This window comes from Galendromus occidentalis, unplaced genomic scaffold, assembly GCF_000255335.2.
Source record: "Galendromus occidentalis unplaced genomic scaffold, Mocc_1.1 scf7180000077512, whole genome shotgun sequence".
Lineage (NCBI taxonomy): Eukaryota > Metazoa > Arthropoda > Arachnida > Mesostigmata > Phytoseiidae > Galendromus > Galendromus occidentalis.
The window spans coordinates 615,757-686,277 of record NW_003805500.1 but is presented as its reverse complement, the minus strand read 5'-3'; the positions used below and the strand labels follow the sequence as shown (position 1 = coordinate 686,277).

The following is a 70,521-nucleotide window of genomic DNA, read 5'->3' as shown; positions in this document are numbered from 1 at the left end:
TCGAGAGCAGGGTAATTAATTGAGCGAGAATCCTGCGATGAGCTCATCGCAGGGATCTCAAGAGTCCGAGAGTGCCTCCCACCTTATTCCAGAGCTGTAGAATGCTTTCGCACGCTTCTCTACCGCGGACTTATCCCCTTTCCCGTGTTTTCTGAAATTTCCTCTCGAAATGACCAATATAAATCACCACCCAAAGATTATCGATTTCGCGAAAATTCATTTGTGGGCTCGAGCCCGATCTCTCGAGTTCACGAGAGTCTGTGCGGATCCCGACCGCTAAATTGAGTCTTCCAGCTTCCAGCGCGCGGGGCGTCGTCGTTTCTCTCCTTGTTCATCATCATCGGTTTCACGAAAGTCCGTATCTTGCGAACATCGGATCGGGGGCGGAGGTGTGATATTCGGATTTTTTTCCCCGCGTCCGTGAGAGAGAAAAAGTACGATCTCTCGTCTCCCACACTTCAGCCGTCCAGAGCACCGAGGCCCGATAAACATCAATTGTAACGGTGGCTCCAGCTGTACCAGTTGGCGTTATATTTGTTTATCTCCGGACCGCAGATTCATTTTTGGTGTCGAGCTTTCGGCTCGGTGGCGAGAGTTTTCGCCGTAACACACAAAGACTTCTCTGATTCGGTCCGGGTCTGAGCGAATGAAGAGAGCGAGAAAGAAAAAGAAGACGTCCGTAAGAGAGTGGAAGACTGAAGCCGATGAGATCTTGTGCGTTTTTTCCGGAAGAAAGTTTCGACACGCTTCGAATGCCAGAAATTACCACTTGCCCTACACTACTATGAAGCGCATATCAAGAGTAGTAGATGTGGATCACCCACATCACTTTCGGCGACTTTCCCATGGGACCGATTCGCGCATGAACGATGGGGCTTTTCGCTCCTCCGTGGCAGCACCTCATTGAGTGAGGCAAGAAGGGCAGGCGACGACAATGCCGATGTTTCCCCGATCTTATCACTTATCACTTGAGCAAGGAATCGCTGTTGGTTCTGGTCGATTATTTTTCACAGCTCCGGTGAATTCACAAAATTTTGTTTTGGTCCATCTCCGATCATAAATCGACATACACGAGTGGCGTGCGATGTCTGAGCAAAGACTTCGACTTCCTCTATCGCTCATCTTTTGGCTTCGGGAATGGAGTATGCGTGCGACGGGGAAAATCTTTTTGAACTTTCACTCCTCGTCCATTTCGCAAGTTGACCTATTTAGGGACAGTGCGATAACTTGATCTGGTGTCAGCGCGATTCTCTCTCATTGTTGAAGTCGAGGAAAAATCGAAGCCCAAGCCGAGAACGAAAGAACATGCTGCTCAAAAGCAAAATTTGCATTTCAAAGTGATCTTCGTCTCGACTCGCTATTTACATCCAGCCATTGGACGCTGAGACGACGCGCGACGTGGAAACTGGCTACAGAACTCCAACTAATCTCGCAAATTGAGCCAGCATAATCGAACTCTTCGTCGGGTCGTCCCAAGAAGAAAGACAAACACTCCCGCATTTGAAAAACTTTATTCACAAGTTTCTACGCGCCACCATTGACGCTCACCACGGTTATTGACGAACGGAAAGGGAGTATAGCTGGCGTAGACGTCGACGCGGCGGACTTACGATCGAAGCAATGAATTAGCTCGAAACGAGTGAAGCTGAATGGAACTCACCAGTGTGACAATAAGTCTGCCGCTGCTGAGTTACCAAAAACTCGAACGCCGCCGCCGCCGAGGCTAATTCATCGAATCCGAGTCGATCGAGCGGGCGGCGGCGTTCTGCGCTTCTAACGAGTCTAATATTGCTTGTGCTGCTTCACTCAAGGACGAAAACTTGAAAATTTCCTCGCAGCGACGAGGAGCGTGGATTTTTCCATGATCCGGCCTAGCTTCCAGCCGGTCCTCTCGGAACACACGGGAAACGTTCGTTATGCTATCTGTGAGAGTTGTTTGTCTGTTCGTCCGATAGACTACAGGTTCGTTGGTCCGATGCGTAGCTCGTCGGTCGGTTGGATCGTTCGTCGGTCGGTCGGTCCGTCCTTCCGACCGTCAGTCCGTCAGTTGGTTGCTCGGCTGGCAGACTGGCCGATCCATTCGATGGGGGAGGCTTCGCGAGGCGGATGTGTTTGGCTTGCTTAATTTCTTGTTCTTCATCTCTGTGGCTGTTATTGTCGAAAACAACGGCGATGACTGAGACGAAGACAACCATCATGTTGGTCTTCTTCCCATGGCGTAGAATTAGCGGAAGTTGATCCGACGCTCGACCAGCGGCGCTTCATTGGGGTGGATCCGTTACAGATGCTTCGGCATTTCACATGGATGGATTCGCTAAAGATTCTGGATTCTGCTTCATTTTCTCATGAAGGTGCGGTTTCAGGAAGTGATGCCGCTGGTGACGACAGCAACGACGACGCTGGTGTTGGCGGCGATGTCGATAACCACAAGAATACCCATAATAATAAAAATGATAATAATAGTAATAATAATTACAACGACAACAATAATAGTCGTGCCGTAGCCACCCGAAGCGCACAGCACAATTTACCGCGGAAAAATATCGGTTCGAGATGCCGAGCCGAGATCCTTTCGCAGGAATAAAATCCAAGGACGCAGACGCGCCGATTGAGGGGACTGAGCCAGTTCATGATAAAAGCCGGGAAAAGGGCAAAGCTCTCAACTCTTTTTCCATTGTCAGAGACTCACTCAGACCCATTGACTCGATACCGATGGCTCTGAGCCACAGAAATCGGAATTCGCGACGATTCATAATCTTCCTCCCACTTTCTAGAACTCTAACGATTCCGGAAGAGGAAATTGATTAAAGGATCAAGTATTATTAGAGAGCGGATGGCCGAGGTTGCGAGATTGAAAATGCTAATATGTTCGGCATAGCTTGCTTACGATTAACGATGTAATCCACTATAGGCGATTCCTCCCTGGCAGAAGACGCGGCGGTAGGTGTGAGGTCAGGTCGAGTCTTTTCTGCGATCGAGTAACACTTCACCCATTTTCGTCTTTTCAGCACGGGAAGGATAATGGTCGACTGTTGAGCATCGGAGAACGGAATTTGAGAACAGCCGAAATGAAGGCTTTCGGCTCTGTTGTTTGCGTTATCGCCGTGTTCCTATTGGGCAAGTATCTAATATAGGTATATCCGTATATACGCAGGAGGTGCTAAGGACACGTTTCAGGTTTCCCTACCCTGGGAAGCAGAGCGACGTCGGTGGAGGTCGCTCCAGAGACGGATCCGATATTCTGCTCTCTGCAACCAAATGCCTTAATTCGCGCTTCCCTCACCGGAAGTTGACGCTCCTCGAAGGCAGACGACGAGTACCGCTATGTCTCCAATCTTTTCATTCACCATCTCAGATCGGATGCGGAAGCTAAGATTTGACGCTGATCATTGCAGTCAGTCCCGTGCTCGAGACGGCGGCGGCGATCGACAACGATGAGTCAGTGGAATACTACGATGACGACGGCGACGATAATATCGAGCCTCAATCTTCACAGGTGAGTCCAAATTCACGACGTTTTTTGGGAATTTCCACCTGAGCTCGAACCGCGGGCACCCAAAAGCATCATCGACCTAATTGTTGGGCCTTTTTCACGGAATGTAGCGCGGCCTTGGAGTGAATTCCTTTGGGGAAAAGAATTGTTCTTGGGAGTTCCTTTCCGCGAGAGAATTAATGGGCTTCCATTCGAAAAAATTGCGTCGCTGCACCGATCTTAAGAAAGAAGTTTCTCGGAACTTTTCTCCTGTTCACCTCAGTGGGGCAGAATCTCCTTTCGACCGCACCGCTGACAAGACGGTTGGCTCCTTGACTGAAAAGAAGTCCCCACGGGAGGGCAAGAACGAAAATACGAAACCTGTAACTCGAACGAAGGAAAGGATGACCAGAAAGCGAGGCGAAGTAGGAAACGCTTTTAATAGAGCATGTTATCCATCCGGTAGAATCATCGAAGAGAAAGTTCGTCCCCTTCGCCGTCGAGATACGGTGGTTGGCTCTTCCGAAGCCTCACCGTACCTATCTGAAACGCTATTTGCTTCAATAGTCCTGTGCTTCGCTCGTCCGCTTGGTTAGTTAAGACTGAATTAGCGCTTAAATGCGGTGCGGATGAGCGGACCTCAGACGCTCGAAGAAACGATTCATATCAGCCCCAGTGTCACCGCCGCAGCGTCGCGTTAACTGGGAGCGTCAGCCGCGGCGGCGACGTCAAGGCGGAGCGCTCATTTCGCTTCGCTCATTCCGTATCGACGTAGAGCGTGTCCACGGTTGTATCGATCGTTTCCGACAGGAAGGGCTGACTTGTCCGCTCGTTGTCTGCACGAGCGTGACTTGCGATAATCTCACGATTCGCTCGCTGGAATAGAAAAGCGTGTAGTAAAGTTTATTTTTTCTTCCCTCAATTCTGAAAGAACGCCGAGGTGCGGCAGAACACGACGAGCGGTGGCAACGACGACGACGACGATGACGACGACGATCCCCTCGCAGCCCGGCCCAAAACCGACCCTCTGCAGAAACTGCTCCCGTACATCACATTTGACTGCCACGGAAGGCTCGAGGGATATTACGCCGATCTACAATTCGGATGCGAAGTCTTCCACTACTGCAAGAAAGAAGGCAAACGCTTCTCGTTCATCTGTCCGCCGAATTCAACATTCAACCAAAAACTCATGATCTGCGACTACGACAAAATAGCGAAAGACACTTGCGTGGACTCTCCGAATTTTTTCCACCTGAACAAGCAGCTCTACGGCATAAAACAGAAGTATAAGTTCCCCGAATACGCCACTTCCGAATCTCAGAATATCGAGCAGACAGTCAGCGCGACCGAGGCCACGACTTCGGTGAGTTTCGAACGCAGAGTATCGGAACCCGAGACGACTCCCGCGGCGCCCGCGGCAACGACGACAGCGGCGGCGGCGTTGGCTGCGAGTACCGAGCGTCCGACGACTCCGACCCCGAAAAGGGCGAAAATCCGCTCGAAACTCTCAAGGCCGACGACTACGGAAGCTCCGAGTGCATCCGCCCCGGCGACGGAAGAGAAACCTAATCCAGTGAAAAAGCCATCACGGAAGAGGAAACCTAGACCTACACCGACACCCAAGCCGCAGGACGAATCCGACGACGCTCCCGTCGCTAAGAAGACAACGACTTTCAAGAAGAAATCCAGACCGTCACGTAAGCCGCAAACTACGTCGGTGGTTCAGCCCGCCCCTCCAGAGCATCTTGATCGTCATTCTGAGCCTCGGAGACCAGACGTGAGTGAAACTCGAGGCTTCAAATTGTTTCGTGCGGAAAGTCCGACGGTTTGCGACTGATTCCCTCGGTCATATATGGATCCTTAGCGAGACTTGAAGATTTATAAAATCACGTAAATTTCTTGTTCCAGACGCCTCCTCGCACCCAAACTCAATCTCTGGTCGCTCGTCCCCCGAAGTTCGAGTCCAGACCTCGCGTCCCGGTCGAATCTACCGATTTAACCGCTCCTCGAGTGCCCGGTCTCCGACCCACTGTGCCGTCGCGTGTACCGCCTGCACAACAAGAAACCTATCGCCCCCCACCCGTACAACCAAAGAGACACCGAAAGAAGAATCGCCCACCCTCTCAAGCCGCCAAGAACGAGGTGCCCGAATATGATCGCATGTTCAGCGCCGAGCGACCCTTGGGAACCTTCCCACCTCAGGAGCCTGCGCCCCAGAACCCGGCCCAACCGGCGTACGTACCTCCGTCGGCTCCGCAACAACATTTTGGGGAAGAACCTCCCGCATTCACGCAACCTCAGGGATTTCCCCATCAACGATTCCCCCCAACTCAGCATGCTCGAGAACCCCCTGTCCAACACTTCCACGCACCTCAAGTAGCGCAACAAGAAGTCCCTCAATTCGTGAATCAGCAGATGAATCATCCGGTTCCTCAGAGGTTCCCCACGCAGTTCACTCCCCCTCCTCCACCGACAGTTCCTCAATTCCAACTCCAGCAATTCCCAACTCCAAGACCAGTACAGGACGCCATCCGGTTCTCGGACCCGTTCCCCCCGAAACAAGACTTTGATCCAGGGAGACAGAACTTGAACGGCGGCACTGAAAGCCATTTCTTCAGGGGTCCCGAAGCTGTGAGTCATTTTGGCCAATCTTTCGGACCGACGGGAGGCGCCGCGAAAACTGAATTCCCAAGCCAAGTCCCCGGGTCGGGTCAAGTCCCGCAATTCGATTACGTGTTCCCGAACACTCAACAGAGTCCACAGACTCCTTTCCAAGCCCCACAACAGGCACGGCAACAGCAGCAGCAGCAACAGCCACACCGCCACCACCACCATCATCAGCAGCAGCAGCAACAGCCTCAATACAGTCCGGCTTACCCACAGCCTCCGTCGCGATTCTATCAAACCAGTCCCGGCTATTCACCGGTCTCGACATATGACACCAGCTACGGAGGTCTGTTCGGAGCTGCCACGTCAGGCAGTCCTCAAACGTAAGAGACTTTCCTTATCCGGGATAATTTAGTCGACTGATGTCTCAGACCTGGGGATTCGGGGCGGGGGGGGGGCGAGGAGGGGATCTGCCATGTTGTACCGTTCGGAATGAGTTTCCGACTAAAGCCTCCGCTTCCCCTTTCCCAATCTCTTGTCCCATGACGTCATCGTCGTGCTCGTCTTCTTATGAGCCTTATCAGTTTTCTACGATAACTCTAACATTTATGAACCCTCGATCCTGCAGGTTCTTCGGTGCAGCCCCTCAGACTCCCTCCGGATTCAACCCCTTCCAAGAACAGCACGTGCACCATATTCATTCGAGGAAGCGCCGGTCCGCTGATATCACCCCCGTCGTCGATCATCACCACGTTGGCGATGACATCGATTTCGCTATTAAAGCGGAGGACGATCGCGCATCGAACGTCGCGAAATCACGACAGCGGAGGCAGTCGATATTCTCCCGATTACCGAGCATTTTCTCGAGGAAATCGAACCGTCCTTCGAACCCCTTCGCTTCGGCGTCGTCGATGAACCCGTCATTCAGCGAGATGCCCGGATTCTACGGCGGACGTTTTAATCATCAGCTGTCATCGGAAAGTTCCTTCCCGGGATTCGGCGGAAGCTTCGCTCGATTCGCGTCCGGACCCCCGCAGACTCCTTTCGGGAATCAGGCTTCGAGTTCGATTCGGGTACCGTCGATCGGTTCCCTAAGTGGCGGCCCAGGGGCAAATCTGTTTTCGCGCAACCGAAATCCTCTGAATGCTGGAGGCCACTTGACTTTCACAGCGACGTCTCTGGGACAGGTCCCATCCGAGTTGGGAATGTCTCCCAATCAGTTCTTCAGCCAGGCGAGCCTCCAAAAACCGATTCAACCGAAGCATAACTCGGCCGGACAGCCTCAGATGATGATGGGCGGCAGCGGTGAGGATATTATCCCATCTCCGGGAACCCTCTCCCAGACGGGACTCAAACCCAACGGTAACACAATGATCCCGAATCTCCCGCCGGGCATGCAAGGATTCCAACAGAGCGCCGAGGTAGTGGAAGAAGACGACAAGACGGCTATTTCGTACATTCCGATGACGCCGGGAAAAATTACTGTAACGTTAGACTCGATCGAGGACACCTCGAGCGGGGGCTCGAAAGCCACTCCGATGTCGTTCCCGCCAGAACGGCTCCGACCCGCCAACCCGAAACAGGTTCTCAACCAAATGCGGAACTCGTTCCGACCCATGGACTCCGCCGCCGGTGGACTGACCCATCCGAACGATTATATCAGCGAGGTCACCCCGCCGGGAGTCAAGAGAGAGCCCGCCCCGAGCAACGCCGTCGACGACAGCGGGAAAAGCATCCCTTATCCATCACATCTAGCGAGGAACCCAGAGAAATTCCCCAAATTCAGCGATCCGGCTCCGAAAGTGAATTCGTTCAATACCCCTCAGTTCCTGATTCCGCAAACGCAATTCAGTCCGCAAGTGGATGGATACGCTTCTCCGCCGCTGACTTTCAGTCGGGGAAGTTATTTCCCCGTTAAATCCGGCTTCAGGCCAACTACGCCGAATAAATTCCTCGATTTCGGAGGTCTTCCCGATGCGGGCAAAGGAACTCAGAGACCGATCCCGGCTGTGCGACAGCCTCCCCCGATGCCGGCCCACCTCGAATCCGGAAAGAGTGAAGATGGAACCCTGTCTCAGAAAGTAAGTTCCGGAAGGCTAGAAGTCTGAGACTTTCCAGTTGTCCGATCCTCGATCACCATCGAAACTCGAACGCGGAATGTCGCGGCACCGCCCATGGCATTCCGCGTCGATGTCCCCCAGGCAGCCCTTCCGAGGCGTCACATCCTGATTTTTGTGCTCGTTTTCAAGGTCCAATCGCCGAATATCTAATTTTTCCCTCTGTCCTTTCCCTTCGCAGAATCAGAAGAAACGAAACAAAACGAAGAAACGCCGGCCCAAACCCTCGACGTCGACGCCTCTGCCGCCCTCAATGATCGAAGTTGTCACTCACGGCGACTCAGGGCTGAACGTCCACCTCAAAGGCGGATCCGACGTAACAACACTGCCCAGCATCACCACGACGCCGAAACGTGTCTGGTACGGGACCACGTCCGAGCCTCCTCGTTACGAAACTCATTTCCCCATCAAGTTCAACTACATCACCACCGGTTCGGGAACCCCGAGTACGACGACAGCGAAAACGTTCTCAACGACTTCGACGACACCGTCCCCCAGCAAGAGGGTTTATCACAATCTAGTGACTCCGAACGCAAAGAACTTCGAGCATAAAATGCCCCAACGTCTCGAGGTGACGAGTGCTCCTCTCTACAAGAAAAACATGTTCCCTCCCAGAGTTATGGCGACGAACGTGCCGCACGAAATGACGGCCTATGCCAAATACACCACCACGCCTATACCCCCGTCTCCCCCGGTTATGCGGACGGTAGATCTCAGCACGACGACAACTGAGATGACTGCGTCAACCACGCCCTCCACCGTTTCCACAACATCTGCTCTTATAAACACACAATCGTCCGCCGCCGGTCCGGTTACCACGCCGTCTCCAGCGACGGCGTCGACGGCGACGACGACAACGGCGAAACCAGCTTCCGCCACAGAGAGGTCTTCAACCACCGCGAGAAGCTCAACTGAGGCTCCGACGACACCAGACGAGATTTTCGATTTCTTCACGTTCCCCACGACGAGCGGTTCCAAGGAAACGACCGTGAGCCCCGCCCCGGTGTTCCTCCCGCACAGCGATATCTCCTTGAATCACGATCGACAGGACGAAATCATCGTGATCGACACCGAGAAAGAAAACATGACCGCCTCGGCCTCCCAGCAGTCTTATTCGACATTCAAACCCGTTTTGAAAGTTTTCTCAAACCGAGCCGGAGGAACCTCGTGGTACAAGTTCAAAGCGATGATGGCCACGAGCACCACGCCGAGACCTCCTCTGAAAATGCTCAACGCCGTCCCGGTCTCGGACGGCTACGAAAAAGGTTTTCCCTTCGAGTTCTTCACCGACCTGAGCCTGTTATCTAAAACAACGGGACGACCCTCTGTCACGCCCGTCACCGATTTTCCCCAGCCCGTTTACAATCCAGACAAGAGTCAGCAGAGCGCGACATGAGCTTTCGAGAGACTCCGAGGTTGATGCCAAATTTACTACGCGTCTTCAAAACAGAGGGTATCTCCGCTCCGAAGTCTTGCTCATAAACTCTCTCGGAGCACCTACAGCGCCGCGATCGGCATCGCGATATGAGGAATGCAACGAAGTATCGAAAGAATGAGCGAAACTGGATTCTTTTGAGCTGGTCAACCGGGTCCGGCTCTGGATTTCTCGGGAAGTTCGGTGACAGCAATGATGGCGACGATTACAACAACAACAGTTATATCACTCAGTCAATTGTGTAAATGTGCCTCTAAGTCAGCAGCGTCCTCCCTAACACCGACATCGATCACTCAGGAGCGTATCATCCGAAGCGAATGAACGTGTGGAGAGAGCAATTAATAACCGGAAACGTCGTGTTGACAATACTATTATTGACAAGAACTCAATTGAAACTTCATCTGTAAATATTCCCTGTTACAGCTCATGCGGTTTATACTCGAGTGGGACGTGCACACGCGGAAGACCAAGACAAACAGCAAACACGCATACACCCACAGGAACAGACAGACGAAATCACGCTCACACACTGAGAAAAAAACATTTTTGGCGAGGTGTCCGAAAATACCTCATCATAACTTCGACGATCGCTATTATTTATTATTTGCCCTGCCTCTCAACTTTTGAACGAATCAATAAAAACTTTAACTTGTTGTTGGTTACAAGACCATCGTTCTGCCTCTTGTTCGCCAGACATTGTCAGCCGTCCTCGATCGCGGAATAATTCTGCGACGGGAAACGCGCTTAATTCCGATGACTAAGTGGAGCGAAATCTGAGGAGGGAAAAACTCATACGCCTCGAGCGAGCCCAAGACAGGAACGCCCACGCACGAGGACACCCTCCTAAATGGGAGCTCCTGTCTTGTCGTTATTCTCTGCCGTGAAAAAAAACTGGATTCGCAGCCTTGCGCTCTTCAACTCCAGGCCTGACAGGTGACGATCTCCGTCGTCGTAAGCCCGCGGAGGAGCCTTCTCAATATGAACACGGAACGGACCGTGCACCTCTAAGTCCCATATTCTCGACGTAGGATTCTGGTCGGAGTATCGAGTCGAGCGATTCGGTCACCTTCGTTGTGCCCTCGGAAGTTGCCATTGCAGCGAGGTTCGATTGAATTGAATGCACCCGGTGGGTCAATTAGGGAAGGATGATCGCCAATGAGCAGTCGACCGATGCAAAGTCAAGGAGTCCGTTTTTCTATGCGACTAAGCAGCGGTACATAGCTCTGATCCACATCCAACTCGCTGATTTCCCGTCCTTCCAAGCTCCCCGGATAGCAGGGCAAGAAGAGCTTGAGAGACGACCAAGGAAACTCGAAGCGACCGTCACGGCTGAGTTGACTCTCCCCGCGCCCTGGCTCGGCCCGGATTCTCATCGTAAGATCCTTATGAATTATGTCGTATGACCTCTTGGCTCACACGTGCTTCGAGCTGAAATTCACTATCTGCAAGAATATCCCCGGAGGAAAATGGGGTATCGTTCTACGTCGGAGAAAATTCGACTGCTCGACCTACCCCGAAGACATTTCATCATTGCCGTGTGCCATAATCAGCCGGAAGGGACTTTCGGCGGGCCGTCGACTGCTAAATTGCTACCTGGGCTCTGAAATATGGCAACAAAAGTTTCTCGAGAAACCATCAGAAGCGTCTACGGTGCTCAATTCTTGCGCGTGACAGCGGAGAGAGGGTCGTGAGCGCAGAATCGAGGAATGCCTCGCGGCAGAGTCTTATAGGTACCGTCTCGACTCGACCTCACCTCCCACTGTCTGGATGAGCAAGGAACTTTTTCGAAGCTGCATAGCTGCCAGAACTGCATAAAAACTTGGCTCCGTGGAATGAATAGAAATCGAAGGTGTGAGAGCGGGAGCAGCTATGATACACAAATAGTTCTGTTTTCCGAATGAGTGCAAGAGCACGAGCTGGATGTTACAAAGTTCTGTATCCAAAACCATGGACAGGCTACGAAGCTCATGGAAATTCACAGCCATAAGCGTTGTAGCCCGTCCTAGCCGTCTGCGAAGGATAGGGTGGCGAGGGGGTCTCGGAAGCAGCAAAGGAATGTGGAACTTTCTAGAACGGAATCAAGACTCGAACGGACAGTCGATCGGTTTCGGGAACAGAGGAAAGTGCAGCATCATTATCCCTGCGAACATAGGAGGTTCTGGGGACTCCCACAGAAAACGGCTTCTGATGCCCCAGCGGGGAAGCTCCCCACTTTTCGTTGAGCTCCTGAGTCGATTGGCACTAAGCGTGAAATTTCCCATTCGGGGCATGTTTTCTAGTGACGTGAAACGTGGTTCTGCCAATGCTCTTGGAGCCTGGAAGAATTATTGGTGAAAAACCTGGCGATGATCCAACGGGGCATATCTATCGAGTTTATTCCTCGAAGCTTCGCGGGAGAATAGAGGTGGACGCTTCCCCGGGAAGTGAAGACGAGCCCTCCTGAGTAGAATGCCTCGTCACCGATCGCCGAAGTCGATTTCCCGGGAAGGAGTTCGCAGAGCGGGGAATCGAGCACTCTCTGCCGCGTACTCTCTCATGCCGATGCTGTTGCTCGCGGACGGGAGGGAGAGCATCACCGATTCTAGGCGACCGTTTGGAAGCTGTTTGGAACGACCACCAGTCAATGACTTTCAGTGGTCCAGAATTATCGATGAGCATTGTTTGGGGGGTGCGCCGGTATTCCGACCCTTTCCCCTACAGGAGACTACTTGCGATTCTTCTCCCGGACTCATTTGTCTATCTATCTGTTCGCTGTTTGTTTGATCGCTCTTCGTAAGCTCCTTTGTTTGTCAGCGTGTGTATGTGTGTGCCTATTATAGTTGAGTTGAAACTGGCAGACTAAACCAGCTCGTATTTCCAGCTATCGGAGAGTTCTCTGGGGAAAAAACTATTACCTACTGCCGTCAGTACGTGAGTCGTGTGCCCTGTGCGACCGTCTGTGAGTCCATCTTTCCGTCCGTTCGTTCGTCCCTCCAACCGTCGGTCGGTGGGTCCGACGTCCTGCACAGCCTCTCTCCGCATGACGTCACGCGTGCGCATGCGCTGACTATCCGCAGAATTCAGCCACTGTCAAGCGGCCTTCCAGCGCGCGGAGAGGTGCTCTGTGATATTCTAATTTGTATCAGGGCACCGATAACCAACACGTCGTTTCAACGGAACTCCGTCGACATAGTGACCTTGCTGACCTAGCCGACGAAAATCGTGCAGATCCTGCGGCAGCGTGCGAAACATATCCGACTCGGGGGAAATTCGGTGACGGAGGCGCAGGTTTCCCACTCCGGTTGCGGGAACGTCGTCCAGGAACGAGTTTACGTGGGGTTCGCTGTCATGGAGCGGCTGACGGTGCCACAGGTGGTCGCGACTCGTTGGTGAGACTGTCTAGCGGAAAATGAAGCTCGCGGTAAGTCCTCAGAGCCTCGTTTCTGTTGTTGTTGTTGTTTGACCGAAAGATACATAGAGTCCTTGTCGGGAGAGGGTTGCGGAGCCACTTCATGCCCGACTTTCAGCCGGAATCAGCGTAAATTACGCTGAAAAAAGCGGCGACATTCTCGAAAGTCCTCGCTGTCCTTTGTTCAATGTCACAGTGAGTCGTACTCCACCTTCGGAAAATCAATCATCGCCCACGCGCGCTTCCACCGCTCGGCGCTCCGAGCTTCGTTTAGTCCTGACTTATGGGCTGAAATGAATTGCTCCCATGGATTCGGAGCAGCACCGAGCGAATATGTGATCGGGATCAGGAGTACCTCGAGGATTTCGATTCCAACTCCGAGAGTCACTAGGGAGCTCTAATTGAAATCAAGGGACTGAGCCGTAGAACAGAGACCTAAAGAGAGACCGATGCGGCGAGAGCAACTCAGCGGGGTCGGGGGACATTCGAATCTCTAAGGCGGACGTGTATTCTGTAAGCTTTGGTTCTTCGTTTCCAGATGAGCGCCGAACAGGAAAGATTGCTCTCCGAAGGAATTCAAGAGGAGAGTCCACCGAGACGCAAGAGCTCGAGAAAAAGCCGCAAGAAAAAGAAAAGTTTCGGAGTGCGCGACAATCTTGAAAACTTTTATAACGAAGAGGTCGACGAATGGAGTGCCGATGGTGTAATTCTCGAGAATCAGACCGCCTTGCGGAGGAGACTCTTGCGACTACCGGCTTGGAAAGGAATCGCTTTCGCGGGTAAATTCAACTCGAGTGGGGTCTTCAAGTATCATGGATGTCCTCGAGACGAGATTCCAACTGGACTGGATTCTCACGTTTTCTTCTCGTTCGATGCTCTAAAAGGATGATCGGGGAAATTATTTCGCTGGGAAGGAGAACGAGCTGGAGTGGAAGGGAAGGTTTCATATACGTATGTGTCCCGCTGCAGGTGGAGTCCTCATGTCTATCTCGGTGCTCCTACTGGCTGTTGGACACGGCATTCCTCGACAGGAACCGGTGCTTGGCGATAAGGACGGTATCGAACTCATTCGAACGTCGGCTCTTACGTTTAACAAGATTTTACGGACCTGTCAGATCGTAGGACTCGCACTCTTTTGCTCCGGTGGTTTTTTTGTGGCTGGAGGTAATTAACTTTGTGATAAACAGAGGAGCGAAACCGGAAAGCTGCTCGACCCCATGGCTGATGATGATACGCAAGCTGACCGTGTTAGCAGAGCATTAGCCTAGGGTTTGTCCGCAGGCCCAGAGAGGAGCGAACCAGTCATCGGGTCGAACATCTCGGCCGTTGCAGCGTCATTGTGTGTTACGTGGAGACTTGTTACCATAAAGCATTTTGACAGGTTTACTCATCGGAGCATTCTGTGCACCGGAGGACCTCGAGGGATCCCGGCACTCGTTATTGGAGTCTTTTGTGGTCTCGGTGCCGCCCGAAACTCCTCGGCTGCCTCAGGAAACGAAAGTACCCGTCACTCAGAGTCTAGCTCCGGTTCAGCCTGCCGCTTCAGTCTCTAATGCGGCTGCCGTGGCAGCGACGGTGGTCTCAGGAGTTTCGTGTGAAGACTAACCATTTCAGGGTGCCAGGAATCATCGTTCTCAGTCAGTTGTTTGCCTCTCTATCGTCCTTTAGCTCTATCCGAGGAAAGGTGTGCAATCTTCAGAAGCTCCGAGCCTCCATACGGACGGACCTCTGGGCGGAAGGACGAGGATGATTCCTCGACGCTTTTGAATATACATACCCACGTCCGATTCCAGCCCGACATCAGACACCAAGTGAAAAATGGAACAATGTAGCGGAGCTCTCGAACCCGCTGCACTTAGGTCGAGACGTGACGTCAGCGAGCTCGGTCCACGGTCATCTCAGTGGCTGTCGAAGAAACCTAAGCATAACAAATGCGTCCCTCAACAATCCAGAATAGATTCCGGTTTTGTGATTTAGAGAGTAGTCGGGAAGAAGGAGTGTTTATGTCTGAGCTCTTGCCATTCTATCGCAGACCCGCACCTCATATCGGTGACTTCGCTGAGAACAGATGAAGTGAGAAGTTCTGCGGAGTCCAGCTCCTGGTGCGAGCGTTTCCCGTTCTCGGAACTCATGACGAGCTCGGGCAGAGGAGAGTTGGATCCGGGGAACATTTGTCAGATAGATAATCCCATCCATCCGAATTATGTGATCTGCAGAGTTTCAGTCGCGGTCTTGGCTGTATTTGATGGCTCCACCCTTCACCGCTGCGGCAAACTCGCTCGTCACGGCGTGGCGACGAAGAATTTACTCTCGGTGCTGATTGCTCTTGAGAGACTCTCAAGCGGTAATCCCATGAAGAAGATATCATGTTCGAACAAACAGAGATCTAAGGAATTGTTGATATTTTTGATTGATTTAATGAGAAGAAGTGAAGGTTTCCGAGGTTTCAAAAAGTAATTTTTAATCATATCCGGATCCTCCGAGCGCTTTCATTAACTATGTCCACTCATTGTTGGATGATATACCGGAGGAATGTGAGATTAGTGGAGGAGAGAGGGGAAATGAGGCTTTCCAATATTGGGACGGTATTCTCGTCAGTACATAAGGAATGCAGATCGAGTCTTATTTTTATGTAAATCAATATCTACTCTATCTCGTCCGCAGCTCTTTCCAAAAACCTTTGTGACTCAGAGAGATTTCGATTTCATTCGATCGGATCCACAACTTATCGAATCTGCTTGGCAAGCTGTGTGAAACCCTCTACTTCAACGACATTCTTGTTGTTAGGGCCGCAAATGTTTAGCAAAGGAGGCCCAATGCCGACTCGCGTGCAGGACTAAATCGCCCCGGGCTGGGCATACCCTGTGATGGTCGTTGCCTTCTTCTTATCTGCCGGCCACATTGCCATCTGGATTGTTTCTTGGACTCTTTTGTTGCCTAATGTATAAATGCCGGCGCCACAAAATATCGTGAAACGTAGACGGAGCAACCTGTTAAAACCCAAACATACCCTGTATGGCGGTGTGTTCACGGTAACCTACCCTGTATGGAGAACTGGTTGGCGAGCGATGTTCGGTCACCGGATAATAAAACGGAAAGGAAGTGTATTTATCGTACGCAAGCCCTGCTTACCTTATTCCCCTTGTATCAAATCCTCCCTTCTGATTCAAGCCTACCCGAGGAATCGCAGCAGTCGCTGTGTCGACACCGCTGCCGTGGTGTCTCAATGGACACGTCGAGTACGTGATGTTCCGCTCAGAGTTCTGTGAAGAGTCAATCTCGCCTGCTGACAAAGAAAAGGCCATGAGGAGGAAGTATCAACAGCGTTGGGGCTGAGTCCTAGCGGAAACAAAGGCTATGTACTGAAAGCATTCCAAGTCTCGTCTCTTAGTGACCTCCGTCTGCTCCGACCCCATCGATGTTGTCCGATCAATTTCCTTGAAGTCGCTCCTAAGGTTCCCGTCAGCGTCGCAGATTGTCTGAGAATATCGCCCTCTCGAATTCCAAGTATACTCTCAATAATCCTGAGTGATCTGCACGACAATCTCGTAAGGTTGGGCATCCATTCAATCCTGAGGAGCTGAAAACATCCGGGGGTTCGCGGAGAATCAATATGATGAGGAAGACCTCTTCTGAATAAGAAGGAAAGACTTCTTATGAAATACGATTAGGATAGATCTCGACTCGAGGCTCTGCCGTGCTCGAGGGAATTCTGCTCGATACCTGCCTGATCACTCAAGAGATCTTCCGGAATTCTAGATGATCTGTCACGGGCACGATTCAGCTACGCACCCGAATCATCCGCATTCACTTCAATGTGAGACCGCACACATGCGAACACTATCCGTCAAGTTCCTTTCGGATTGCGGCGACTTGCATCCTGGAATTGAACTCACCGACTCATGCTCGATGGATTATCTCAGATCAAAACGCGTCCTCCGAGCGACCGCCATCCGCGCAGAGAGATCAATCTCGCGGGCTCGACAAGGAATCGGGAGCGGTCCACGGGAGAGCTCAGAAGGAGCTCAGCTTCCTCCTAGTGGAACATCGAGGGGAATTCCCCTTAGTCCCAAATGAGATCTTTGCCGCTCCCAGCGTCGTATTGAATTCTCCCCTCCCGATGATACCGCCCCTTAACTATCCACCGCTTCAGTTCTCTGTTCGAAATTGATCCTGTCGTCGACCGATCTAGGAGTTTCCTCGCGATCACCACACCTATCCGCCGACGCGAAGAACAACCAATCAGTCCCGTTCGTCTGCCTCTGGATAGCGTGTCTGTCCGAGACGCAGTAGACACGGTGATAGCGTCGGCTACAAAAACGTCAAGGACGCGACGACGGCCGAAACTCTAAAAATCAATCCAATCGTATGCACGATGCTCTACGAGACGAGCGAAGTATACCGGGACGCTCTCCCGAGCCCGTTGAAACAGTGTAGTTTATGAGACTGCTGTCCCTCTGCCGATCGCTGCTCCTACTGATGGCAAGCTGCGGGAAGGAGCTCCGATGTCTGGCGGATATCCCTCCGACAAACGGCATCGAGACGTGGTTCCGGCCCTGAGCTTATCTATACTGTGTTTGGAAGAGACACTGTTCACCTGTGGATTCCAGCCGTGGTCGGGCTCGACGTGATCCGAGTCCTGCTCCCGTCGGCTACGAAGCCATCGTCGTGGTCTGCATACCAGTCCGTGATAGGTATTGGAACGCTCTCGTACCTGGACAGTTTTCGGAGCGAAGGAGCGCCGACGTTGGCCTTGCCAGACGCAAGCTCGGCTGAGGGTTGTAGTTTCCATGCTGAGCTTCCGCGACATCCAATCCGGCGAGGTCGAGACCGCGGTGCGGATGGTCCTCGCTGTCAGCGGGATTCCCTCGACCCTCGACATTGTTGTTGCGTATTGCCTATGCCCGCGGCCGATGCTAGCGGGACCGATAATCCCGTTCAGACTTATGAGCTACGACGATCGAGAACACATGCAATTAGGACAGTATGCCGAGTCTCCGAGCAGATCCCATGTCGAGATCGGGTCAGTTGACAGGACGGACGCTCGATGGCTTCGGGCCTATCCTTTCAGGCTGCGTCAGACCGAATCCTCCGTACGGACGGATCACATTCGGGGCGCAGCGGTCGCATTCGTGTTTTACCTGACATGTTATTTCGTCGCATCTGTCTCCGTGGAAGCCTGTCTGCGCGCTGTAGGCGTCAGCGACGGCAACAACGCACACGTTTTGGTCTTGTTCGCCTGTTGTAGCGTGTGCAGTTTGTTGTGGATTGCCCATTGGAAGCTAACGGAAGCTCTTTGCATCTCAGCGGGTTACGCTTATTGCTACGAACGCGGTCAGCTCGGAACATCTTCCGTCCCCTACGACCACGCCGCCGCCATACGTGTGTGGAGGTTTACGAGCTCTGTGTGGTTCGACGAGGTCTCCTCCAGACGGCATATAAGTCGGGAGTTTCTGGATGACCTAGTGCTGCTTCTAGCCGCCTCGGATCGGACGGACGCTCGGCTCCGTTGAGCAGGGTTCTGGGCTCTTTGCCGGGTGGCGCTTGTTTACGGGGTGGTACCTCGATGCTTTATACGTATCCTCGTCTCGGAGAGCCGCACTAAGGTATTCGCTTGGACTTCCAAGAGGGTTTTGGAGTTCGGATCTTCCCTGGCCACAAGAAAGCTCTTAGTTAGTGATCATATTGGCTACGGAGTTCGCTCCCGCGACTTGGTGTGACGCATTGAAAAGATCCTTCGATCGCAGCAGGCGTGAACGGTCCCTCGGTGCGAGCGATTTTCCTCTTCTTCGCGATGGCCTCCATCAGAATCGCTTAGCCAAGGTTTCCCGAGCGGCCGGGGAACTCGATTCGAGCTAAGCTCCGAAATACATGTGCAAGATTACTCCCTGGCTCGGATTTCGAAGAGATACATGTATCGTGCAAATTATCCTACGCGCCCTGTACCGACCGGAACCGCCGCACGATATCGGATACACTCGAGCTCCGCAATACGCGTCGGAAGAGAATTCAAGGCGAGAGCCGAGTTCCAGGAATCAGATCGAGCTGGGGTGAGGCCAGGATCGGAAAAAACCGACGGGGAAGGCTCCTGTGCAACAGCCCTCCGACCGTCAATCGGAAGCCGGAAGACAAATGGAAACATCAAAGACTCAGGATCGTTGCCCCCGCCTCGGGACTCGACTTGCACCATCAGCGGAGCCGTGAACAGGCAAATGTTTCGAGAGATCGAGGGTTTCCCTCTTGGAGCCGTCACGCGATCAACAGATTCCAACAGATCCTCGGTCGACGACCTCTCCATGAGAGCGGAATCTAGACATCATGGCTGAGAGAGCTCAAATCCCGGATGAACGTGGAATTTGGATACCTAGATATTCGTAATCTGGAGTTTAGACCTGATGTTCATGGGGAGATTTCTACGGGCAGCTCCACAGACAAACTCGACCCCCCAAATTCCGAAGAGGAAACTCATGATTTGAATGCAACGTCGTAATCGATCATATTCGAATAAGATGGAAGCGTCTCGGTTGCTCCAAGAAGCTTGCAATCAGAGATGGATCGGTATCTATGATGAGATTCGATCGTAGATCAGCGCAAATTCCCGTCAGACTCATTGATCCTACGCGAAAGAGACGGCCTTTGAATCGACCGAAAACATCCCTCCGATTCCTTTGATGAATTCCGAGGATACTCCGTCTCACAGACGTCTCGCATTAGATTCTGGTGTTTCGAAAAAACGGATATAGAACCTGAATACTGCAACGGATTTGGCACTCTTGTTTGCGGAGATTCCAGCCAGGGATTCAATAGGTTCAATGACAGGATCAATAGGCGGACTTGTCGACTTCTCGTGTCTCCTGCCTTTGTAGAGGGGCTATTCTCCAGCTGACTGAGCCATTGCAATCACTTAAGATTCTGACGTCCGTGACCTACAATCCGGAGAGACGCTGGAGCACTTCAGCTAAGCTCAACGTAGGCGGAACCTGATCGACGAGACGCCAAAAGCTCGATCATCATGAAATTGCGGAAACATTTTCCCAGTTCATGAATACTATGCGGAGACCCCATAGATAGCAAACTTTCCGGAATGTCTAATCATGACACCCGGGACCGAAGGTGACACGCAACGGAGACAGAAGATAGTTCGGATTGCGTTATGACCTCGAGTTTATGCCGGTCTGGGATCGTCTTACTTGAATATGCTGAGTCTGACCTCCGACGCTGGGTCCGGAGCCACTCGAGCGGACAGCTTGACGCAAAATGCGCTCGCGACTAAATGACTACGATGATCCTGGCAAATAAGCGGCTGGGAACGAGGATGCGACAGAAATACAAATGGATGTCGCGAAGGCCACGATCGCTGCTGCGGCCTCTCCCACAAAAAATTGTACGTTCCAACGAGAGCAGCGCTGTGTTACAACGATGTCGGATGCAGACACTGTTTAGAAGCCCCTAGGCGATGACGAAGCCACAGATTACATCCGAATTACTTGGGGTTCGTGTAGCTATTTTGTGACCAATGTTTCGCTCCAAGCGTCGGTCGCATTCTCCATCCAAATACATCAGTATTCGCCGGTGCTCGCGTGCGGCCGCGAGAATATTATGAGAAGTTGTTTCCACGTCCATACAGGACTTTATCGAGCCCTGCATCCACACTCGTTAATCAGCAGCGATTGGCGCGGGAGGAAGCGCAACGTAAACAAAAATTTCCTTCCCCAACGTCCTCAACGAGAGGCTCTCCACTCGGCGAGAATCGACGGAAGGAGATGTCAACGAGCGACCCTGAAGTTCTCGCGACTCGGTCGGTGGCAGCAGCGGCGAGCAGGGTTGAGTGAAGAGCTCGGAGCGACACGTCTCGACTGATCGATTGATTAACCATGACGGTTACGCCTTGTCCGCAGAATCCCCGGATAGAGCGTCCGAAGACTCACTCTTCCGCGGCTCCTCCCGGATGGCGAACCCGAGAGATCGTGCCCAGGACTGGTTCCCAATCTATGGGACCGTCAAGCTCAATAGGAGCAGCGGGGGTTAAGCCTGACGTCGGCGTCTACCGATCGGCGTTGCCTGCTGGTCGAGCTCTGTGGCGTCATCGCAGCTCCGTCTCTCGAGATGCTATTCGAATGCGATCTCGCCTCCGAGAATTTCTCAAGCTTGGCGTTGGACCATGATATTCATCTGGAAGGAGTGGATCTCATGCGGTCATGTCCCGACTCATCCATTCGGGCTCTGACGGAGAGATGGAGACGTCGCGCCGAGGTGGATTGCGGCTCGAAGCCCAAGAGAGATTTCCAACTCGATGGATACGGGAAAAATATCGGAGCACCTTCGCTCGTCGAGGGGATCGCTCACGGGATCGAGACGGCGGAATACGCCACTTACATTACTCTTTCGAGATGGAGCGCTCTCCGCAAGGTCCCAACGCAACGCGAGTCTGTGACATTCCGCAAGCATTGGATATTGTAAGGGTTCGGAGGGGAAATCTCACTGTCTCTTTTTAGGTCACTTCCCTGCCCATTCTCCCTACCTGCACTTCTCGAGTTGATGTTCATTGCTTGTTTCTCCTCTTTTTTCCCGTCCTCCTGTTCGTTTCTCATCGTCGTTTAATTTTAGTTTTTTGTGGAAGCCTTCGTCTGAGAGGACAAACAAGCTTGTAATTCCGACAACAATTTATTGGGAATCCTTGGACTTCTCCTCCGTTCCCAGATCGAGCGAACCCTACCATTGCCTCGGGAGGGAGTCTTCAAGTCTTGCGTGACGATTCTAATCGTCTTCGGAACATCAACCTGATCCCGCTTGATTGAGGAAGGTTTCTAAAAAAGGAGAACGCACAACCGATGCGGCACAAGCGGCACTCGGGTCTGTTCGATGCAGAACCTGCTTGTTGCACTCCTTACGATCTTTGGAACAAACTGGACCAAGTAAAAATAGTGCAGGAGAAACTTCGTCCTCCTGCCCACGCACTGTCCTGCTACATACCTTGTTTGCATGTTCCACGTACGTAGCTTGGCCTGACATTCCAGAGAGGCTCTCCGAAGGATTCCCGAATATTCTGCAAGCCAAGCAAAATCGGACGAGCGAGAATCGAATTCTATCCGAGCCGAAAGTCCTGCTAAAAGAACCCAGTAATGTCCTCCCCAGGCTCGTTTCCTCTATCGAGCAGCCACGAAGATGACGTCGATGCATCTTGAATGCGTCAGCTGCTTGAATGTCAAGCATTTTCATTGTTGTATGCACAGCGGGCGTCTTTTTGTCGCTGAGCTCCGCCGTCACCGGTTACATGTTCATACCGCCGCAACAGCCGAGGCAGTTGACTGTCGACGAGAGCCTCCTTGCGGCGAAAGTATCAAAGTAATCCCTTTTCAGTCTCGTGCGTCCGAAGTGGTTTCGCACGACGCTGCATGTTGTTGTGAACGACCGACTGGCCTGGGGGCAGTTAACAAGCCGCTACCAGCGCCTAATTAAGCTCGCGTTAACCTTGCATAAAAACCCGTTGCGCCGTATCGCCACTATAGGCTGATGCATCCTTTAGCGGCAGCAGTGCGAGAGCGAAGTTTCGCAACTTCCAGGGCTTTAGCCGACGCCGATCCAGCCCCCGATTGAAATTCAGCATCGGCAGCTCTGTCAAGAATCGCTCACGGCCGATTCCAGTAGTCGTGGCATCATCGATGCTGATAACGAATGAAACTTGTGAGCGCATCATCGGTGCTTGAACCCTCGGTCAGAGCTGCTCCTCGCGAAGCACGTAAACTAGAGCCCTTATTCCGACCGGGAAGAACTTGACCTTTCCGAGCGATCAGTCCCACTCTCGTGCAGAGGAGAAATTCCCACGGAATTCGCATTCCGGATATCAATTGATCACGTCGTTAGCTTATATAAGCAGGAACGAGGAACATACCGCAGTCGTATAATGGATTACGCCTTCGGAAGCCAGCTCCGTTATAGCTCACCAAGGTTGATTTGCCTTAATATTCGCGCGCCCACCCACCAGAATCATTCATCACTCTCTAGAGCTGTCGAAACGCCGAGACCTGGTCCCAATAAGGAAATCTATTGGCGCGTACGGTATTCGAGATCTTGGACGATGCCCAACTTCCAGAGGAAAATTGAGTCGACCCCGCACAAGCGAGAAAAACGATCGCGGTGGGGAAATCCTGGAAATTATAGATCATCAGCGTAGGCATATGGGCATCAAATAAGTTCATCTTTCGAGAACCTCCTTCTTACGCAAAGACTTGAGCTCTATCCGCTCCCACGATCAAAGGAGAGTCGCCCGAATGTCGGATTATTTCTTTAGAAGCGACGACCTTGGAGACACGTCCTCGAAAGTCTGCCAAGTAATGGATTTCGCTAGACCAGAGGTTCGCCAACTGAATCCTGAGCACAATTCTCTCTCTCTGTCTGTCTCGCTCGCCTCCTTCGCTCTTGTTCCGCAACCCGACGTTTGAACGACCTGTCCCGGCGTACGTGATCTCTTGAAAATCCCGGCGGCGGGCGGAACATGGGAGTCGCAGCTACAACGCCTGCAGCGGCGAACTGGAGCAACAACTAGACTGAGCCTGTCTCTTCCCTATGATCCGCATCAAGAAATATCGAACCGCCCACGTAGCCAGCGAATGAGTTTGAATCTCTGGATTCACCAGTCCCGGGAAAATCTTCCCAGATTTTCCGGATGTCTCAATGGAAGGGGGGGGGGGGGGTGCAAATGATCCGGCAAGGATGCATGGAGTTCGCGAACCGGTCCGCGCAGAGAGCCTGAGCTAGATCATTGGAGGAGAAGAGTAGAGGGGCTGGGAGATTCTCCGTCTGCTTCAAGAGCTTCTCCGATGAGGGAGACTATTCCCCGCGATTCGATACGAACTTCGAAGACTTCGTTCATCAAATACGGCACGAGACTAGGCGCAGAACCAAGACCTGATACTGATTCTGGCCCCGCGAATCCTTCGGATAACTCATAGGATGTATTCTCGTAGCGGGACCATTTTCGGACGCCTGCGCACCCGAGAACCTGAGGAGCCGCCTCGTCGCAGTCTTTCCGTTCGACGTTCGAGCCCGGTTTTAATGATGTAGTTTCTGGGAGGTTTCGATTTCATCAGGCCTAAATTGCCATTGCCCGAATCCTCTGTTTTAGGACTGAGCAAGGTCGTGGTTGGGACGAAACCAGAATCCGTTCCGTGTTCAGCTCCCTCTTCATGTTATAATGGAGCCTCGCTCCGGATGCGGCAAATTTCGTAAAAGCCCTGAGATGCAGGAAGCCTACCCAGGAAGTAGAGGTCGGCAGAATACGGCAGTACGGGAGACAAGGTCGAGTAAGAGTCCCTCGATTGGAGGGTAAACATTTTTCTTGTTAGCCACCGTCGTCAAACTTGGGCTACGTCGGCGACGACCAAGACGAGATAATGATCGGAAAGCTCTTCCGAAAGAACGTCAGTAGACGCGTGTCCTTAGCAAACTCACTCGGTCCTAGCTCGACGAGTCAGTTCTTTGGTGGAGGATGTCCCACGACGAGCGGAACAAGCTGTCATTGCCACCTGGCATGTCGCAACTTATGCAAAGTCTGAGCCTTGCTCGGCCGGTGGGGCGGCTCGCGGAAAAGACAAACATTAAATCTTATTGGATCAACATAAAAATGCGCCTTCCTCAGGCCAAGGCCCCGGAGTCTCCTGGAAGATGCGCACCTCTGAAAAACCGATTTCTGGAGCGACGTAAATTGCTTTTCCTCTTTGAATAGAGTCCCGATGTCCCGATAATTCACTCAATTCCTCCTTTTTCACATGGGGTGAATGAATAGGGAAAAATACTTTTGTCGAGGTGCGTCTGGTCAGAGAAAGCAACGGCTGGTGGGTGGTTCATCATGATTCATGATATAATGACTCGATTCTACTGTGAATGATAGCGAAGACTCCTCGTCTCAAGGGGCTATTTCGACAGAGATGTGCGGCGATCGCGAGTGCTCGCAAAGCCCTGAGAACTTGTTCGAGGAAATCCATTTCACGGAGTACGGGTACTGATTGATTCTTAGTCACGAGACAAAGAATTACGACTCGGGGACGGTAGTCAGTCGAACCGACCGATCTCCCAGACTCGGCTTTATGGTCTAAAAATATCTCACTCTCGCTCTTTCCTATGCGGTACGCGACGCGATCGGCAACCACGACCACTCTCCTACCACTAGGCAGGCGTCGGTTAGGGCCCCGACGCTCGGAAGACAAGCGCGCCTAGCTTACGCTGATCCGGGCTCGCTCGGAGCTTAGGCCTGTTCTGACTTTTAAGGTTGTCCTGATTCCTCCAGTTCGGAACTCAATTTCGAGGTGAGTGACTTTGCCAAGACCACTTTGAAGAAGGGTCAAGTCTTCCGTGCCGGACCAGAGATCATATCCCGCGCGGTATTCTCTAACGAGGGGTGTTGGCGTAAAACGGAGGCTCGGCGGACCGACCCATTCGATATCTCCTTTTAGGAGATATTCAGCGGCATTCTCAGATCCGCGTCTCTGGCGCGGGGAATCCCCCACTCGGAATCAGAAAGTTCCGAAATACCGCATCGTGGGAGTCCTGGTCGCCGGGGTCGATGTCCTTCCCGTCTTCGAGAATAGGACGGTGGTCTGCGGGGGCTTGTTGTTCATTCTAGTCTCACGTTCCCCCGTTGTGCTGTGAATACTCAGCTGCTCTCCGGCAGACTTCAACGCTTCAAATAGATTTTTTGATTCGAGTCTCTGGTTTCGGCATGATCTATTGGATCTGATGGGGCTTGGAGGCCTGCTCTATGTATCCGCGTTTTTCACAGAGGCCCGACGGGGCTCATTCTCACGGCATCTCCAGATCCCCCGGGCTCGACGGATTTAATGATAACCTGATTGAATGATCTCTGGAAGGACTGCATTATTGTTTTTACCCGTTATTTCGGGGTGTTCTAAGTAGTGGCTTGCAGTCGATTTAGCGATCTATCCAGAACGATTCATTCGTAGGTTTGACGCCTTCATTCTCATTTCGGCAGGCGAGTCACAAAATGAGAGAAATCGTTCACATCCAGGCGGGACAATGCGGAAATCAAATCGGAGCGAAGGTTGGTAGATCCCACGACCATTTTCGAACCGTCAACATCTATTCAATGAAGACTTAGCGAACACAAAACTGATCACCTACGCGGAAGCGATCGTATGCACGACATATATATTTGAAGGCGCTTCGACGGTTCGATTGAATGGATTCCGATGGCCGAGCGGCGGCATTCTCACAACTGGTCGTCTTCAGCATTGTTCGGCAGAAAGCCTGACGGAGAGCAGACTTCATTTCTGATTAGGCTCCCTTGTGCTGGGAAGTGTTGCGCCCACGTGTTCATATGTGCTTTGTTATTTCTGTCGGGCTGCAGTCGATCGGGAGGCCGGCGGGCCGAGCGACCGACAGGCTGTTGGCAGTGAAGTCCAAGCCCTCATATCAACATCGAAGACCACGCCATCGACAACAACCACCGCAACGACGGTAGTTTATTAACCTTCATTGTTTCCTTGATGCTGTACCTCAACGACTCTTTGATAACGCCGGCTCGGAGTAGAACAGGCGGCAACTCTCTCGTCCCGACCTATTCTCTCGCGACGACGACAACGGCGTCGTCGCACAGAATTTCAACACTACACCGGCAGCCGACCGATCCAGGCAACGTTCCCAGCGGGGGGAGTGATAGATAGATAGAGACTCAATACAGGAATAGCTGAATCCGACGTTCGTTCCTCAATCCACGGAACGAACAGAAGCAGAAGCAGGAAACAATAAGCTGGTTCTAACAATGATGCCGATAGATGTTGCTCCTACATTCGGGGAACGGAACAAAAACAACATGGTCATTAGGTACTAAAATCGTCGGCAGGTAGAGAAAGAGAACTCAACACCCTGTCGACTGATTTGGTTCGTTGCCCTTCGACGACGTCCTGAGCGCTAAGAGCAGTCGTTTCCGAGCGGTCGCTTGTGGGACTGATTCACTCGATTCTGAGGAAAACTTTCTAATTGGCAGTTCTGGGAGGTGATCTCCGATGAGCATGGAATTGATCCCAGCGGCGCGTATCACGGCGATTCGGTGCTGCAATTGGAAAGGATCAACGTGTACTACAACGAAGCCATGGGTGAGCATCAAGAATGACTTCAAGGTATTTCACAGGAGCTCTGCAAGTTTCTCTCCTCGAGGGCTCCTCGACACGATTCCCGGATGAAGGGGAAAAAGAAAATGAAACGAGGAAATTCAACGCGGAGATGAAGCGAAGAAATGTGTAAAGGATATGATCCCGGGGCATTGAAAAGATGCATTGAATGTTCCGACGCTGAAATTCTTCCATCGGTACAGCGTCTTCGCCCACACCTGAGCTTTTCGGCCCTGCAGACGACATATTCACTTTGCTTGACGGAAATTAACGTCGCGGTGGAGTTCTGAATTCGCTGATTCAGTCCTCGCGCCTCTCCTGAATTCATGCGTTCGAGAAATCGCGAATAAGCATTTTCCGGAAGCGGGCATACTTTCCGCGACGAGTCGGTAGACGGATATAGACAGATCGTCGCGGGGGAGAGTACAAGCTCTAGGAAGCAAGCGAAGGCTGGCGATTCGCTACAGTTTTCTGGCGCCCACAAGGTACCGTAAACAACGGGGATGGTGACGATGATGAATATTCATGATATGTTGATTTCAGGGCAGAAGTACGTCCCGAGAGCGGTGCTCGTCGACCTCGAGCCGGGTACGATGGACTCGGTGCGAGCCGGACCATTCGGCGAACTTTTCCGACCTGATAACTTCGTATTCGGTGAGTGATTTCTCGACTCCTGAACGGCGACTTAATCAAGAGGTGCAATCTGTGGAAGTCGGGGATATATAGCGCTCAAGCATGCGAAGATGCCATTCCCGAAGACATCATAAATGGAGTCCGTATTTCGCACTCGGGTAGCGGACAGGAGCTCCTTCACAGTGTCCTCCATTCCCTGTATTGCTGCCCTATATAATGCATTATCTGCAACTCACGTAGGTCAGAGCGGAGCGGGGAATAACTGGGCGAAGGGACACTACACCGAAGGAGCGGAGCTAGTGGACGCCGTAATGGACGTCGTTAGGAGAGAATCGGAGAATTGCGACTGTCTACAAGGGTTCCAACTGACCCACTCGCTAGGAGGCGGTACCGGATCGGGCATGGGGACTTTACTCATTTCCAAGATCAGGGAAGAGTATCCCGATAGAATCATGAGCTCCTTCTCCGTTGTGCCATCGCCCAAGGTACGTATTATTACGAAATGCAGAGGAACGTTCGTCCGCCCGCTACGTCAATCTGCCAAAGTAGTTTTTGATTCTTTCCGAATATATTTGCCCCGAGGTCGGAGAGATACTATGATGCCAAGCGATACAGAGGCTCACGAATTACGCAGCGCGGATCATGTCCTGATCTCATAATCCCGCGTCTGAAATCATGGCCGCTTCTCGGATGACGCAATAACGACGTCCGAACCCCGCGGCCCCGAAACTACCACATAGATAGCAGAAGTACCGAAAATACAGTGAGGAACGTCGGTGCTCCCGGAGAGATGAGATGGAAGCCGAATTCAAGGAGGCGTAGCGGGGAAATTCCGGAGTTCATTCCGAAAACAGCGGGGAATCCCCGGGAAAGAGGCGTCGCGCATTTTCATGAGACATCTCGCTCCGTACAGGTCTCGGACACCGTCGTGGAACCCTATAATGCGACCCTCTCCGTCCATCAGCTGGTCGAGAACACTGACGAGACCTTCTGTATCGATAACGAAGCCCTCTACGACATCTGCTTCCGAACGCTGAAGCTCACGTCCCCCACCTACAGCGATCTCAATCATCTCGTATCGGCCACCATGTCTGGAGTGACAACATGCCTCCGTTTCCCTGGTCAGCTTAACGCCGATTTAAGGAAGCTCGCCGTCAACATGGTTCCCTTCCCTCGACTCCACTTCTTCATGCCGGGCTTCGCGCCCTTGACCGCGCGCGGCTCGCAGCAATATCGCGCGCTCACCGTGCCGGAGCTCACTCAGCAGATGTTCGATTCAAAGAACATGATGACGGCTTGCGATCCCCGACACGGTCGCTACCTCACCGTGGCTGCAATCTTCAGGTTAGGAATCAGGCAACATGGGTTTTGAAAATGATTCGAGTACGGCAAAACTAGCTCCCAGTCCTCTCCGGTCTGAGAGCGCTTTCTCGCTTTCAATATTTTCCCTCTTTCCAGGGGACGCATGAGCATGCGAGAGGTCGACGAGCAGATGCTGGGAGTGCAGACCAAAAATTCCTCGTATTTCGTCGAATGGATTCCGAACAACGTGAAAATAGCCGTCTGCGACATTCCTCCGCGCGGCCTCAAAATGTCGGGGACCTTCATCGGGAACTCCACGGCGATCCAGGAAATTTTCAAGCGGATCTCGGAGCAGTTCACCGGTACGCTCGGAGCTAATCCTGAAACTGGGGAAAATCTCTTCCAGTGCATGGTTCCTTTGTTCTCCGTTCTGATTAATCTGTCTGCTGTTCGCACGTCTGCGTTCCGCCGCCCCGCACGGCCTCAATTTCCCAGGATCAGAGCGTCTGCTTGCACGAGTTGTGCCCACAATGATCACATCGATCCGGAGCGACAAACGAAGAGTGATAGAGAAGAGCACGGCAACCGAACAAATAAATCCGTGTATGTCGGCGACAGCTTATTATATGTATCCGTATTCCAGCCATGTTCCGTCGGAAGGCGTTCCTGCATTGGTACACCGGTGAAGGAATGGATGAGATGGAATTCACTGAGGCAGAATCCAACATGAACGATCTTGTGTCGGAGTATCAACAATATCAGGAGGCCACTGCCGAAGATGAAGAGGCCGAGTTCGCCGAAGGCGAATACGAGGAAACGGCGCCGGGCGATGGGACGGATATACCCGAAGAGCACTGATTTGTGTCCGACACATCTCTTTCGACATGGTTCAAAAAATGGATGAAAAAGCTATTTTAATACAGATTATTATCTATTTATCCACAAGCGGTTCCCGAGTGGTCCTTGAAACTCCGAGACATTGTATTCCCGTGAAAATCCCCAACTGATCGGTTCTATTTAGCAATGACAGCGTTTCATTGGGACCTTCAAACCAGACGCTTTATGCTGTCGAGGCTATATTTAGCCTGAGACAGGATAATACTTCGGAAAGTCGACTTATGCTGCCTTCATCAAGGGAGAGCCGGCGGAGATAACGCGGAAAATATTCAATAAGGGCGCCGGATAAGCTCGACGAGCGGTTACGGTGCGAAAAAGGATGACCGAGTTCGCAATGCTCCGTGGGCGTTCTCCTACTCGGCTCTCCTTCCCTTCTGCAGTGGAGCAGTAGGGAAGGCGGAAGTAGAATCTCATGCTCCTTTTTGCCTGGCGTGACGTTCGCAGGGGTACGAAACCCAATTAGTTCGCTCCAGGAGTTGGCACTACGTCGCTGGTTCGAGAGTGTTAACTCGACTATGTTCGGTGAGCCAGAAGACATGCGGTGTCGTCACGTATTAGAACGCTAATCAAGCGTCAGGCGGGTGAATTCGGCAGCTTTCCTAGGTCCACGACAGGGTGCTCGAGGATGAATGAGATTCGTGGATACGCCTCGCGATTTTCCGTGGGCAGCTCTCTGGGTTCGGCGGAGACTTTATCGAAATCGCGCTTGTCATTGCTGGGCTTCGAAAACAAGTCTCTGATCACCGCTACCGGGTGTCGGTGAAGGAATCCCGCTCCTCATTGACGAAAATATCGCGGGGTTAGGGGAAGGTGATCCTGCATTCCGAAGGTACGAAGGTGAACGTGGTGGGCGTCGCCCCCGAGATTCACCAAGAGCGCTGATTCTTTTTTGGAATCCTCGGGCGACGTTCAGCGATGTTTGCGTGGCTGGTCGAATTTACTGCTCGGCATCACAGAGGATGATCAGGAGTCTGCGAGCTATTTCAGCGGAGGAATGGCAAGCCAGGAGCGGAAATGATTACGGGTATCAGGAGTTTCTAAATGTCCTGAAATCGGCAGCGCAATCGTCGCGAGAGGCCAATCTATTGCGACTCGGTAGCCTACCCTCCACAGGAGATCCACTCCGCTTCAAATGTGCGATTCCATTTTTGCTCTTGCATATTCCGCAATTTATATTCGGTCTGTTGATCGATGGACCTCCGGCACTGAACTAATATCATGTGTGTATTTTTCAGTCGAATCCGTTAACGAATGAATCCGCAATTAATCTTGAGGGTTATGCACTGACGACGATCTCTGGGCCCCTGGTTGACTCGGGAATTCCTGGTATTGTGTTCCTGCTCCCAACTATTAACCGATCCTCGAGGCGCTCTGTTTCAGAGCTTGATCCGAACAACAATCGAAAACGCAGTGCCGTGCACTTGGTTCCCGAATATCGTACGGGTGAGTGATCAATGATCACTGATCATTCCCTCCACAATGAAGTCCTGAACGCCTGAAAATCTTCTACATAACTCCCATCCATTCGATTGACGCAGGCTCGCAGGATCGATTGCCAAATACTCGAATGAAATCGGCGCTAGAATGAGAAGCATGGCCAGGCTCCTCGGGGTGTGGCTGCACAGTGGGTGCTAGAGTCGTTCTGATAAATGAACAGACGGTGTTCCTTTCGTATACATTTGGTCGAGTTGCGGAAGTATTTGTTGGCACCACGAAAAAGTGGAGGGATTGAGGAGCCTACACCTGCGTATGGGGGACGTGGATCCCGCTTCTCGAGGAGTCGCCCTTTCTACTCGACCTCTCTTATCAGCTAGAGGAGGGAGTTCTCCTCGGCGGAAGTTCCCGTCAGGATTTTGCCAGTCAAGGCATCAAGGTTGCCGACACGGCCCGCGCAAGGGAAATATGTCCGACGGGGTCTCGGTGAGGTTCCTGCGAGGGAGGCGGATTGGGTCAATAGAATTCAAGCGACCAGTGCGCAACGCTTCGATGACGACCTCGGTGAGATTCCCCAGTTACAGTCTTCGAGAATTATTTATTCGCGCGGATCCAGCCCACCAGCTCCCGTAACTTGGAACCTCATTCCAACGCTCAATAGGTCCCGAGCGGAGCTGCGTATCAAATGGTCAGACTGTAAGGGGCTGTGCTCAATGGGCCTCATCTTATGATTCTCAAATCAGCCGTAACGGTGCGATTCAATTCGAGTCGAAGCCAGCGAGGATTGATGTCTATAGCGTCACGGCCGAGCGAGGAAATACGTTCGAGCGACGATATCCGATTGGAATTATCTAATTGGTGCCAATTGGACATTGAATGACTTCCCGGCTGTCGAGCCGGTGGCCGACTTGGAGCGTCGGGGCGGTGTTGGAAAGACATAGCATTGTCGGTGGGGGAGACGGGGGGTATTGTTCAGTCGAAATGTCGGAGGAGGGAGGGGGATTTTACGAGACGAACGGATGAAAACTGGGGAGCGAGCCGACGGAGAGGAGCGAGAATCGGTCGGAGAGACGAGCGGTAAGCGCTCGGTGATCACAATGGTTTCCGTCGATTCCCCCAGTAACGTCGTGCGAACAGGCCCGCGGCAAACTACGAAATAGGATTCGTCTATTGGAAGTAGAGACTTTTCCTCTAGCTTACATTTAATTTCCTCTTTGAGCAAATACCTCTGTGGACAGTCAGCGAGTGCGCGCTCCCGCATTGACTGAGCACCGAAAGGTAACTTGGTTTCCGACATTCCTGACATTTACATACTTTTGGGAGAATTCGGGAACCTGCCCGGGAATTCCGCACCTGACCTCCACCCGACCCGACTCTTACGATTCGGTCGAGCTCAGCGAAAACGAATAAAATCATCGATTTCTTCCTATCCGGTGATTATGCTAAATACCTAATTGAGGTCGTCTGCCCTTCGAGGATTACGTCGACGATGGAACGAGTGCGAGAACGGCCTTTCGATGAACGACGTTCCTCGAGTTTCCGCGTATATTTCTCCGCGTAGACGCAGGAGGAACGTCTGAGACGCGAATTCCGTCAGCGGAATGTTAGCGGGACGCAAAGCTGCCACAGGTATGTGACAAGGTCTATTCCGCTGTGATCGTACCTCTAGAACGGTGAGCTGACCCATTGCGTGACGCCGATGTAGCCCTACTTTGTATTCATGACAACGCAGAACCTAAACGAGACAAAACTCCAATGGAGTTCCAACCTGTCTGCCAACTCGCCTGTCGCTCGCCCGCCCGGTCGGATGGTCGGCTTGTCTAGCTGACAAGCGGATCCCGCGGTGCTTCGACGGCGAGGCTACGGTGTTTTGCACCCCTTCGGAAGTATGCTTATTTACGATGAAGTCGCATCGCTCGAGAATGAGAATGGATTGAGTTGACGACGACCTTGTCCGCAACGGACTCGCAACGCTGAAACTCCACGGGTGTCCTGATCGGCGGACAGAAAAGCGGTCGTCCTCAAGGAAAACACGATGATTCTCAACACATCGAGGGATGTTTATTAAAGGTAAAAATTTTCACAGGCTTTGTTGATTCCAGCAGTCCGGCCCAAGTTCTTCGCGGACCTCCGGCGAGGGCTCACCTCCTCAACCCATTCAGTGCTCCTCGTCTTCCTCGGCTTCTTCGGGGATGTGAGGCTCTTCGTATTCATCGAAATCACCCTCGTCGTCCGCAGAGGCCTCTTGATATTGTTGGTACTCGGAAACAAGATCGTTCATGTTGGATTCCGCTTCGGTGAACTCCATTTCGTCCATGCCTTCTCCGGTATACCAATGCAAGAAAGCTTTGCGTCGGAACATAGCTGTGGGGAAGAAACAATGATAATTATTTAAACTCCAAAGTCTTCCACGGCAGAAAAGAAGGCTGGCTAGCGGTATCCCAGCCCTCGATTGTCGACAGGAAAACTCGAATTAAGATGGGATCCAGAAATCTGTTGCTGCTTTTGATGCAAGTACCTGTGAACTGCTCGGAAATTCTTTTGAATATGTCCTGAATCGCGGTGGAATTGCCCACGAACGTCGCCGACATTTTGAGCCCGCGCGGGGGGATGTCGCACACAGCCGTCTTGACGTTATTGGGAATCCATTCGACGAAGTAGGAGGAATTTTTGTTCTGCACCGAGAACATCTGATCGTCCACCTCCTTCATGCTCATCTTACCGCGGAACATCACTGCCACGGTCAAGTATCTGCCGTGTCGGGGATCGCAAGCTGTCATCATGTTTTTCGCATCGAAAACCTGTTGAGTGAGTTCCGCCACCGACACCTGACGGTATTGCTGCGATCCACGCGCCATCAGAGGGGCGAAGCCTGGCATGAAGAAATGCAGTCGAGGGAACGGCACCATGTTGACAGCCAGTTTACGGAGGTCAGCGTTGAGTTGACCGGGAAAACGGAGGCAGGTTGTTACCCCTGACATCGTGGCCGAAACCAGATGATTTAGTTCGGGATAGCCGGGTGCGCTCAGCTTCAACGTTCGGAAGCAGATATCGTAAAGAGCCTCGTTGTCGATGCAGAATGTCTCATCGGTATTCTCAACGAGCTGATGCACCGAAAGGGTGGCGTTGTACGGCTCGACAACCGTGTCCGAAACCTGAGGAAGGCAATTCACGACGTTCGGTCGACCCTTTCTCGCGTGGAAATCCAACTCCAATATAAATCGAAGATCGGTGTGTGTCGACTGACCTTCGGGGAGGGAAAAACCGAGAATGAACTCATAATTCGATCTGGGTACTCTTCCCGAATTTTCGAAATGAGCAGAGTGCCCATTCCAGATCCAGTTCCTCCTCCGAGCGAATGTGTGAGCTGGAAACCCTGAAGGCAGTCGCAGTGTTCGGACTCCCTCCTTATGACGTCCATCACGGAGTCGACCAATTCCGCTCCCTCGGTGTAGTGACCCTTCGCCCAGTTGTTGCCGGCTCCACTCTGACCTGAAATATCGGAGACGACTCGTAACGATACTCATTGCTGCTTTCCGCCGACCACGATGCGGTCCGCGTCACTCCTCGAGCGGGCCGGCTCAGTGAACGCAGATTCGAGTGAGCGCTCGACGAAAATGTCGAAATCCCGGTATAGGGAGAGATAACGAGCGCGGACGTTACAAATACTACGAGATCTCAAGGGTCGACGCTTGTGCCAACGGTCCAAGCGGCGCGGAGATGACGCCTCTTGCCTGGCCGGCTAGACCGGTCGGGGAGCCGATCGCTCTACCTATGACCACGCACTCGCTGAGCTGAATGTTAGCGGCAGGACGGCATGGCATCGGTGCCTCTCTTGAAAACTCACCAAAAACGAAATTGTCCGGCCGGAATAAAGCTCCATAGGGGCCCGATCGGATCGAATCCATCGTCCCCGGTTCCAAATCGACCAGCACCGATCGCGGAACGTATTTGCCACCTAAACGAAATTAAATGGAAGACCGTTAAGGCACTCGATCCACGGTTCGTCTCCAGCGAAGCGTGGCTCACAATTAAATCATGGACCTCGGTACTATTGTTCAATTGCTCGACACGGATGGGACACGAATCAAGTTCGGCGGGGCCTGCTCAGAGCTGACCGAGGGAAGTTATGAGAATTCGAGTGTTCGTAAAAAGTCCGTCGCGAAAGAAGGCTCAAAAATTCCAAAGACCGGGAACCGGCTCTTCCGTTACTTTACCGGCTGCCTCGTTATAATAGACATTGATGCGCTCCAACTGTAGATCAGAGTCGCCCTGGAATTGTCCGTTCGGATTGATCCCGTGTTCCTCCGAGATCACTTCCCAGAACTGGAATGACACAAAAGTGAGTCAGCGGCTCGGCAGCCCTAAACCACTCCTAGGTCTCAGCCGAAAAGTTCTCGTGACAATCTGGAACTCTCGCGACAGAGACGTTCGTTTCCGAATGCATGAGAGAATTCAGGACTCCTTGGTAGCGTCTCCGAGGGACAAGCATCCGGTTCTCGACAATAATCATTTATGATTGATCGGACAGGGAGTGGTGAGAGGCGAGGGAAAAAAAATGCCGAAATTACTCCGGAACTTCTGGACTTGGGAATGGATGCTCCCTGAGGGAACATCGGTCAGGGGAGAAGCTCGAGAGATTCATGACTTGCCTTCGCTCCGATCTGGTTGCCACACTGGCCGGCTTGAACGTGAACAATCTCCCGCATGCTGTCTCGTAATCCTTGAGCCAACTGTCTCTCGTTCGCCTCTCTAGCACTCTATGGCGGAACTCTGAAGGAGACCAACAGAGGGCGCTTCCAAGGGGATGAGAGTCGTTCCTGGCTGCCAGTTAGTTACAGTCTGTTCGTTTGTCCGCTGCCTTCTCCGTGCTTGTCAGTCCGTCTGTATTCCCGTTGTTGTGGTTTCTGCCGTTGCCGGTCGCAGTCCCAGTGGCGATTGTGGTTGCAGCGTCGGTGGTGCCAAAGCGCCGCGTCAGCGTTGACGACTTGGAGAGCTGCCTCGACGTTAGCCTACGATAAATACTACGGCGGGAGACGTAATAATGACTTGACAATAGAGAATTCTGCATTCGCTCTTAGCGGGTTTTCGGGCCGAGTTTTGCGACATCGCCGCCGAATGCGGCTGAATCAAGAGTGAACTCACCGTCAGTCAATGTTGCATTCCGGCTAGGCCACGATGTTTACAACTGTAATAAGCCTCAATATCGGAGCAGGAAATTTATATCGACAATATAAATTGAGGAGTGGCGATCCTAGCGTCACGTGTTGTGGACTAGCGGCCTTTATTCTAGTCCGAGCTCGGGATGGCCGAATTTGGTTCACTCGATATTAGCCAAAGACGGCACCACCTGAGAGATCCTGCTGTGAACTCACGGTGGCGGATTTTTCCATGAGACGAAATTCTCGAAGCATGCCGAATCGGGGCCCGATAGACACATTCGAGCACCAGTCGATGTCGAGAGCTCTCGAATTCGGGCGTCGAATCCTCCACTCCACGAAACCGTCTCGAAGCGGAGCTGTTTCAGTGGAGAGAGCATTCGGGATCGATTCCTGGATTTCCTGAGAAGTTTTCCCGTCGCCTCAATCTCGGAAGCCCCGATGGACGGAATATTCCGGCGAATGTTACGAACGGGATCGCACCACCGTTATTCTGACTTGGATTCATCCCCGAGATTCGTACCGCATAATGTTTGTCAGATATTCAGACAGGCGTGCGTGTGGGAGGATTAGAAATTCAGGACTCTGACGCTTACCCGGGGATCTCCCAAGCGCTGCGTTGGAGCGGGAGAAAATTGTGTCACACCAGCTTGGAAGCGTCTCTCGTCAAGGGTCTCATGTCCGTGGAGGAGCTTTCGTGAGGCTCTCGAATGGGAGAAAACTCTCGCTACACAACGGGGATAACCCATCAAGGTTCGTCTCTCGCTCTTCAGCCTCGAAGACGATTCTACGGGGTTCCCTCATACGGATCAGAATCAGCCGCTTCTGCCATGAAGTCGCTTGATCGGAATGCGCCTCGATTTATTTCGTCGCCGAAAAACTTCTAAGAAGAAATGGCGAATCCTTAATTCGTCGGAATCGCGCCTCCCCCCCTCCCCCCACAGGCATGGTCGGAGCAGAAATTGCTGGGGAACTGTGCCTTCCTTTCTCAGTCAAAATAATTTCGAGTTCTGATCTGGTGAGGATTCCGACGCCCCCCTTGGATCTCTTGCTGCTGCTACCTTCCGGTGTCTGCCGTGGAACGTGTACCTTTGTATTGGAAGGGAACGCTCTCCGTTCTTCAATCTGGTTCCTGATAAGAGCATTGCGCTAACATCCAAATTAATCAGGACGTCTCGTTCTAAGGTGGCCCATTTGTAGGCGTTAGATTTAGTACCATTCACATTGAGTATACCAAAATTGAGTTTATTCAAGGCTCTTCTAGTGGTTTTGCTTTTCTGGCCTCCTCGTCTCCACCTTTCCGGACGTCCCGCGACTCGTCATTTCGAAGTGTGTTTCTCGAATTTGACGCCGCTCGTAGACGGTTTGTCCCGTCGATCGCGTTTCGGTTCCCGGCTCTGGCTATGCCCACCCCCTCGGGGTTTCCCTTGGGAGTGGCCATCGGCTCTAGCGCGGTTTGTTTCGCGCGAGCACGAGAATTGCCTCCCCCGTTTTGGGTTATGGAGATCTTTTGGACCGGCCGTTTCCGATCGTTGGGCTCTGCTTTGCAGCCCCAGGTTGTTCGTGGTCGTTGGCAGCTCTACCGCATGGGCATTTCGGGCAAGGCCTTACGTTGGTTTGTCGAGTTCCGACATTGTATTTTTCAGGACCTCTCTTTTCGTGTCGATAAGCTCTTGGACCTCTCCTCGCTTCTGCTCACGCTCAGCCAAGATCGCTGTGGAAGCCTCCTTTTTTTGGAGATTTCTTCCCTGTCGGCGGCTGTGAGTTCCGGCATCGAGATAATATGGCTTTCGAACCATTTGTACAGTGTTTTTCGTACTGGCTCCGCATATTGTACCTCAATGAGGTCTTGGTCGGTGTTTGTCAGGTTCCGATCATCCCCCGAAAGGATTCGTAGATCGAAAACCCCGATTTGGGCTTCTCTGACCTTTGGCGACTCCATGATCGCTTTGTTGACAGCCGCGGTGTTCGGAACTTGTTTTGGTTCCATCATCGTACACCACGTTATTGGTAGAACCCCGCGCTTCATTTTGAGGCCCGCTGAGGGTTTAATGATCTGCTTGGCGATGCCCTCGACCGTCAGAGGCGTTTCGCTCTGAACAGCCGCGGCCACCTCCGCTCTTCCCAGACGACAAATGATGTGTGCCTTCATCTCTGGATGCTGGTCGAGGTTATCGCTGATACCTGCAAATGTCGTTAGCTCTTTTTGGCAGACCGATTTTCCGAAAGTCACTTGACCAGCGAAGTTGGTGTAGAGGTCGATATCGGGCTTTCCTCTACGAAGCCTCCGCAGACCCTTGTCCGAGTAGAGTATTATACACGGATTCCGAGTAGCGTCTGCCAGGTGAGCCGCACCGATATTCATCCCTCTTATGGCTTGTGCGGTTTCCACGGCGCCGATCTCCAACTTCTGTTGTTCGAGAGTTTTGTATGTTTCCTCTAATTTAAGAGATATCTCTTTATTTTTTTATTTTAACTCATCGAGTTGTGTATTCAACTCTCCTATTTGAGTTTTAGCGGCGATGAGCTCTCACCTCATTCTTTCTGCCTCCATCGAGTGGCCCATCGCATTTTCGTCGGCGACGATTTTAGATTTGAGCAGTTGTTCCGCTCTAGATTTCAATTCACCGAAAACGCAGCATTTTGTAGTGGAGGCGAGTATTCTTTTCGCCTCGGTGAGACAATTGCTGCAGACCTTGAGACTCATTCCGCGAATCAAGGTATTTCAGGCGGGGATTGCCACACTCGATACTTACGATAGATGTCCACCGTTGTTTTATCCTCTTCTTGGGAGTTGACACGTACTTTGGACACGAAAAACACGAGAACTTGCGATTTTTCTCGCGCTCGTCGCCAGTGCGTCCAATTCGAACGCCGTAGCAGACGATGATTTCATCAGTCTGAAGCGGGAACGTTTAGTCGCTTGATTAAGATGGTATGGATCGAGGGTGATCCTTGGTTTCTTCCCTCCGCGTAGGAACACGAGAATTGGGCTTATCCACGGCGTCGGGTTTTCTACTCCTTCGGTAGTAAGAGTCTTGAGCTCCCTGATTTGGTCAATGACCTGCTCCCTGATGGCAGCAGGTATCTTGCGCGGTGGACACTGGACTGGCACCGCATCTGAACGCAGGTGGATCTTCACTTCCCCGGGGAGCTCCCCCGATCCCTCGAAAACAGATTCGTGCTTCCGCAGTAGAGCCGAAAGATCACACTCCGTCGACGCATCCGCTCGATCGACTCCGTGAAGTTTTTCCGTGTTCGATCCTAAGCGAATGCTATCGAGTTTCAGTGATCAGTTGGCGGACAGCAGAGGGCTCTCGGCTACGTCCGCGACCTCGAATCTTACGTAATGCTCGATCGATTCGTTCGCGCATCGGATTGAGCATCTGCCGAGCGATCTGCTCAGATCTCCGTTTGTACATTTTCAATATCTCATTGGTCTGCGACAAACTCCCAACCATACCTCTCGAAGCTAGCCTCTTGTACATACAAAGTTAGAGATTTATCATCAGACGCACCTTTTTCGGGTCTCCCACCGAATGCACTCTGACCGCGAAGCTTTCTTCCGTGGTGTGCCGATCATACTCCATTTCTTCGGCGTCGGGGGCTACGGTGACCTGATGAGTTTGCTTCTGTTTTACTACGCACATTCGAGCAACATGGCCCACTTTACCGCGTTAGCACATGATTTCCCGCTCGCAGGGCATTCCTTCCGATCATTCTCATGTTCGAATCCGCATTTGCACTTGTTCCTCGCAAACTTCCCAACGCCGATGTATTTCAGTTTCGATCGAACGAACCGAACATCTTCTTCTGTGTTTTCCTCTGTCTTCCCGCCAGAGGGGCTCCGCCGGCGCCGCTGCCATTGGCGCGGTTCTTCGAATTTCCAGATCTCCGCAGCATTCCGAGAAAGGACTGTAGATCAGTTTTCTCACTCGCTGTGATTCGATCTTTCAGAATCTGGCTTCTCACTCCCAGGGCGAGACGGTCTCTCACCAGTTCGTCTCTAAGACCATCCGGGAACGCGCAAGCGCTCCTTCGTTTCTGCACTTCCGTGATGAATTCCTCGATGTCGCGATTCTCTAGATGGCATGTGTGAAAGTACTCTCGGAGTCCCAAAATGTTCTGATGGCTGTTGAACTCTTTGTCCAGTTCCTTGATCAGGGTTTTCAATGCATGACATGTCTCGATTCGTCGGCCTGGCCCGGCGTGGCAGGCGCTACCACCGATGGTGAGAGCTGACAATGAGCGATGCGTGTTCTCCATACTGGTCCCATAGTCGTTCGGAAATGCGCTATCTGTACGGCCGCGGGCTGAGAGTATACCTCGGTGCACAGCGCGTAATCCTTGAATTCCTCCCATCGCTGCTTGCGATTCATGGGATTGGCCTGCATCTGCCTCGGAAGCGGGAAAGTGATGGAGTGACTTGAATATGAACTTGCCGGTCTGGGGTCACGCTTGCAAGTGGGTTTATTGTTGTCTGCTAGGGATGTACAAATGGATGGTGCACCCAAGCGCGGGTACCTGCCCAACAAGGATTTCTTTTGGGAGACGCCCCAGATTATGAAGAGCTGCCGAGGGCCTGCCGGCCATTCGAAGAACTTCCAAGCGGCATGGATGCTTGAACTTCCAAGGCCGATGCTCGCTTTGCGTGCCTCTGGTTTGTCATCCGCGAAACCTGTTCCTCACCACCTCGGTGAAGGGAGCACTCGCAGCCTTTCCTCGCTCCACCGTCAATGCTATTTCTTCTATATGGGCGGATTGACGGCCGGTGGTAATCTCCGCTGCGGAGATGGAGATCGCAGTAATTTCTCTGAGAACAGTGTAGGTGTTGCGGGCATGAAGACAATGGTTCCACGGAGACGGAGCCCGACAGTCACGCGGCTCCGAGCTCGTTCGATGCTGAGATTTATGCGCAGTTTCCCTTCGTTCGAGCGCAGACAATTCTATTCCGCAATTCTATTCCGAAATTCTATCCGACAGGAGCATCTCCCGATCGGTGATAGCTCTCCCCAATGATTCTCCGGGAGCTCACAATGGTGTCAATAGTCATCGACCGAATTCGAGCAGTCCACGCTTTGGATTTCAAACAAAGTTTGTCGGGAGCTTGACGCAAAGATGGAATACACTTGACGAGCACCCTGCGAGCTTGACCTACTAAGAGAAGGGAATCAAGACGGACTCTGAAAATTGACGAAAATTCCTCGATGTCCAAGTTTTTTCTCGCAAAGTGACCAAGGCTGTATTTCAGGAGTTCAGGAGCCCTGGTTCATAGTTCTCTGTCCGGAGTAATAAACCCAAATATTCACGGGGCTTCGTTTCGAATTCTCTTTGACTATGCATGGCTCTTTCTCGCAGTTCCAGGACGAGCCATTTATCTCGATTCAGCACGCGCTGCGAGCTGAGTTTTCCAATAAAAACTCTTGAAGGTCGAGCTGTATCGTTTTTCTCTCTTCCCATCCCACGACACCTTGGAAGTGTATTCAAAAGGGACAGACTGAGCAGATCGGGGGTCAGAGCCCTGGAGGCATTGTTGATGCCTATCAAGTCGACAAAGACGGCGAGAATGAGTCGTCCACTTCTGGCAGCTCCTCTGCCAATCTGATTCGACGTTGAGAGGACAAAAACTTTCAGAGACAAGAGCATTCGATTGAGCGTCGTGGCTCCAGAGAGGGCCAGTTGGAGCACATCATACACGGCTACTCTCGTGCGGATCTCTCTAGTATGGACCGAGAGTTATCTATCGATCGCGAAGGTTTGAGGAGGTTCCGGAGCTTCATTTCATCGAAAAGAATCCCCACAAGATTCCAGCTGGCAAGCTCCACTCGAAGCGAAAACTGGCCAGCTATGTTCTGTGGAGGATTCTCCAGAGCCTAGTTCTCGCTCTACGCGGAAACCGTAAGCTTCCGCTCCGGCGGATATGCACCGATGTGGTGTCGCACTGATATTCATATCTCTGGGAATGCACCATTCGCAACTCAATGACTCGGGAATCATTACATTTCAACTTCCATTCAACTCGGAAATCCATAGAACGTGGACTAGGACGGTTTTGTACCATACCCCCCCCCCCTCTATAATAAAAGCTAACTCTCTGTCAGTTCGCACCTTATCCAGTGCTTCGCCCAGGATTCCATTCTGATTATACGTGCAATCGATCGGCACTCCCTCGTCCCTTGCCTATGTAAATTTTCCAGCTCTTCCGCGGGCCAATCCTCAGAAAAACGCGGGAAACTCCGAGTATTTCCCAGAATGCGTTAATATGACGTCATCGCAGATCTTAGATGGTGGAGTAGCGCTGCACTTGACGCGAATTCGAAATCGCCATCGATTGAGATCGAGCTCTTCGTATGGCTGCGGGCCTCCATTCTTGATTTCAGACGTTTTCCTAGACTATTCCGATACTCGCATCAATTTTTCGTCTTCCGGGACGCTAGCCGAAAGCTGAGATCCAATCATGATGAATTTTCAGAGCCTCACAATTCACCTTTCCGGAGCCTCATGGTTCAAACTCGATACTACACTTTGAGCGTTGATTAAAATATTTGGAAGCACTGATACCCCTTAGCGCTATCGAGCATTTTAGTTCCACTAACGAATTTCGATCCAAAGGCCCGTTCGTCTGTGAACTGTCGTTGTATCGTGGTGCTCCCTGTGCATTCGTTGTTTTTTTCCTGTTTTCCGTGTGTTCGTGCATTCCAAGACATTTAAGGCTTTCCCTGCATACGTCGTCTTCGTAGAGTCATCTCTGCATTTGTCGTTTCGGCGTCCTCTGCGCAGATTCGTTTTTCTAGAGGTGACTCCGCGCGACACCTGATCGCGAATCATCTGTCTAGAGGACACAAAGCGGGAACGATTCTGATCATCTTCTCAGACTCGACCGAGCGGGAACGGTTCTCTTCCGAAATTATCAGTGGGCTCCAGCGATTGATCCGTCACAGAGCGGTGTCTTCTGCGCATTCGCTGTTCTCGTGTTGCGGTCTGCTCTTATTCGTCGTCTTCTATCATTTTCCATTCATTCATGACGGGACCCCGTTCTTTGAGAAGCGCCACTCGGCGAACGACTCAGGATCACATTTGCAGCGTGTGACGTAGCTCAAATCGAAATATGGAAGATTATACACAGAACTACTCTCGATTTTCCTCCCATCCAGCGTTACTGAGTGTCGCCATCAGGCTTCCGCTTCTGCTTCAGCAGCTACAGCTTCGGAAGAATCGCACTCGGCGTGCGAGCACGGCTGGTACAATAACAATGAGCATTACACTGATCTCGTGGTGCCAGTGGAAGTGTCAGCTTCTGCACGTGAAGAGCTTCACACACGTCTAGACGACAAAAACGCTCGCGGAGCGAATTTCTCAGCTCGAATCCGTATTCATCAGCGATTCGAAGACATTCGGAACTCATGTGAAGACATCCGAGACTCATCGCGCCACCGTTTCGATTTTTAGGGAAAAGGTTTTTATGCCAACGTTAGAGTGATCATCACCGTCAAATATTCCGAGGGAGACGATTCCTGAAGACCCAAGAGACTCCCGGGACCCAGAATCATGGGATGAAAGTGTTTCCCCCTTGAAGCAGCCGGGAGAACTCCTTGATTTTCCGGAAGAAGATGCAGGCAGTGTCGAGACATTTCGGGAGCGTTTCAGGCTCAAATTCGAAACTAGGATTCGAGTTTGAGAGAAATGACCTGGCTATGGACTAGGGCCAGATATTGCTTTCGAGAATTATTCTGAGGTGTCTCACCTCACAGGATCTCGACTCTCGATAGCCGCATACTCAAGGTAGGCTACGCGTCATGCAAATCCCACGGGTGAGATTCCATTAGACTAAGCGGTCCTCGATGTGGACAGGCACGAAGCCATCAATCCCGGTAGTGTGCCCTTCGGTCCGAGCTCTCATCGGGATTCGTGAACATCCGAAATCAATGTCACGCCAGCGGCACGGTGAGGAGTTTGCGACACTCTCCGCTGTAACAGAGAGTCACGACATTTCGACATTTTGCAGTTTTCTGATCATAGTTCGCGTTCCGGCTACGCCCTCTGAAGTGACCGATTCGGCAGCCGTTCGTTTCCACGCCCAAAGCCCGATATGGATGGCCCTAATTTTCGTACTTTCGGCAGTTATTCGCTTACATCTGCGTGATTCGTCATGGCTCACCAAAAAGCTAATTATATAAAGCGCGACAGTTCATGTCGCGAGGACACGTTTCGGTGTGCGCAAGAAAACATGGCGCCAATAATCCCACCCCCTCCCCCCCGTGACTTCCTGTACTGTCGGTGAATAAGTGAAGCGCTGAAAACATTCTGCCGATGTAAACGGTGAAATCCTGCCAATGGACAAGCAGAAACTCGTTCGGCGACTTTGAAAATTCTGCTGAACGTTCACGCGCTATGTGTCTGGAGTTTCAGATTGCTAGATGACTCTGGTTCCGACGACTCCGAGCGACCGCGCTCATTGGGACATATGCACTCAAAAGGAGCAGAGAGCGACGGTAGTCGCTAATCGATGAGAATACACTCGGAGCGATCGATTTTCGCTCGGGAGGGGCGCGAATGATTCGATGAACGTAGAGGAGCGTCGACACCGACTCGGTAAAATTATTGGAACGACCTCATGCCCTCAGACGAAAAGATGGGTTACTGAAAAAAAGATCAAAGCGCCCCGATCGACCAAGTCCCGCCCGTGATGCTCTGCGCACCAGACTAAAGGTATCATCTCGCTGACAGGAATTCCCACTGAATTGAATATTTGGTGCCGGCATTGACGCAACCGCCATGGTATCAGCGGTCGATTCTGCCCGAGGATACGATTCCTTTGTACCGTCGACCACGGAGGGTCCCGAACGATTCCTCAGGTTCTGATGAACCGGAGAGAAATCCCCTCAGGCTCGATGTCACGCTTCCAGGTCACTTTTTTCTGTCCCTCCGATATTCCGTCTCCACCGTTTGGCCGTTCTCAAAATAACGTCGCTGTCTTCCGCGACGAGTACATGTCAGAAGATACGTGAAACTTGAATATATATTCAGCAGCAAGTGTTACGGGAATCTTCCCCAAACAGACAGGTCGCTAAAAAAGCGTGTCGCCGTCGGTAATGATCTTCTCAGTCTTCTCGCAAGTTCTTCCTGACATCCCTCTCCGCTGCGACGGCCCGGGACCCGCCTTCGATCCCCTGCTGAGCTCGTAAATGAATCACGGCCGCGAACGCAATGTTTACCAGATCTAGGACAAGATCCAAGTCGAGGAAGCTCGTCGAGCTCCATGGGTTTGCTGTTTCCAGGATAGACACCGCCTGGCCGGGTTAATGCAGGGAGTTCACGACGTGGACCTAGCGACGTGGTCCTCTTGCAGCACGAAAATCCGACCCCGCCCCCTCCTTACGGATTGTTGTGCATTATTATGTTCGGATCTTTTCACTTCACAGCCTCCGGCGATTCTCCACCTCCCGCTAGGCGAGAACGGCCGCTCCCGATGTGTGATAACTGTCATTACAAACGTCGGAAAAATTTTCGCCGTCAGTCGCGAGGTAATCGAGGCTGTCAATTAGCCAAGATCTGACGATCTAGTCCGTGTAAAATTGGGAGGATATAAGCGATTCGAAGATGCCGCATGCAGCTCTTCCCTTCTCAAAGCGATGTGCATGTTCCTAATAATATATCAGTTGTGTTCAACCCATCCATCGCGACAGACGGAGGTTTCCTATTCTTAAACTTAGACATCGGTGATCCAGAAAAACATCCCTAGAATCTACTACAGAGGCACATGCATAGCGGTAATTCGCTGATGGTCCTTACCCCGAGTTGGGGTTTTCTTCCCGAGAAGCAGTCCCTAGTCTGCTGCGGCTATTTACGATGACAAGTGTTGAGCAATGAAGCATTGAAAACCGGATAGTTATTTACTTGCCTCCGCTCCAGAACAGAACGGTGAGGGAAATCAGTCCCACACAACAAAACGAGGTTACGAAACTGCGCGTATGCACACAGTCCGACTTCCCCGAGCAGGCTGTGCACTACGCACACGATAGGACGGTCGAAAATCCTCTCTTCCCTCGATCATTGGCCTGCCGCGACGCACGTCGATGACGGCGTCTCCGAGCGAGTCGCGGATATAACTGGCTCCCGATCTCTCGAGCGGAGTCTGCCCGGCGGCATTGATACTGCTCTTCTCGTCGAATACGCTCATCATCCAGGCACATCAGACTGTTTATCCAATAATTGTGCTTTGGTAAACGGAGTCCCGCCGATACGAAACTGCTCTCGACCAGAGCGCTAAGAACTAGGCCTTCCAAAGACCCGTGAAATTTGGGATCCGCAGATCCGTTGGGCTCGGATCCGCGGATAAGATCCGCACCAAACCGGATCCAAAAAAAAATACGTATACATGTGTACAACTTGTGTACAGTTCTATGCGGATTCGCTGCTGATCTCCCTATGTTCATTATATTCATGCGGAGCCTACCCTGAAGCATTTCATGCATTTTCCGCTTTTGGAACTCTTCAATAAATGTTTCCAAACCCAGCTCTTCTGATCCGTCGCTACCTTGTAGTCCTCCATGACGAGGAACGCTCCATCTAAATACAAGAAGAACAACAAAAATGGATGAACGGGCTCGTCCCGGCACGAGGGCTGCAGTTTATTCTCGATAATTTTAGGCTCTACAAACTTGTACGCGGGGAGCAGTCCAGATCACGAACTGCGGGATGACAACGCTTGCGCATGAGGTATGAACAGTTGTCTCTCAGCTGCTATCGACCGGATCCCGGTCATAAGTCGGAGCGAAGTCCGACGTGCAGAGCCGTCATGTCGGCGGGGAATGAGTGAGGGAACAAGCCCTCAGTTTTGAGACGAGAGGCTCCGAACCGAAATGGGAAATTCATGACTCGCGTTACCTGCTTCCTCCATCGGAGGAACGCGATTAATGGTCGTTTTCCTCCCGACTACTATGTATGTACGATGGTTTTTCCCTACATTCGTGGAATTTGTGGAACAAACTCGTGCGGATCCTGCGGATCCGGATTCGTAAAAATCCTGCAGATCTTGCGGATCCAGATCCGCGAAAATCATGCGGATCTTGCGGATCCGGATCCGCGGATCCGATCCGCTGGAAGGCCTACTGAGAACGCAGCTAAGGTTACCTTCCCGCTCAACTGTCAAATCGACTAGGTATGTTCAGCGGCGTATGAGAGGAAACCTCCTCATGCGTAATGGAAGTCCAATACAAATGGAGGTCGTCGGATAGTTCTAGGAGCAACCTTGGCAACGGTCTGTACAGACGTGTATGTAGAGCCAAACAAACGTTGTCTGGAAGTCTCCCGTTGTAACGAAGTGACGTTTGCCTAATGCTGTGACGTCACAACGGAAAGGTCGGAATATTCTTGTCAAGAAAGCATCACATTTGACTAATTAAGTCCCAGACGAGCGGGAGGGAGAGGGATCCCAGGTGGACAAGATCTGGTACCTGCGCGAATTAGGGTGAGGATGCGCCGCCATGTTCGTCTGGAGACTTGAATCACGCTCGTGGAATATCATCGGGAAGTGCCGAGCCCGACAGCGGATTCTCCCTCCATCCCGATTTTCAGTCGATTTCATCCGTCGAGCGTGTTCCTCACCGTCCTTCCCGCCTCTTCTTCTCGTCATTCATATCTAGGTCGTATCGGACAGAAAGTTCCGAGTCATGTTGGCCAGGGGTATCTATCACACGACGGCGATGTCCTGAGTTGCGAGAGAAACTTTCACTGACGAGTCAGGATAGATTTTGATAAGACGCAGATTTTCTCTTCCTCGTCTATCGACGTCTGCCCTTCAGCCTTCGGGGCAGGTAGGTCCAACTTGTTGAGGTTTAATTAGAGAGTACGAGGACTCCGGCGAGCTGGCGGGGAAAAGAAAGAGAGTGTCGAGTCACGTTGATGAGGGGGTTGCGTGCGCCTAGTTCTCAGCTCTCCTTCACGTCTTCCCGCTCATTACTTGCCCTATAATAGGGGAACAAGCTCCAACGGTGTTTGAGGCAAAGTTGTGAGTCGCTGCTCCGGTCGCTCGCGGGCTCCTCGCTGAAAATACCTTTCGCACGGATTGAAGCGTCAAAGCTGTCAGGGCTCCTGGACGCTCCGACGCAGGAGCAAAGAATTCTCTCGATATTTTGTGGCAAGACCTCCGAAGCTAGTTCTCTGGGTCTTCTGTAGAGTACGACCCGACTCCCCGATAGAGTGGGATTATAACCCCATGCTCGAATCGGAAGGGCAGAGTCAGAAGCCGGGAGCGGTACCGACCTGCAGACGAGGGTTTTCAACGAGTGAAGTCCGAGAGCGCGCCAATCTACAGCAAAGCGAAGTCGGAGAAGCTCTATGACGTTCAGTTTCGGACCTCCGTTCCAGGAGGATCTCTTCGACCTCCCGAACGGAATCGCTGCCGGCGTCGCGAAGCGGCGACAATCGACGAGCGGTTGATCCCGAATCCGGCTGCGAGCGTATCATCGATGCAAATCCGATGAATTTAAGTCTAACGGGATCGAATTGCTATCGGGAAACAATCAGAAGTTTAGCGAGCCTCCCGAGAAGGCCGGTGAGGGCGCCACGGTCTTCGCGAGGAAAACAAATTCCGAAAGTTTGCACTTCTCAAACGCGAGATCCCCCCAAAGCTACCTACCACTCCTTCCCATCACCGGAAGAGGTGTTTGCCGACGCAACCTTTCCCTCTCGGCAGAGCTCATCAAAAGTATTGACAGCCACGTTTCTTGTTCTGAATGAGAATACGGATCTCGGAGTTTACGCTTCGGAGGCTCGCCATTCCGCGGCGACAGTGCGAAGTGTTCGAGGGACCGACTCCACGCAAACGAAAATTCCCCCCGAATGACCATTGACAGCCGAAATGATATTCGAAACGAATAGAGATGATTTTCGGGAGGGATCGATGCCCTGGACCCGGGACTACTCATCAGAAATTCTCCGAGAGGAATCGCTTGGAATTTGTGCAGTCCTGTAAGGACCCAACCGAGTTTTCCTGAGTTCCATCGGCGGCTTCACAAGGGGAGGCAGGAGGAAAGCGAGACCGAATATCCGGAGCATCGCTTTCAGATTCTACTCTAGCGGAGTCGAATTCCACAGAATCTGGAAAATCGGCTCCTTGGCTCGCTGTGCGCCCAGGCCAAGGAACAAGGATGGTGAGGCAGACTGAGCGGATAGATGGATTCAGGGACGGGGAACGCATGAATGAATGGACGCACAGGCGCACGACGTTCGGACGGGCGCACGACGAACAGACGGACAGACGGATGGATGAGGCTGGCGGCTCGGATGATGGCAAAGGGAAAGCATCCAACGGAGAAGGGAATCCTCGGGAAAGAGACGCTCATGGCCTCTTTCGGAGGTGGCCCTCCGGGCCCTTCCCTCCGACTGGAGTGCTCTCGCCTCTCGCTCAGCCCCGGAGTTGAGCCAGCAGCTGGTAGAACCATCAGATGAGCCCTTTCTTAACATGTCCACATGACATCACAACGAGAAGCGTCACGACGGAGCTTCTGTGTAGGTTTTTTCTTAAGTTCGGCGCGAGCCTCACAGCGAAGGAATAAAACGTGCAGGTGGCAGTGCTGACTGGATCAGGGTTTTTCCGATAATCGCACAGGATTGTTTGTGACGTCGCCGTCGCTCCAGCTGCAGCATTGAAACACCACCACGCGTGTCGAGGCTCCGGACAACAACGTGCGGGAGCCGCTACGCCACCGCCGAGTCGGCATGCTTTCGTTCGGATGCGGTTCGAGTGGCTTCGTCGAGCGAACGAATGGAATTTTCTCGACTTGGATCCGACGATGAAATGGTGAATTAGTGAGGAAAAAAGTGTGTGTGTGTGTGCAAAGTGCCGAGCGATGCGGGAGGTGCATTTCCGGAAAAAATCGACATGCCGACCTGAGCCTACTTCTGCGAAATTGCTCCATCGGACGGTCGACGTCGTCGACGAACTTCGCCAAGCTGCTGTCAGCCCATGACAGCAGCACCAACAACAACAACGACGAACCACCCATTGGATGTTTATTGGAGGCCGAACTGTCATTCTCCAAGAAACTACAGTTTTAACATCTGATTATTATCGATCGTTTAGGGTTTCTCTCTGAAATCGAAGCGGGCAACCCGAATCGGTCGTCCTGTCACATTCAGAAGTTCCGGGAGGACAGGGATCGAGGGTCAAAGCTCCAACCCTGAGGAATAATCCAGCCAACAGTGTTCGGGAGCCTTCGGTAGCGGAGGACGCATTCAGGACGACTCCCATCAAGGGCCGGCGGCAGCTCTGCAACGACGCGAAATCCAATTGCATCTCCCCAGTCGAGTTCCGTTCGACGTTCACGCGCGTATCTTGCCCAGTGTCGTCTACATATCGTCGGCCGTAGATCGATCGGAGGACAGTTGAGCTTTGGATATCCGGTGCTTTCAATTGTTCGCAGCTCGTCCCGCCATCGACGGTAATTTGTTTGTATCGAGCTTTCGCCTAAATGATCGGCTCGCTTGTTGAGTCAATCACAGTGAATGTGAGAGTGTCATCCCTCGGATTGACGTCTTCGGATAGGATCGAGCTCTCTGTCTCCTCTCTGGAATACAAGCACAAGGCTCTATGTTTATGAACGAACGAGCCGATATTCGGATCGTGGAGGACAACATCTGTTCGTACGCTCGAATATCGTTAAGCCCTTCATAGTACCTCGACCGGAGTACAGAGGGATTATCGTCATATTCCTCGATCCACGGAATCGGCGAGGGCAACAAGAGCCGCGGGGGAAGCCGAAGTGGCGTCGTTGGTTGTAGACTCGTCGACGACTGCGGCGGTCGGCGAGAGAATTCATAGCGAGGGCACTCACGGAAACGCAGAAGGTCTGAACCCCGGACGCACCAAACACTGCCTTAACGAAGCGTGATCATAAATTTACCCACTACGCCTTCACCACAGCTGCTACTACTACTACTCGTTAGTACAAAACTCGCTCATCGAAACAGATGCCGTTCCGCGTTTCTTCAGCCCACAAGTGAAACGTCGACGCTGTAAAACGCCTTCAGAACCCCGAGAGGTTGGGAACCGACGATAGAAAGCAGAAAGCAAAGATCCGAGTCGACCAAGTGGTCTCCGCGTGCGCCCTCACCGTCCGAGACGGACGACGTGAACTGAGGAATCCGTGATACATCGACGATCCACGCAATCCAGCAGATTGCCAGATCCTGTTGGCTGATTGGTAGATGAGCGCGAAATTTCGTCCGAGCTATCGTTCGAGCCGCGATCCTCGCTTCTCCCCGAGCGGTGACCGGATCGCTGATACAACAAGCAACAGAGGGAGGCGGACGAGTAGTAGTAGCCGAAGCAGCTATCGCCGTCGTCGCGTTTACGGCCCACGGCATAGGGTAGCGGTGCTGAAGTCGCGGACGCCGATCCAGCCGGCGGCCCGTAGACGTTCGGTGTATCTACGCTGCTGTTCTGTTCACAGTGTTCAGCAATTATCTCAGAAGGCTCGTCGTGCCGTCGTTCAAAGTTGGAGGCCATCTACCAGGATCCAAACACGCAGCAAGGCGCACCTTCAGCGGCGTCCAGCCCGCAGCAGCCCACGGTGTTCCATGCGACTCCACCTCCAGTGCCTTGCCACTCGACGAAACACCATCATCGACGAAGTAGCCACAACAAGAAAGCGTGCGGTGGGCGTTCGCCCGCCTCAGTCAGCACCATATCACGTAGCAATTGGGCCCGCTCATCAAGTTACGAGGATGCAGAGCCATCCTCTAATCAAGCTCCACATACAATTCCATCGACCACCGAGTTTATCGTCGAGACGGCGGCGGGACGCACCGCCTCGGTGTTCCCGCGGACACGCAGCGCCAAATCTCACTCACTGTCACGTTCGGTGCCGTCGTGCTCGACAGTTAGTGAGAACTTTATTTCGTCCCGAAAGTCGTCACCGGGCATCGTACGATGCTTATCGCTCGGTGAGAATTCGCCGGCTAGTCCCGTGCCCCGAGGTGATCCGTACTATGAGCTCAACTGGAGGTTGGAGGATCTTTTGTCGCAGGCGCAAATCGAAAACGTGGGCGTGGGCCCCCACCACGACTCGACTCATTCATCGCACCAACAGTTGGCGAGTCAGCTCGATAGCTTGGAGCTCGGTGTGTCGCCGATCACGAACCTCCACATCGGTGACGAGGCGGACGACGAAGACGACGAGCCCGATTCGCTCGTAGACATTCTCGCCTGGTTCACGTCGGGACCTATTAACTCACTACGGATTCTCGTCATGTTGTTCATTGCTATCACAGTTGTAGGCTTCATAGTTCTGTCTCCGTTACTTCATATGTACATGTGATGACCGCTTCACGGACCTGCTCCGGTACATAACAGGTACATGCCTACAACAAACAGAAGCAGAAGCAGCAGCAGCAGCCGTCGTTGCCTTCGCCGCCGTCCCAACAACAAGAGAAAAACAACAACAACAACAATTAACAAAGAAAAACAGCAACAGCAGCTCCGACGATATCGACCCCTCAACCGCAACCTCACGGTCGTCCACGTTCTGGAGGGATATTCGGAAATCCTTCGATAACTTCCTCACGAGCCGAACGGATTCTTCCGAACGACGAACCAAAAGCCCTCCAGTTGCCACGATGAGTCTGAAATTCCATCCGAGAGAATAAGGAATCGATATGAGCGCAAAATCCTCATCAACGAACTACTTCTAGTGCTCGACCTCGTGCGCGATCAATCAACCTATCTGCAACTTCGTCCTGATACAGACCATCAGAAAGTGTCCATCTGTCCAGGAGCGCTTGTTCCCTTCGACTTGAACCTCGCTTGTCTTCCCGTCGGCGCCGTATAGCTCTGCTTGATTCCAAGCTTGACAATGATGATGATGACAACTCTTTTCGCGGAGACGCCTTCAAGCAGAGCACCGTGGCTTGGGATATTTCAGTAGAGGGCTCCTCCGATCCTCAATCACCGAGCGAAACTCCTTCCGCACTCGATATATAAAGTCAGTCACCGTGAAACTATCGGTAGCGACAATAGTCAGACTTCTTCTACCGCTGCTGGTGTACTTCAACGACGACGTCTAGTTTGACTAGAATACCTAATTGAAAGCACCAGTACAGTGAGACGGTGCTGGTGCTTCGTCCTACATACGACAGTTAAAACTCAGGTTACCACACTAAGCGCGCTATTTACCAGAACCACTGAAAAAAACTATGTAAGTGTTTTCTCATTAGACGAATAATTATGTGACATGCTGCCCGTTGTGTTAGATTTGGGTATGATGTACCTACTGATGTTAGTTCTTATTACGTACGTGTCACTGTGTAATTTTACGATGCATTGACCAGGCAACAATCATTCCACGAAGCGAATCTGACCAACGGTGTTGCCTGATTCCCCACCGATCCGCGGATGTTTCTTCTATTTACCTCTTCATCAGAGCGATACTCGGGAGAAGCTCGCAATATTGTTCTTGATACCTCGCAAGATATCGTGTGGGGCTCAGCCTTCTGAACCCGTCTGGTTGAGGTCCGGCTTTTTTTAATACTCGGTGACATGGTGGAACATTGCTCCATTCCTCGATTTTCGATCATGATTTGGATGGGCACCTCAATCTTCACCGTCATACTTACTATTACGGGAGTGGCCGTCTTGTGTAATTGTCACAATGAGAATACATAGGTAGGTATTCACTCTCACGAGCGGCACCATCGATGGAATCCTCACTCCGGCCAACAATTATTACTGACTGAGTACTTTTGTAGCTGTTCTTGGAATTCCGGCCAATTCGGATAAGTAATTCCGCGACGTCGCGAACCGCTCCGCTCCAGAATGCCGAGATCGAGTCCGGGTTCGCTCAGCGACGACGGACCAAGATCAGAGGCTCAGACCGGGACGGAGAGAAACGCTGTGAAATTTCCATTCGGAAATATCGAGAGACATTCCGCCTTTGTTCGATGCGAGCGCTCCAAATGTGAAACCAATCGTCCGGTCTACGAATCGGTTTCGCCGCAGTAGTTTCGAGTGTTGGCGCGCTCGATTTTCGCGCTACGACAGGCGCGGTAGCGAAGTTTGTGGCTGTTTGCCGAGTTTGAACAGCGAGTTTGCGTTTGCGCTACTTCAATACGGCCTCTGATGATTAAGTGACTAGTCTCCGATCCGTGCCGACAGGATTCTTCGCCTGATTCCCCCGACGTTCAAAGACTCTGAGATTGCTTGCTCGACACTTTTCTGTTAGATTGTCGCTGCATCCGCTCTCCCTTGAGAAGCACTACGACTCGACGAGAGCGATGAGTACTTGATCGATTTGTGAGTCCGCATTGTAGTTATCATTATCTTTCTATCTATGCCAAAGGAGCGTCTAGGTCGATTGATTGATTGATTGATGCCTGAAGCACCGATTCCCATAATGATCCAGAGGGGTCCGAAAGGTCCAGGACCACCTGACGGTGACAAACGGGAATCAAGACCCAAGCAAACGGAGGAACCAAGTGATCCCAACCCCCTCGGCTACCGGCGACCGTCCCATTGCATTGTAAATAAGTTTCGTGGACTCGGACACTCGGGTTATAGCTCTGAAGACTCGGCCCTACTACACCAGTAATAGCTCTGAATTCATTCGAAACCGTTTGCGTGCCTGCATCATTTGGAGCATCGGGAGCTCGAATGGTTGGACACCGAGTGATTCAACGGGTAGATATTTGGAGGGATGGACGGATGAGAGAGCGGGAAGTCAGAATGTGTGGAGTGATGAATAAATGGGCAAATGCGAGGATGAACGAGGCGTGGACTCGGGAAGACTGGGTATAGAAATTACGGGAATACTCATTCACAACACAATGTAAAATCGAAAAGGCAGCTTACCTGGTACATGATTGATGATGATGTCGATAACACTGATGAGAACTGGTGGCGAAGCACCGCATGGCTGTCGATTTACGCTGCCGGAACCGGCCTGTCATTATTACTGATTGACGTTGGATCATCGGTTACGTGTCTGAGATTAAATAGTTCACCGTTGATTTGTGCGAGAGGGCCCAGGCCTCTCTTGTCGGTCTGAATGAATTGAATTTGGTACATTTCCGATTCGACGTAGATTATAGCAGATAAACATCGTGTATGGGATACAGATGGGTGTTATCATCGAGATATTGTTCATGAACGATCTATTCTTTACCGATGGTAATCAACCCCGAGAGACGGATCATAAACTCGTTCAAGTGTTGCTGTTCCATAACAGATTCTCATCGAGGATTACCATCAACGAATGTTTTGTCGCGGAAAGTTCCTCGTCGTACGAATCATGATCAAGTATTACGACCATCAGCGATTCCTATTATCACTCATTATTATAGCCTCCAAGACTATTATTATTGATCACTGTGTTGAGATTGACGGCAAGAAGGGTCGATCAGGGAAAGAACTCCTCTCCTCCCGAGGAGAAGAGGAACCTACAGGGATACCAGACCTTAGGCGTTGTCTACAAAGCAACAACAATAATAACAATAATAATGATATTGATAACTGAAATGATGTTGAAAAAAGTATTCTTAACGATGATGTTGTATAAAGATGCCTTTATGAAATGCCGACGAAATACAAAAGTCGCCAGAGCCATCCGCATCGAAATGGTGCCATTCCAAGATCTACCAAGCAGAATTGAGTGATATGGAATATTGAAACCTGAAGGATTCGACGACGGAAGATAGAGACGGGTTGAAGGATGGTGATCTCGCCGGATGATGATATAGCTTACGTTAGGACGGTTGAAGCAGATTGGAAGGGAAGACCCATTTTGAGATGGAGGGAAAGAGATCCGAAGTCCTTAAAAGATAGCGTGTGTCTGACCTGGGAGAACAGTCCGCTTGAGACTGAGAACGAGAGAAATGTGGCCGCTGACGACGGCGATCCGAAGTGGACAGCGTAATAAATTATTCAATTACCTAAATCAAAAGAGAATGGATTAACAAATGCACGACGAGAAATGTGAAGGAGAGTAAGGCGTGGAGCGATAAGGGCAGAAGACGTCTTGTCATCGACTGTTTACAATAAACGGCTGCGGAGCAACTCTGACTCGAGAAAAATGTGTTTTTCCTCCAGCTTCCCCTCGGAAACTCGGTGCAATCGTCTCAGCTGTTTTGGTCCTCCGAACGACGATCGCTCCCCCCGAAGACCGCCGATTAAACGAGATCGGAGCTCCGGAAGCGTTGGGCGCTTCGGCTCCCCAGAGGAAGACTTCACCGTCATCATTTCGAACCGACACCAAAGATTTGGCTTCGGTCTCCTTGATTTTTTCACCGATCTTTCAGAGGCTTCGTGACACTTCCTAGCGAGGAGGGCTAAGACACTTACAGACCCATGTGAAAACCCAGGAGGAGCCCCAAAGAGCTGCTCGCCCTTCCGGCGCTTACCACCTCTCATAGTGCTCGTTCCGGGCCCTTGGCCACATGATCGGATAATCATCGCGACAGACTTCGTTGCAGGGAACCCTAAATTCGAGAGGACGATCACTGACGGGATGTGTTGGAATCACCGTTTATTTAACGCATGTTCTGCCGCCAGTGTTTTTCTTACGATGTTAGAGGACCATGGTCGAGTGGAGCATATAAGTGGAGCCCTATCGAGCGGAAGTAAACACGCAGCCTCTCTGAAAATGTTGGCAGGTGTGTATGAATTGCACACTTGTCGCTCTTCGATGTCTAGATGCCATGTACGATGATCGGAGCAAACGTCACGAGGGGATACGCCCTCAAGCTGCCTTTCAGCTCCAGAGAAAAGTGCTACATGGCAACACCATGACCGAGTTCGACGGGGACGGCCGACCGACCGACCTTTCTGCTAATTCGGTCGCGAACAAGGTTACAGCAAGGCCACGTCCCGTTCACCGTCCGCTCGAGCCAGATGTGATGGGAGCTAAACAGCTGGATAGCGGCCACAGAGGAACGAAAGCCTCGCTAGGTTTTGCCGGTAGCATTACTTTGCGAGACAATAATGCTCTTTGCTCGGAGGCTCGAATCGTTGGAGGCTCTTTAGTTTGCTTTGGGGAGGAGGGCCTCCAGAACTAGCGACCCGACCAACAGCTATCCGACCGGGAGGAAATGCGGGACAGCGACCACGCAAGTGGGAACCACCTGGCGGGTTAACAAGGGCCTCACTCCTTGCCGGAGCAGTCGCAGCGAGAGCGGTTGTGGGTTTGCGCGAGTGACGCGACCGTTGCTCCAGAGGCAAGCTGCAATTATGGGCCGCATCACCAGCTTACTGCGAGCACCTCCACTCGCACCAGTGAGCTATAATGGAATCTGAGGCGTCTAGGTAGTAGGCACTCTCGAAGCTACCTACCAGTGAGATCTCCCGGTAGCCGCTGGCTAGGTGGGCTTCAACAGCGGTCGTTGTTCTGGATGCCGTTTGACGAACGTTCGGGCGGCGGAATGCGTCGGTTTCCGAACAGGTCGTAGGAGGCTGGCAGCGTTACGTGGAACAGTCGGTCCTCCGGGATACGCAACGTAATGATCTAGAGTCCATGTTATTGAAAATATCCCTCGCTATAAATAATCTCATCTCCCTCATACGGTGGATCGCCTACGCGCAAATAACCAATGGATCCCCACAGCTCTGTGAGCAGCTTTTGTTTTCGGGTTTCGCGGCTCGAGTGGTGTCCGCTGTCTCTGATGTTTGGGTATTTGCTTTTTGTCATGAGGCCGTCGGTTGCTTGCTCGCTCGCTCGGCCAAGGAGACCGACGAGGGTCACACGGGTGGCGTTAATTTGTTTTGCTCTTTGTGCCCCACGAGCTCTGGGATATTGTCGCCACATGATATTGCCCATCGCTACTAAGTGCGATTTCTTGCGCGCCCTCTTGCTCTCGAATTCCATCCCGATTATTCCGCTTCGTTTGAGTGCAGCTGAAGAGTGCAGCGGAAGGGGATGGAGACAACGTACTCCGAGCACGGACCGAGGGCCAAGAGGGTGAGAGGCGGACACGGGCGGGGGTTTCAGCGCGGGTTCCAAGAAACACGATACCACGTTAACCAAAATCTTGTAAACGTCTTAATACACTCCAGGAATCTCGCGAGCAAAGATGTTAGCGCCTCGGATCTTTTTCTCCTTCCGTCTCCTCCGCCGAGCTGCTTCTGCTTCTTCTTTTCTTTTCATCCAGTCATTCCTGGCTCATTCCCTCTCCTTCATCAACGGAGCTCATCCGCTCTCGAATCCCCTGCCGTACAGTCCGGACTCGTTCCCTTCGTCCCCATCTTCGTCTGAACCTTCGCCATTCCTTTCACAGCTATTTGTAGCGACTGGCGGCCGTCTTCGGAAGGTTTCTGCTTTGATCTCCTCGATTCCGCTTCTGCCTGCCCCCGCTCTGCCTATCCCTACTCTCCGTTGTCGTCGACGCGAACGTCGCGTGGTCGTCGTTTTTGATGTCTCGGGAGAAAACAAGTCGGGAATGCCGCTCGGAGCGAGCAGAGGATCTGAAGGATTGCGGATCGGTCGTTTTCAAACCAGTGGCTACGATCTTCGTGAGAGCAACAGGCCGCAAAGCATTTTGATTGAGCACTCGAGAAGACCGATACAACGCGCAAGGCCGTCACTCGGAGGCTGAAGCGAGATACCTAGCGGCGGAGAGAGCTCTGTCAGATCGATCAGTGTCTCCATTCGGGCAAATATCTGTCGTTGAGGAGTCTTCGAAATCAAAAGGGCCGCGCATCGAGGGATTCTGTCAGAAACTCGCTCTCAGCTATTGCGGGGAATCGAGACGGGAACAAGCATCGAGTGCCGTCCATGTCTGATTGCATTGCACGTCTGCTCGTTGCAGCCTTGAATTCGTGCATTCCTTTTGAATTGTGTCGCCAGATCGAGACTAATAAAAATAATCGGCCCTCGAAATCTCTTTTCTCAATTCACGAATTTCAAATCTGCCCAACCGCATGCTGCGCTAGGAAGAAGAATCTCCCACTGAAGTGCCCAGCTGTCACATTTGAGCGCGTTTCCCATCGGCTACCGCTACGCTCAATGACACGACCGGAGCTCCTACCATTGCTGCGAGACTTTCGAATTCGGTGTGGAAAACTCCGGAGGTCGCGTCGCTCAGGGGAACGCCTCTCAATGTGTCCGTCACCACTCCGTCCGACTGTTCATCGTAAACACGCGCGGGAACTCCAATGACCCAGTTGAGCGAAATTACGTATAACATATCCGGGGCACGAGGATCTCTTTTACCTGCGAGCTGCTCTCCTTTCCTGGAGGTGAGGGGGGGGCGGCGGTCTAATGCGATGAGCGGAAAGATGGATCGACTGTGATCCTTTTCGGTCGGAGGCCAGAGCTTGCGGTTCCATTTCCGGTGGCGGAACGAAGCATATTGCTTGTTTCATATAGTAGCGAGTTGTCGCTCGGTCGCCAGCTGACGCTGTGACTATTTCGTGCCAACAAAGAACAAGCGAGCGAGTGGGCACGCAACGGAACGTCAATGATCGCTACCCGGAGGCGTCTCTCGTTTCGTCCCGATGCAATGTTCTCGAAGCCGAGTCGGAGGAAGCGACGGAGTCTCATACATACCAGCTGATTCCGCAACAGAACACGAACGGATATAATACTTTACGCAGGGGATCTTCTCACTAATCAGCGAGGCTCCATCGATACCGATCACTTGCGAAAGGAGCTCAAGATTATAGCTACATCCATTTCTCGAATCCGATACATATTTCACCATCCTCTCCATCCATCATTCTTCACACCGTTCCTCGCAGTGAACATCCTCGATGAAGGTTAATACTCCTCTCCTTCCAGACTCGGATCGATCGCTCTGTATCGGTCGTGTAGGTTCGCGCACTCGTGAATTGCCCCGTTCTTCCTTTGAATAGGTCAAGGCAAAACTGTGAGTATCGGTCGGAATTTCGACTCGGGGCTCCGGAGCTACGCTGAAGCACCGAGCACGAGACTGGACCCATTCCATGAGGAATTTTTCTTCTAACGAAAGCGATGCAAGTCTCATTCTTGAGGAAAAATCGCGATGCGGGGAGGGGTACGCTCCGTGCGAGCTCTGTGGAACGATTCAAAAGCTCGCGAGCAGAGTGAAGCGCCCCCGTTTCGGTAGCGCCGTTTTTCCTTTTCTTCGCGACGGAACCCTTCTGCTGAGGCCGCCGAGCGAAGACATTCAATAATGATGCTTTTGCCGTGTGGCATGCAAGCATCCCGAAGGCCGAACGAACGGAAGAGAGAAAGAAAGGAACTCGCTCGACGTCCCGAGGCCACTGCAGGAGAGTTGTACCTCTTCCGTCATTCTCCCGTTGCCTCCTCGCGGACTCGGCACCGCCACTGAGAAGCCTCTCGTTATCGAGCTTCTCGAGCCCACCACACAACTGATGCCTCCCGCCAAGACCTGACTTGTTGACTCCCTCGATGCCGCGCTTGTTTGTAGCTCGCTGCTCAGCTGATCATTCGGTTGGCAACGGTCGTTTTTGCCGGCGTCATCGGACTTTATTTCCCTCTGATCCATCCAGCAGCACGAGCTTCAGAGCTTTCGTTCGCGTGCGTCCTCGTCGGAGCCCGAGCTCTAAGCCGTGCGAGCTAGAATCCGATGGGATGACCCATATCCGAACGAGCCCTGCTTTGACGAGAGACCGATCGGCGTGTAGTGAACAGCCGATGAATTCGCGAAGCCCGCAGGACAAGACGCGATTGGGACCTCCGGGGGATCTCTGGACGAGGTCGACACAGTTTCGACGCACGACATCGCGTCGTGCATTGCCTGCGTCTCGCCCTCCTGGTTTTATTCGAGGCTTCGATCAAGCGAGAGGATCCCGAAACGAGATTTTCTGAAACAAGCGAACGAATTAGCGACTCAGAAATTGCGTTATCGTCGTCGATCGATCACCGGACCGTCGATGGCAGCCATGTAGGAACAAATGCGCGGGAAACTCGTCTACTGACATGCAAGTTTCCGTTCGCTTCGCTCACATCCGGAGCTCTGCCAGCAAAAGCCGGCTCCCCGTTTGCTGGAAGGCCGGGATGCCGTTCTCAGGACATGTTCATCTTTTGATGAACGCGATAAAAGAGTTTCCAAAGCATTGATCACTGCTGCCACACGCATTGCGGGACAGGCACCGCTGAGGGAAAAGCAATGTCATTGATGCGCTTTCTCCTTCGAATTCAAGAGCATGTCGGGAAAAGTTAGGGATATTTGTGTCCTTCGTCGGCGCTGCCGAGAGCGTTATTCCTCTGTGCCTCCCTCTGATTTTCCGAATACAGTTCTTTTCAGCTTACTCGCTTCTTCTTTTGAGGGATTCCTCAGAATAGGTTGGCTGGGTGGCTGTTCAAAAATGGAAGTAAATATCCGAGAGGGAAGCGAGCTGAGGAAAGCAAACTTCTGTCCTCAGTCGTCGTCTTCCCGGAGGGAGAGAAGCAGGTGACGGAAGAGAATGCTGGCTGCACGTTTCTCCATCGAATCCTGCTGCTTCCGCCGCTCCTCGCAACCGGCTCGGTGGTGGCCCGGTCGCAGAAGGGAAGGGGATGGGGGGAGGGGGGAAGGGGGAAGGCCCACCAGCCCGTGCGCCCGCCTGCCGGCCGGCTAGCTGGCTCGCTGTGCGGAGCTTGGCTGGCACCCAACAGCTCTGTTTACCTTTGTGATTTGCTTGTGAGCAAACTGAACTCGGGCCAACGGACGGAACTCGTTGCAGCTCCACTAGAAACTAACGCATTTGAACGAAAGCCTTCCGCGTTTCTGCCGCTGCTACGCATGGGTACAACAACTGCTGTACAGCCGCTCCCTCCAAGCTTCCCCCCAGTCGGTGTGTGACTGTCGCAAGAAGAAGCTCTACAGCCGTTGATTCCGGAATTCTTCACTGTGAATAACACCCAGCTGGGTAGAGCGAACTCTTTGTGTCTTTGTGGACTCTGCTCCTCGACCCTTCGCTCGCTACTGCTTCGCTGGTTTATTTAGAAACTCGCCGGCTCGTTCATCGTTGAGCTGCTCCAACTAACTCGGCTCCGAGCAGAAAGAGTGATCAAGGCATCCTCAACACCCAAGGAAGTCTGATATGCCCAACCCAAGGGAGACATGAGAGGCGTCTTCCCCGTTGGTCCCCCCTTTTACCATCGGGGGCTGACCCAGTTAATTTCTCGATCCCGAGATGAGACGATACTCGCGAAAAAAAAATTAAGATACTGTCCTCAAAATGAGGAAGATGTGCTCGGCTCACATGACATCGAGGTGGGTCTCCGAACATATGCACCGGATCGCTCCCCGGTCGCGTCGCGAGAGATCGCGAGACCCATCGAGGAAAGTGTCGGGAGAGAAACCGTGGACCGAGGGTCAGCACGGTCTACAAAGCGCCACGTTGCGTCGCTGGTCGCGGGTACATGCTTAGACAATATATGTGAGAATCAGCAGTTCGAGAGGGACTGTGCCTACTAATTCTACTTAAGAAGATTGAAATGTCGTTTGGACTGTTGATCAAGGAACTCATCAGAGATGGCCAGCAAAGTAAATGAATCGACGACGCTCAATTAATGAGTGAGTGAAAGCTCGGGTAAATGGGGACGTCAGCCGGCATTCAGCCCGCCAGAGAGTCAGTTAGTCAGTAGGACACCGCCCAATTACAACAATTCGAGCTAAAGCACCCGCCGACCCGTCTGCGTTCCCGCCCGAGCGCTCGCCTGTCGACATGCAGATGTATGTGGGAGAGCGTTCGCAACAACTTCCTTAATGAATTTCGGAGATAATAGCTAATAAATTAGTAGAAATAGAAGCGCTCGCAGCGCACGTCAGCCGAAAATCCAGTCGACCTACAGTGGGGAACAACACTCGGTCCGCGAGTCGGTCGTTCGGACGCGCGGACCGAGCGGACGGACGACTGACCTACGTGGAAGCAGCAAACCAGCCGACAAACGATTGGCGGACGAATGAGGAGAAAAACGCTTAAAGAGCTTCCGAGACGGAACAAGCGGAGGAAGAGGACCAGCGGATTTTGTCCGCTCTGATCGACCCGAAGCCGTCCAGCTCGTCGGTCTGTCCGCCTGTCTGCCTGCCTGTCCGTCTATCTATCCGTCGGTCGGTCGGTCGGTCGCTCGGTCGCTCGTTGGTCCGTCCGTCGGGCTAGTCGGCTGGACACGAGAGGAACTAGCGAAAGTAAACGAGGGGGACAGAGCGAGGAGCGCTAGCAGGATCATCAGCGGCCACGGCAGCATTTAATCCGTATAAGGAGCAATCGCAGTGGCCGCCGCACCGGCGGCGGCAAGATTGGCAACGGATGACCAAAGCAGAAAACGAAACAACGACCCACTCCTCTGAGATAAATAGTAAGATAGACAAATTGCAGCAAGCGAGCCCTTCACCAGGGAGAACGCAGCTGCTGGAGCACCGATGGGGCACCGCGGCAATGATCAGAAAAAGCAGGATGAGTGGGGAAACGGACGAGACGATGAAGAAGAAGTGGAATCCTTTTTGCCGACCGACCAAAAACAACAACGATGACGAGGAGCTCGTCGTCGACGACAGCGATGACCACCTCCACCGTCACCATCGACGCTACGAGAGGGTCCTCCGAGAGGAAGAGGAAGTCGCAATGGATGGAGACCTTGAAGAAAATCAGTAGAACCAAGCTCGCGGTAACAACCAACAAGAGTAAGAGAACGTCGACTCGTAGGTCTGGACGAAACCGACGACGATAGACTGCCAGACGACGATTCGAACGTCATGAAGGGTCATCATGGTCACTCGCTTGCCTCCCAGCGGACTCGGGTCGCTTCGATGCTGTATCGGGAGGATATTTGTCTGAACAAAAAGAGGACAAGAAATCCTGCTCCCGCTTATAGCTGGACAGCCCGGTTGCCGGTAAGTCCTCCCAATACCCCCTGCCCCGAGTTTCCCGTATCCGATGATCCCCGATCTCTCCTCGACCGTCCCGAATCCCATCTCTGGCCTTCACCGCGTTCGTGATTCCGACTTTAAACTTTCTCATGACCCTCATCTCGATTCGTTCGTTATATCCTCATTGTTCTTCTCGGCTCTCCCGTACTGCATGGCGTTGCTGCCGGCCCCCGCTCTGCCCCCGGGGTTCCCAGTGTCCTCTCTCCTCCCCCTCTCCATCTTGTTCCTCCGTTCCTGCTTCATTCCCTCCGATCCATCTACGTATCTGTCCCCGAACATTTCTTCTCATTCGTTCATTCCGAACTCCCCATCCGCACAGCCAGCGAGAGCCGACTACCCTGGAACCGTCGCTACGAACACCCTCTCACCTAACCAGCTCTTGACGTCGCTTCTCGTTCTAACGAGCTGGACGACACTGAGCCCGCGGCAAGACACTTCGGATGTGAGATTTCGATGACGCCGCACCGCAGCCCTCCCATTCACTCGACGTCGTGGACAAGAAGAATGAGACGTGGAAGAAGAAGTGAGACGCGCGAGAGAATGAAGACTGCGCGATCGAATGGCGCTGATGGATCCATCATTTGAGCAGTCATTCCCCGTGGCAGATTCAACGAATTCGAACTAGAAACGACGATGAGCCTTTGGACGGACGAGAGGCCCGCTGATATGAAGATCGGTAACAAAATTGTACGCAAACCCTAAATCGTAAATTACGATTCGTAATCACGAGTCCTTAGAGCCCTCTCCATCCTCAGGACTCATCCGCTCGGAAAAGTCTCGGGCTACGCGCGAACACGCGCGAGCGAGCGGGCAGGCAGGCAACCAAAGGGTAAGAGAACATTCGCTGTGAGTTCAAGGCTCGCGTGAACAACTGCTGTCGTAGGCCACGGACAAGGGAAAAAGGGTCTTGACCCCCTCTTAGCATTTCGGATCATTTGGGTCTCCTAGCTACCGCTGTTGCGTGCGTCCACGAGGCCGTCGTCGACGACAAAATGCACCAACGGCAGCAGCAACTGCGGGGATTAGGGACCGAGGAGACCCTCGGACCGAAAACGACGGCAACAACCGTGGCGGTGACTCGAGCACGCCCCGTGGTCGAGACGCTAATTGCGTCGATCGTCGCTAAGGGTGTAGTTGAGGTGGCAAGGCAAGACGGGGAGAATAAGTCGACAAAACTAGAGCACAGCAGAGATAGCAGTCGAACCCGAGTTTTCGTTCTCTTCATCGAGCAGCCGCCGCCGCTGTCGTCGCGTAAGTCCTCCTGGATCTCAAACGAGCATCCAATTCACCCCGCTTTTCCTGCTCCCCGTTGGCTATAGCTCCTGTAGGCTCGTTCCCCTATCCGGATCGCTATTGTTAGCGTTTCTTTTTCGTCTTAGCTGTCCTCTCGGTCGTTGACGATCATGGCAATGACCACTCGGATGGGCGTACGGACGAGCAGACCGACAGATGAACCGAGAGTAAGGACCTGGAGAAAGAAGGGATCCGAACACAAAAGGATGCCGGCGATAGATCGAGAAGGTCGTTGATTTGTCCGTCGATCGCCCGTCGGCTGGCCTTCGTTCCTGCGTCCGTTCGTTTGCTCGTAGCCGCCCAACCGACATCAATCTCCAATCGTAGCTCGGCATCAACAACAAAAGTGGCCAGAGATTAGTCATAACAACGCCGTCGTTGACCTCCACTCCCTACGGATCCCGAAACTGGGCAACGAGCAGGGTCTCGCTCGCTGCGATTATCGCTCCATCGTTGGGAGCGTCCATGAGCTGCTCGGCTGGTTTGGACTGCTTTTCCACCGTGCACTTCCGGGTCTATTCTGAGCTGCGTGCTGATAACGGAGGTAAAAATCAAAAGCAGGCCACCTGCTTAGGGGAAAAAAGAGAGCTCTGGTATGCGATCGTCCTTTGTCTGTTTTCCTCGTTCGCGAAAACGAGCAATATTGCCATCGCTGACTAGCTCGCACTATTTACTTCTCAGCAAGCGTCTTTAGCTATACCGCGCTGGACTTGTGTACTTTCGCGTTGGCAACCGATTTGACTAACAAAAAGAATATGGGTATGCTGTGGAATTATGGAAATGCTCCGCTGGACGGCAACGACTGCGAGGAAAGTTTTCGCTGCCATCGCCGCCGTCGCGTCGTTTGCCCAGGCTCTGCTCCAACGATACGCCGCATGTTGGGCTCCATGCCCTCCGTGGGTTCGACCAGGAACCGTGAATGGAAGGTTCTCAGCATTCGAGGAGCGATCCCATGCGAAAGATACGCTTAAGCTCGCGCTTCCGGATCCGAGTGTTTTCCACAATCAGTGGGCATCCATAAGGAGGAGTGACACCCATCCCCGATCGCAGAGCACGTCTCGAAGCGGGAGTCGAAAGGATCGCTGCCCAAGAGAATGGATGGCTCGCCGACTGACTGACTGACTGACTGACTGACTAAACGAGAGAGTGAGGCAACAATGAGAATGCGTTGCGCGATTGTGAGCATCAAGAGTCGGCTCTAATGAACGTTTGATGATGTTCCACTCAGGAGCGCGGCTTGCGAGTTCGCAAGGAGTGACCCAGCATATGGGTGAGTGAGCTGCGAAATGGGCCGCTACTCGCAGTAGACCCGCAGAGTCCCTCGCAGTTCCTCGCCATCCGCGTTCCGTGCGCCCTGCCCCCACCGGCTGCGAATGATTGAACGAGGAAAAAAACTGCAACAGCTTATTCTACCATTAATGCCCCCTCCCTAGGTACTTGTAGTATCGTTGGCGGGTTCGTACGTTTTCCCGCACGATGCTCGGTCGGACGGCTCGCTCGACGGTCGGTCGAGGCAGAACCTGTAACCCGCTTCTCGGGAAGGTTATCCGCTATTATGCAGGCTACGATGGTGTGATACGTTTTTATTGATCCCTATGAAGAGACGTTCAACAGCGTTCCGGCAAAAACGTCACAGTTTTTACTGGAAAACCCGATGGGCACTTCTAGGATGCGCGCCCTGATCGGAACGCTAGAATTTATTAGGAATTCTCTTTATGGCCCGTCCGATCCTTGTTTTTTTTTCGAGCCTCTGCATATGAGATTGACGGTTCGAGGTTGCGGAATGCGGGAACATGCCTTATAGTTAATGACCGGACAACATGAATATGTGATTTTACCGTAATCGGGTACCAAGCTCTTAAGCAACGCGTTTCAGACCTCTCCAGGACCCTGGCCTAATTTGCTCGTTTCCGACACGGATCGACACCAACTTACCGATGCCGTTGATTGGGATTTCCCGACGTTCTTGCTGTCTGACTCGCTCGTCTTTGATCTCGACACACGAACTGCGACACACGACCTGCCCCACTACTGTCCGGGGACCCGAACCGTGACTCGTTCGGAGCCTATCGCTTGTTCTGTTGGTGCACCGATCCCTTCTTCCGTCGTGTTTCCTTCGAAGGTCTGAATGGCTCATCGTTGACAAATCTGATAGCCCTCCCCCCTCGATTCGATCCGATTCAATGATCGCGCACTTGCCGAAGAGTTTTAGCCGGAACGAGCGACCATGGTTACTCTTCCTCCGCTCCAATGTTCCACTGCTTGGCAAGGTTCTAATTAAGCTTGGAACGTGACAGTTTTAGACTTACACAAAGACGAACGAACCATGGACGGACACGCGGACGACTCAAACCCAAGCTCGCTCGCTCGCTCGTCTGCTCGTTCGATTCTAAAAAGAGAAACGGAAGAGTCAACGGACCGGAGGATGGCCAACCGGTGGATTATTACGCGCCCTCCGCCGAAATCCTCATTGCCTCTGATGTGCCATCGACGTTTGACCGACAGTGTCGAATGCTGTCGCCAGCCGCGCCGTTCCCGACGATCTTTCCGTCGGAAGATTTTTCGAATGACATAGTAATGTCCCTTTCCGCTTAGAGTGAGACCCGGGCTTGAGCTCGGTCCGGAGCGCGCGTCCGACTCACTCACCAGACCTCGAGCATAGGAGAATAAGGATCGTCTGATACCAAGTCCGAGTCCACACGCGAGACGCTTGCATCTTCAGGTCGCGATGATCGATGATTCGCGACGCTGACCATCAAGCATACGGTGCTGCGTCAAAAGAGCCGAAACATCCCGCTTAACGACGAGCGGCGAAGTGTATCCTTGAAAGGCGAGCATGATGAGCTCAGCGGATGGCGGAAAGCATCTCATAGAAGCCACTGAAAACGCGGTCGCTTCTGCCGGACATGGTCCCGGACATGGAGCTGGTGTATCCATCGGGAAAAACTTCGCAATCCAGAGCGATGCTGCTTCGGCGCTTATGGCCGACAGCGCGCCTTTGGCTTCGATTATGAGCCGCGGGCTCTAAGCATACCGGGTCGTTTCTCTCGTGGGATTCTCCACTCTCCGCGGCCCCGTCTAAGGCTCTGGCCGAATCCATTCAGTGACTCCCATCATTTCGAAAAACGAATGCTCCCCGCCCCCCCTTGCATGCGCGATTCTCCCTCGATTCGTTTGCGGCTTTTTTTCCTGCCCTCCGACCCCTTTGCTGCTGCTCCATCTGCTCTGGATGAACGGAAGCCATTTACAGCCTTGACTTCCCTGTTGCGCGTTTCGCATCGGAAGCATCGTTTGCCATCATCTGCATCCGATCTTTTCTCGCCTCCGTATGTCGTTCATCGAATCGACCGTTGGTCCGGTCGACGACGACGACGACGACCACGTCGAAAACACGCCCCGTGGACGAAGGGAAGGGGGCCGACGGCCCGGCGCGGCGGAGGCAGCCGCGACAGCGAAGGCGAAAGCAGATGAGCACGGAGAGTGACACATTCCTCAATTTGATTGGTCGTTTCGCGCAACGCAGAACTCGATGTAAATTTTGCCCGGCATTTTCTTCTCGGTGTCCCCGTCATTTCATTCTTGCAGGCAGCGGGAGAGCGCTCATTGGCTGCTCGGCTGGATGTTGGCTGGGAGGATGCAAGGTCGTCATCGTCGTTCCTTGTAAAACGCAGCCGGTTGCTCCGGCAGGCAGCTTCTTCCCCTCCGAGGCATCGGGTACTCCCGCACAGTTCTCCTTATATCTCATATACAGGCGTCTCCGGCGACAGCGGCTGCTTGGCGGTCTCTGTCCCTCTTGCCGCCGTTTTTGTATGGGAAAAAGGAACATCTCTCCGTCGCTCCCTCATTGCCTGTCCCCTTGCCTGCGTCCCGTTGTTTCCCCTCTTCTTCCATCCTTTTTCTTCCCGCCTCGACTCCTCTCGTTTCGGCCTCTTATCTGAATAGCGTTAGCGTCGGCGACGGCGGCGGAAGCTTCACCAGCACTAACGACAGGGGCCGTGCCGAGGAAACAACCGCAGACGACTCACCAGAATCCCCCACGAAAATAATGCGAAGTAGAATTTCCTGCATACGTGCGTACGTATTCATGGAACCGACCGCGTGGTTTGTAACCGATCACACGAGCTTCGTGGGGTAAATCTCGTGCGATCTGAAAATTCGAGCATTTTCACGGACTCCCGCAACTCTCGCGATGGGCGTCGCAGTTTCTCGAAAGAGAGAGAAAGGGAGAGAGAGTGAGAGGGGGAGGAGGAGAGAGAGAAAGGGCGAGCGGAGTTGGTAATGCGGTCGTGACGAATGTCAATTTCTCATATCGCTCCCTCATTTGACTGTACCGGTCGTATGCTTCAATGGCTGCTTGAGTGGTAGATCATGGTGCTGTCTTGGCCTCCTCGTTCGTCTACGCTGCCACAACAGACCACACTTCTGAGCGCGGACGGTGGTTCGAGCAAACTGCGCTCTGGGAGATAAACGGCATGCGTTCCGCGAGGCGAAAGGAGCTCCGAGGTTCTCCGAAAGTTTCCTGGCGTTAGGCTCCTCGCCGGAACGGCATGACCAGCGGGTGAAGTCGACTTCGACAGCCAGCGCGCTTATTGACTATCTCGCCTAGCCAACAACTTCACGATTTTTTCGCTTCCGGAGTCAATCCGAGAAGCTCATCGCTGTGTACCAACTCTGACGGAGCCCATGGGTGCATTATCCGGTGCGCGAACTACTCGCTCCGCTCGCGAATAAATAGCCCCAAGCCCTAAAGTGCTTTTACTGTGACATAAATGATCATTCATCATTTCCGTCAGCGTTTCCGATCGATCTCTC

At 52.4% G+C, this 70,521-nt stretch overlaps 4 protein-coding genes across 4 annotated transcripts in view; 3 read left to right on the top strand and 1 right to left on the bottom strand.

The window, feature by feature from the left end:
* LOC108864733 (mucin-5AC-like) overlaps nt 1-9,592 on the top strand; it is a 36,591-nt gene extending 26,999 nt beyond the window's left edge. Inside the window, exons 3-8 of the mRNA XM_018640915.1 lie at nt 3,396-3,496; nt 4,404-5,249; nt 5,381-6,259; nt 6,356-6,462; nt 6,708-8,160; nt 8,378-9,592. Of these exons, the coding sequence (XP_018496431.1) occupies nt 3,396-3,496; nt 4,404-5,249; nt 5,381-6,259; nt 6,356-6,462; nt 6,708-8,160; nt 8,378-9,592 (4,601 nt within the window). The remainder of the gene's footprint in view (nt 1-3,395; nt 3,497-4,403; nt 5,250-5,380; nt 6,260-6,355; nt 6,463-6,707; nt 8,161-8,377) is intronic.
* Nucleotides 9,593-13,019: 3,427 nt separating this feature from the next.
* On the top strand, nt 13,020-14,624 carry LOC100905939 (neurensin-1). Its single transcript, XM_003747142.1, has 4 exons — nt 13,020-13,031; nt 13,558-13,798; nt 13,989-14,183; nt 14,401-14,624. The coding sequence occupies exons 1-4, from the start codon at nt 13,020-13,022 to the stop codon at nt 14,622-14,624; spliced, it is 672 nt and encodes a 223-aa protein (XP_003747190.1).
* Nucleotides 14,625-26,019: 11,395 nt separating this feature from the next.
* Nucleotides 26,020-29,938, top strand: LOC100905790 (tubulin beta-4 chain). The gene is made up of 8 exons (XM_029112526.1): nt 26,020-26,076; nt 27,022-27,130; nt 27,689-27,799; nt 28,019-28,263; nt 28,692-28,706; nt 28,743-29,122; nt 29,237-29,442; nt 29,724-29,938. Exons 1-8 carry the CDS (start codon nt 26,020-26,022, stop codon nt 29,936-29,938), a joined length of 1,338 nt encoding a protein of 445 aa, XP_028968359.1.
* A 3,512-nt stretch (nt 29,939-33,450) lies between these two features.
* On the bottom strand, nt 33,451-36,862 carry LOC100906957 (tubulin beta chain). The gene is made up of 7 exons (XM_003747069.1): nt 36,787-36,862; nt 36,064-36,599; nt 35,629-35,737; nt 35,259-35,369; nt 34,659-34,903; nt 33,930-34,566; nt 33,451-33,775 (listed from the first exon to the last, which is right to left on the bottom strand). The coding sequence occupies exons 2-7, from the start codon at nt 36,118-36,120 to the stop codon at nt 33,570-33,572; spliced, it is 1,365 nt and encodes a 454-aa protein (XP_003747117.1). The 5' UTR covers nt 36,121-36,599; nt 36,787-36,862; the 3' UTR covers nt 33,451-33,569.
* Between the last annotated feature and the right edge of the window lie 33,659 nt (nt 36,863-70,521).

Coding starts and splice junctions, on each gene's coding strand:
- LOC100905939 (XM_003747142.1), top strand. Junction 13,799..13,988: donor GAAAGGAATCGCTTTCGCGG/GTAAATTCAACT, acceptor GTCCCGCTGCAG/GTGGAGTCCTCATGTCTATC. Junction 14,184..14,400: donor TGGTTTTTTTGTGGCTGGAG/GTAATTAACTTT, acceptor GCATTTTGACAG/GTTTACTCATCGGAGCATTC.
- LOC100905790 (XM_029112526.1), top strand. CDS start 26,020: ATGAGAGAAATCGTTCACATCCAGGCGGGACAATGCGGAAATCAAATC. Junction 29,123..29,236: donor ACCGTGGCTGCAATCTTCAG/GTTAGGAATCAG, acceptor CCCTCTTTCCAG/GGGACGCATGAGCATGCGAG. Junction 29,443..29,723: donor GATCTCGGAGCAGTTCACCG/GTACGCTCGGAG, acceptor TCCGTATTCCAG/CCATGTTCCGTCGGAAGGCG.
- LOC100906957 (XM_003747069.1), bottom strand. CDS start 36,120: ATGCGGGAGATTGTTCACGTTCAAGCCGGCCAGTGTGGCAACCAGATC. Junction 35,738..36,063: donor GCAACCAGATCGGAGCGAAG/GCAAGTCATGAA, acceptor GTGTCATTCCAG/TTCTGGGAAGTGATCTCGGA. Junction 33,776..33,929: donor AATTTCCGAGCAGTTCACAG/GTACTTGCATCA, acceptor TCTTCCCCACAG/CTATGTTCCGACGCAAAGCT.